The 72,089-nt window shown below is 31.2% G+C and overlaps 2 protein-coding genes across 2 annotated transcripts; both read left to right on the forward strand.

Moving 5' to 3' along the window:
* The first annotated feature begins 19,430 nt into the window (after positions 1–19,430).
* On the forward strand, positions 19,431–20,174 carry LOC148277473 (uncharacterized). Its single transcript, XM_088232843.1, has one exon. It carries the CDS (start codon positions 19,431–19,433, stop codon positions 20,172–20,174), a length of 744 nt encoding a protein of 247 aa, XP_088088969.1.
* A 46-nt stretch (positions 20,175–20,220) lies between these two features.
* On the forward strand, positions 20,221–57,565 carry LOC148277474 (uncharacterized). The gene is made up of 2 exons (XM_088232844.1): positions 20,221–21,039; positions 57,407–57,565. The coding sequence occupies exons 1-2, from the start codon at positions 20,221–20,223 to the stop codon at positions 57,563–57,565; spliced, it is 978 nt and encodes a 325-aa protein (XP_088088970.1).
* Positions 57,566–72,089: the final 14,524 nt, after the last annotated feature.

Here is a 72,089-nt window from a genome sequence, read left to right on the forward strand (position 1 = left end):
CCCTTAAAGGTCTTATAAAATACTTGTATTGGTTAGTCCATTAATAAAATTTACAACTTTTTATTTGGGGTTTTGATCCACGTGGATGGACGTGAAATACTTTATCATCGCAGCTTTGGAATCCGAAATTATTGTCTGCTAAAGATTTGTTGAAGCAAAATAAAGGAGTTTAAATATTTTTAACAGTGCAAAAGGGACAGAATTGCTTTCGGAAGACTTTTTTTGTTACAGTTCTCCTCACCTCTCCCCTCCTCTCCTCTGCTCATTATTTGTCTGAAAGTAATGTAGTGATGAGCTCTTAGATTAGACCTCGCTATATATAAATATTTTTTGCCTACTCCCTTCAGCAATTCATATATATTTATAACCTCATGACCCCAGCAATTAGATGAGAATACTGCATGGGAACACTAAATTAGCTTAAAGGTAAGGACGTCAGTCCAGACTTATCCCTACCTCCATGCATTTTCTCTATGCCCACAGTAAGTTCAATGTTTCGAGAACGGACTCTCTTGTCCCAGGTTGTTGGTTGGGTTGCTACGACAATAACTCCGCCAAGGCTTAAGTAAATTTTTTTAAGGTTATGAAGGACCAACAGACCCATCGCCCAACGAATGAAAATCGGTATATGTATAAATATATATAAATATCCGAGCGCCACGCGTCGATGATATTTTGCTGTGGCGCAACTGCGGAGGCCAAGGAAGCATCTGTCTAGGATGACGCCGCCGCGCCGGTCGCAAGGGAGTGACTACGCGAGACAAATCAACAAGTACTTCATGGTTTTTTGCGCGTAATTTGAAATTCAATCTCGTTTTAATGATACGCAAGGTTCAAGTTATTGTGTCCAATAGGAATACAGTGAATACCTATTAATTAAAACGTCTGTTTCATTATTATTTTGCTTTCGCGCTTCCAACAAATGAAAATATTTTTTTACCTTGATGGTCGGTTATTCAAACGTGTGTATTTTTTTTAAAAATCATGCTGCCCTAGTTTTAAATCGCTGCAGTCGTTTATCCCAGTCATTCTGTTTTATCCTACAAACACCCGGTTCGCATGTAAATGGGCCATTATTTAAGTTGCAACTTAAAGAAAATGATATGCTACGTGCATTGCTAAAGATCTACAAAGGTCTAGAAATTTCTGTGATCAGGAAAATTAACATTTTCTTACATAACATCACACAATTTCACTTTTAAAAACAATTTATACTGCAGTTTTTATATCACCCTTTTCCACCTTTTCTGGTGATATTTAAAACAATTAATTTGGTGTTTTATTAAAAACGTATAAGAAATTTTATTCAATCCAAAATTTAATAAAAAAGAAATACCGGATAACAGACGTAAATAAATTGTGTTTTTGGATACGTTAACGATACGTTAAGTTAAAGGATACGTTAAGTTAAAAATGACATCTTTTTAATTAAATGGCTTGCAATAGATTAAAAATTATACGAAGTTTCGCAAAACATAAAATTAAGTTAAACATAAATACAAGTTAATAACCATGTTGTTAGATGTTCACGCTAATTTTAAGAAGAAGGTATATGTGTAATTTTTTTGGGTTGTTTGCCGTGAATTGTTTATTGTTTTGACGCAATTAGTATTGTATTCACATTTCTGTGTGAAGGATGCAACGCAGACAAACATATAGTGACCGAAAGTCAGTTGAGTCGATTTTATTCCGATACAAATGATATGTTTCTTTTATTTGTTCAAATATTGAAATTACCAACTAAGCTTTGTGATTGTTTGGTTCCGACTTACCGATAATCTTAGTGACTTATTTCAGTTAATATTATTTTATTATCTAAATTATCGATAATCTTAGTGACTTATTTACGTTTATGTCATTTCGTGAATAAATGAATACATGTGTTTGGAGACCTGATCTGAATTAATAAAAATTATGTCATTATCTTATTTATCAAAGTACTTCTATCTTATAATGACTCGTTAAATAATTGTCTTGTTTAAACTTATTAAAATTTATTAATATTACGCTTTTTTTTTCATAGATTCATAGTTGTAAGTTTTAAGTACAATTTTTAACTCAAAATAACGCGCTTACTTCAAAAAATACGAAAAAATCGACGGGAGAACACGAAAGTGTCACAATTTACATTCTTCTTTTGCAATTTCCCAAAAAGTTGATTTTTTTAGTTGAGTCGTTTGTATCCTAAAGGTGCGATAAATGAAATACTGTAAAAGATCTTTCGCACAGAAAAAATATTACAGCTCATTATTTTATAGAAAATAAAAAGTTTAATAATTCATGAAAGATATCGAAGTTTAAAAGGTAGAATGGTCAATGGAACAAATGTATCCTTTCAACAAACAAATGATCAGTTAAAAGTCATTTGACTTCTTTTCTCCTTTACATAATTTATTCATCGCTGTTAAGTTTTCCAGTATGCCCTTATTTAGATAAAAAAAAACTCAAGGTTAATAAAGTACATTATACTGTTCTCATCTCTTATCTTCTCTTCTCATTATTCTCTGCATTCATATGCAATCTCATGATTCTACTCTCCTTACCTCTAATACACTGCATAATATATGAGAATGTACTTTCCTCACCTTAATTTTTGCATTTGTTTTGATTGATTTTTTTTTATTCAAGCAACGATCGTAAAGATTTGAACTGTTTTAATTTGTGAGTCCTCATAGTCCTTATATACTGCGTAATTTATTCTAGAAGATAGAATTTCAAATTGTGATAATTATGGGTTAAATTGAAATAACGTTGGATTTATTTTAGGAGAATACATTTAAAGTCATGATATAATACTATCTGCTACATAGCACTATCGACACATTACAGTAAAAACATTATTTATTAATTTATACATCAATGGTTCGAAAAACAATTTACTCAAAAAAAAAAATTGAGAAACAATCACAGCAGTGAACAATTTATAATATAAAACATAATATGAAATATAATATAATAATTAAAACTTATCAATTAAGTGAAAATAAAATATATTTAAAAAAAAAACGAAAAATTGAAAAAGAAACACATAACATCTCAACATATAAAATAACAGAAAACTTATTTTTCGAATATAATTATAACAAAGTGATGTTGAGAATATTAAACAATAATGTGGTTAGTATTTAACTAATTAATGGTAAAAAAATAATAAAACAACAATAATACTTTATGTACCTAAAATTATATTATTTTTGTGTGGTATGTGTGAGTAATGAAATAAATATATTTTCTTGTTGTCGCGTAGAAAAAGAAGTAAATTCGAAACTATCAACTTCAATAAAAGCATCTCTGGTCCATTTCAGTATTTGCAGGATTAAGTAAGATGAAGTTGAGCCTTGAAGTGAAAACAGAATTAAGATAAGGACACCTCAAACCCTCGACTTTCCTTACTCGATAGCTTTCTTGTGGGCCTAAAACCTGGCGATAATTCACCTTACTGGAAGCGTGATAATAGTTTCTCCTCTAAGTAGCGCATTATCTAGCCTTTATAATTATATTTTGTGTACGTCCAGATGTTTGAAGATACACAAATATGTAGTTAATTCTAAAGCAAATGGTTTAATATTATGCTTAGTAAGTCTGTATAGCGACCGAACTTGTCGATGTATATTTATAAGAATTAAAGTACCTTAATCGGGGTCTATGTTCAGGGTGCACAGAAGGAATGCGGCTATGTGTTGTGACGCTGTCCAGTTGAGTTTAGATAAAAATTTGCTTGTCAATGAATTCAAATGTGCCATTTTTTATCAAAACTCAACCGAATAGCGTCAAAACACATTACCGCATTCCTTTGGTGCGTCTTGAATGTAAACCCCGTCTATTAATTAGAGCACACCTATCATCAGCAACATTTGTTGTAATGACTTGTTCAAACATACGGGATTAAAATTACTCTAAAAAGGATGACAGTAAATTGCAAATAAGGTTAACTCGTCAATCTTTATGTGTTAACCGTAGGAAGGGATAAGTGGAGAGGAAATTACGATCGATCGAGCGGAGCTAATTGGGATCAAAGGAATGTTGATAGAGCGTAATTGAAAATGTATGTAATAAAAATGACAAAAAGTGTATATTTTTATTTATCAATGACTAGAGAATATGAAGACGCGACGATCATTGAATATCGTAGTGATATTGAGTTTTTGAGGGACTTGTTATTGTCTTTTTAGAATCATGCATTGCTACCTTTCTGGTCATGTGTTAACAAGAGGAGATCCCAGCAGAATGCTAGTACGTAGTTTTCCTGTAATTTGAAGTAATTTGAATTTTTTAATACCAAAATAAGGCAGAAAGGGGTAGGCAGGGAGGATAAAATGCGGCATCACTTTGTTTTTGCAGACAGATCTTGCTTCCTCTACATTTATTCATCTTCTCATGCACGTACGCCGATTATTCCTTTTCTTGACATGTCCATCTTCAAGTATTTCATGGACTTGATCGTGACGTGTCTTTCTCGATCTTCTTCGTTTTTTGCAATCATCAACATTCGCATCGTAGATCCTTTTGGCCGTATTTTCGCTGTCCATTCGATCTACATGTCCAAACCAGCGCAGCACCCCTTTATTGATTCTGTTGATATAACATGTCTCAGCCTTACATAGTTCGCGGATCTCGACATTTGTGCACCTATCAAACATAGTTTTACCACACATTCGCCTGAGGGATCGGACTTCAACAGCACTTCACCTACTTTCATCATTATTTTTCCAATTCCATACTTCGCTCCCATGCATTAGGGTTGTTACTAGAACTCCATAGTAAAGTGCTAGTTTAGCCTCCTGCACTAAACATTTGTTTGCCAAAGTATATTTCAGTACACCGTTTACACTTTTTCCAGCACTCACCCTTCTTTCAATATCTTTCTGTCTTTCCATCCCTAGTAAAAATACTTCCCAGATACAAATTTTCTTCTACCTGATTCAGAATATCTACGTTCACACTGATCTTACATTTAGTTATATTTTCATCCCTTATAAAATCCATCACTTTCGATTTATCAAAATTCATTAGCAAATCGTTTTCCTTGCATACATCGTAGACTTTGGTTACCAAGAATTCCAGGTCTCTTTTGCTGCTAGCAAGAAGCACGACTTCATCAGCATACAGACGACAGATAACAGTAGTTATACCACTCATTTTTGCTTGATATTTTTGCTTTTGCATAAACAACATAATAATAAAAATATTTTTAATTCTGATTAGTTGTTCCTAATTTTGCACGGACGTCAAATTGACTCAAAGAAAACAGAAATGGATATAAAAGATGACCTTTATTTTCCACTTGGGAGTATTGATAACATTTTATACTACTACATACTAAAAAAGCAGTAGAGTTCAGTTTAGACATGAAGTTCAGCTAAGTTCAGTTTATTAGTTTCATTGCCGATTCTGTATTATAATACTATTCAACATGTAATAAATACACATCGAAGCAGAACGCTGTTTTATTCAGTTTATTTTCAAGTAGTGTTGGAACTCTTTGAATCAACAAACAAAATCCTACACGTATGTTTTTGATGTAAATAAATAAGCAAAATTATAATAAATGCCGTTGTAATGTTAATGCTCCTAATTAAGTACGAGATGTGCACTGTGATTATGATTTGTATTTTTTAATGGGGGTATTTTCATCGGGTACGGCTAATTGGAAGTGTTCCAAATAGCTTTAGCTTACGGTACTCGGTACATATATGTATATGCATACATGTACAAATACATATGTAATGCAAGTATTTGTATGTCTATTGTTTAGTTTACCGTGGGGTTACCATACACTGTAGGAAACTTGGCCTATATGTCTCTGTTGCCTTTGTTCTGTTATAAGCGGAAGACAGTAAGATGCCTCGTTCTAAACTGCCTACAATAAATTTATTTGCGTGCGGGACTTTGAAATAATGCACTTCGTGGAATAACGATATTCATAAGGAACCAAAACATGTTATTAATTACCCTCATTATAAAGTTCAAATATACAGAGCAAAACATAAAATCCCGACAAAGATATACTTTTGCCATGATGCAGAATTTTTTTACGAAGAAAGTGTATACGAGTTACTCTCTATGATTAATTACAGGGAAAAAAGAAAAAATCGTACTATTGAACGCATTGGCATTAACCTTTTGGAATAACATGATTTAAAAAATAAATAAATATAAAGGTATATATAATTAACAAAACACTTTCTGAACGAATTCGGAAAAAAACATAAATTAAGAATATTACATTTAAAAATCCCCTACCATTACTTAAACTATTTCCGTTAAATGAACTTTCCCCTCTTTTATAAGCTCCCCTCATTCTTGTCTGTGCCTAGATTTTTATTTCTGTATATTTATGTTTAGTTAATTACACCTGTAGATAGAAGAAACTGTGGCTTCCGAAACTAGTAATGCATTTAAATAAACTGAAGTGGTCTAAAAACAAAGTTTTTTTATTAATATATAGGAAATACCAAATAATATTAAGTTTATTTAAATAAAATGCCTACGTAAATTATCAAATTTTTAACCTATGAGAGGACATATAAATCAAACAACAAAACTTTTTTTCAAATTCAAAATGTCTAAAGAGCAGCTTGCCTGGCAACATAACGCACACCGAACCAGATTCGGGAAGGACACTTCCTTAGGAAAGTGTCCTTAACGGTGCCCACATAAAAAATTGCCTCTTTACCAAACATGTAAAGCTGCTCAAACGAGTTTTCTATAATCTGGTAGCCTTGGTATGCGTGTGCAGCCGCAAAAAGATAACCCGACGTTCATTACATGAAGTTACTTTATTGGGCTAAGGAAAAATATTTTTTTATCTGACTGGAATTAAATTGATAAACAGTGATCAATGCGCCACAGAGGATTAAAAAAATATTTTAATGGCCTTAATGATTATTTTTAAAAGATCAAATACGATCGACGTTGTCTAGGGTTGTTGTCTAGGTATTGTTATATTAGGAATATCCGCATCATTTCGAGATTGTAATGTCGACGATAATGCCCAATAATCGCAAAAAAATCCTACGTTAGATAATATATCTCCCTACCGGGTTTGAAACTGTTGTAACCAAGCTCACCATAAATTAACTTTGTGGAATAGAGCCATATAAAATCACTCTCGTGAATGTAAAAAAATCAAAGAAATTTAAATTGACGCGTTTTCACCATATGAGAGTATTTCAACTCACACGGCTCATAAATCATCGAGCTACAATGATCAATTAAACCCAGTGCCGTGCGTTCCGTATAGGCAAATAAGCAGAGCCTACCGCACTTCCTTGTAACATTTATTAAAACAATATCTTAAACGAATATTTGGAACACAAAAAATATTTCATGAATTTGAAAAAGTCGCCAAAAAAATTGAGTAATTATAATATAGTTACTGTACCGTACCGACCGATGGCGTGCAGCATTATATACGGTATCGAAATAACAGTAGACAGATGTTTTTATTACATGAATTTAGGAACATTTTAAGTTGATAATTTATTTATTTATTTATTTATTGATGAAATCATAGTCTTTTTATAAAACAAGGAACAAATTAACAATTTTAAAAAGTAAGACCAATTTCAGATTTCACACTAATGAATGCAGGAGGAAAGGGGAAAAATAATTTTATTCTAAAAAAGTAAAAATAAAAATATTACATAAAAAGGAGAAGACATTGTACAGCTACTTTACTTTCCTCCCTCTCTCTCTGCTTCCATGAACATTTCAATTTAATTGTAAAAAAAATCACAACTAACAATAAATTATTCGATGCAGGTAGTAGATGTAGGTAAGTATAAATTAAGAGTTGAAATCAAATGATTAAAATTAAAAGTAAAAGTCAAAATTAAAATGAAAAGTTTAAATTAAAAGTAAATAATTAAGAATATATAGTATACTATTAGTAGGCCCTTATGGATTGGCATTAATAATACAATATATATTGATTTTATTACAATGTTTCGTTTTTGAAATTATTATTGTAAATATATTGTTTATTTGTTAAGGTATAACTAGGTGTTCAAATTTTGTTTGTACAATTATCTAAATGCACATATTGCATTACATATAACGTTAAATTGATTGAAATTAACCTCAAGAACTTTAGAAATTATTTAAAACTACACTAGGTACAGTAATAGCATGATCTAAGCAGACATGGTTAATGCGTCATCTTTCAGCCCGGAGTAATAACACCACTTGTTTCTTGAATGATTGTTTTTGCTGTTGAAATACATTTTCATCTATTTATGGAAATTTTGTTAACTGTTTTAAGTATCCTCGTAGGATTTAAGATGACAATTATAATATATGTATATAAATATATGGCAAAGACATTGGTATGCCAATTACATGCGCTTTATATTACATAGAACGCATGAGTGCCATCCTATGGAAGATTTCATTAAAATTGACAAAACGTGCTCAAAGACAACATATAAAATCAGTTAATTGATAGGATTGAAAATATTCTCATGTATTCATATGATCAAAAACATGAAAATGAAAAAAAATAAAACATGAGCTAGTGAAAAAATCGGGTTCAAACATAAAAAAAAAACAACTCGTTTTCTCGGTTTATAAATAACGCATTTTTAGAAAAGAAAAATATATCCCGAACCTAAAATTATTCCACAAGAAAAGTTTGATAGCTACACGCAAATTCAGCATTCAAAAGCTTTTTATGCTAACGGAATGTTATTTCCAACGGCTCCTTTTACATGATTATCGTAGTGTCTACGTATTTTATGTTAGTGTACAGGCACTGACATAGTAATGTGTTGGTGCATTATTTATGTAAATAATAATCGTTTTAAATAACTAAAACAAAAATTGACAAATCGAGAAGACTTTTTTAAAAATAAATTATAATATATTATTAAACATAAGCTTACACAAGTCAAGGGATATCGAGAAAAAGTTTTAATATGTTTGATTTGCGAGCGGCTGGCATCAAAAGCGGCTACCACTGGAATCTCACGTCAGTCATTTGATCCTTTTTTGGCAAGTGATAGTTTGTTTGATTGTTTGTGATGAACAGTTGGCCATAAATATTATATGTCATTTTATTTATTTTATAATTAACACACGCAACGCATTGCCTACAAGCAAAATAAATATAGAATAATGCTTTACTCGTTCGAGAGTTTATTATACACTGGGTGAAAATCAAAAACCTATATTCGAACCGCTTATATTATGTTTTTTGTATTTTATTTTTTAACACAACAGTTTTGAATAACAGCTGTCCCTTGTATTTAAATGGCTTAGGTTTTTTCAATATCGAGTTCAGGCAACTACAGAGAGATTCAGCACGCTTGTATGAATGTATTTGTCTGGTAGAATTTTTATTATATGGTTTTATTGAATTTAATTTATTTGGTCTTGAGAAAGTACGAACATAATTTATGAATGTTCTTATATTTACTTAATTATGTGTTTGTTATGCTATATACACATCATCATTTTTTTTAAACTATTTATATTCAATACTTATACTTCATTACAACACTAAGATGACAACGAAAAATATTTAATGAAAAAATTCAATTTTGGGATGATCCAGAAGATTTATTTCACGCAAAACTATCTATAGTACAACACAATCACTGAACCACACACAAACTACCGCAGCAGCACATTATTCTATTAAACTAAGAATTTTTAAACAAACTAACCATATTACAAAACAAAGCTATAAGATAATCCTAAAAAAGGAAAAAAGATACACAAAGAAAAAGTTAGTTAGTACATGATTAAAAAAATCGACAAACTTGCAAAGGATTCAATATTAAAACATGTTAGAAGAGGGGTATACGTTTTTTTCTGCCAAAGAAATGTATGAACGTTGTTATATCATTGTTTAGTAAGCTTAACTATAATCACTTAGGTGATGTATGTATATTGCAGTGTTAAATCTTGATTTTATTTAAAGATGAGCCATAAAAAATATAATATATTTGTGTACTTACATACGAGGTAATATATACTACAAATTGATTTCTGTGGTTCTGTGTGATACAACAACTCTCATCCATGAAGTCAACTCAAACCGTATAACTTTGTGATCTATTATATTATATTAAAAAAATGTTATTACTATTTTATTTTATTTTTACATCTGAGTATGTTTTTCATTCTTTATTTCCATTCTTCATTTTTAATATTATTTCCATTTGTAAATACTCACTACAAACTACAAACCTTAAAATATATTTTTTTCACTTAAATTTAAATTTTCAAACAACTTTCATTTATGTTTTCTTTTTCCTTCTCTTTTTTATACTTTCATAATTAACATTAGATTTAATTGCTTTTTAATTTGGAAACTTCACTGGTCCATTAGAATTAAGTCCAATTGTGTAAAATATTAAACTTTGTAACTGTACTGTATGTTTCCTGAATAAAAGAAAATAAAATAAAATAAATAAATAGATATATTATCCATTACTTTAATACATAATTCATTAAAAAATAAATTTAAAAAATGCCACTATGAATTCGGTCGATATTAGGTATTTATTTGAAATTTCAACTGGCCGCATTGTTCTAGTAATTACTAGTGCTTAAAACGGCCGCGTGGAGTGCTATATGTCCTGCAATATGACGCATGAAAGTAATTATGGTCTTATGTCAAAAGTACCATCTCAAATAAAAATAGTCCTTAAGAAACAATGTTTGAAATTCTTTTTTCCAAATCAAGATTCTTCAAATAATTTGTGTAATCTGCAGGTTTAATCAAGGAAAAAAAACCCGCACTTGGGTTTATACATTCAAAATATTGTATACTTATCTGTATGAAAAAACAAGCAGGAATTATCGGCTAGTTTCTTGGCTCACCGCAGGCCCTGGGCGAGCCTTATTAAAATTAACATTTGTATTAGGATAAAAATAAATTTTCATTATTTATTTGTTTTTCTGTAAATAAATCTACAATAAAACATTATTATGGTAAGTCAAATATAATGGTAAGCTGTGCATAATCGCTTCTATACACGGTTCGCCCCTGGCTTATTGTTTTAAATTCACATATGCTCTATGTTTCAAAATCACATTTAATAAAATGAGTTAATTTAAATAGTTTTAGTCGCATTCTCAAGGTGGTTGAAGTAAAGTAATAAATTTTAGAGATTTATTTTATCGAGTAAATTATTGTAAATAGGAACTTTTTATAATGAGTTATTTTATAGCACATGTTTACGAGTACATAATTTATTTATTTTATGTGGTAGACAAATAAATGATTTAAAAACATTATTTACGTTCCTTTTGTGTTAACTTATGTCCATATATTGTGAACATTACTTTCAAACTATTTTACATTTTTATTACGATCAATCTATTTAACAAACTAGTTAACACTGAAGGTACACTACCCTCTAAATTTTTCAAAAAACATTACATTACAGTATAACATATATTTTTCTTATCCCAATCTAAAAACATTTTATGTATATCTTTGGTCTAACCTCATTTTAATATTTTCATAAAAATAACACTAAATGTTTAATTTCAGAGCAAAATATGTAAAATGTACCTTCATTTAACCTTAATCGTGGAATACATTTTTTTAAATAAAAATAAACGTTACTTTTATTTAACGTATACGCTTAAGACTGATCACCTTACTTTCTTGTTACAAAAACTAATCAAGATATTCTGCGATTGGAAAATCAATGCAGTGCCCTATGCACTATTAGGTGCGGAAAAGAAATGATGACGTATAAGGAAATATACTTTTTTCGAAAATTCTATGCATTGGTGTAAAACTGATGCCCGTATTCACTGGTAAAACTCAAAGTGAGGAAAGTACATTCTACTATTTAAGTTATTCTCTGCACACTATTCCTATATTAATAAAAATATTATTATTATTCAAAAACAACATAAAATTATTTAATTTGCTTTGTATTATTTTATATTTCCTTGTCAAATACAATGGATTGGCTCTTTTTTAGCAAATTCAATCTGAATTGTTTTTATTTTTCCTTTATGTATGTTTTTATGCCCAAATTGAATATGTAAGAATGAACTTTTGTTACTAAGAATATTGTATTTATGTATAAACTTTATTTATTTGAACTTTAGTAAAAAAAAAGTTAATTCCAATGGCCATTTGCATTGAATACGTCAACATAGTTGAACAATAGTACCTACTGTTGAAGTTATTCTCTGAATGTGAGATTAGAATGTACTTTCCTCATCTTGCCTCTGAATACGGACATGAGGTATTATTTTTAGAGCCAACGCCAATTTAAAAAAAATTTGAAGGAAAAAGAAATTATAATAATAGTAATATTTTGAATGTAAATTTATATCTTTCATTAAAGGCTATGAAGAAAAAGAAAAAGTTTATGAATCATGCATAATATTGCCGGTGACAACATACAGACTAAAAAGCATGTCTGTAACATAGAAAAGTAGTCAAAAATTAAAAAGCTCGCAACGATCAATGGAAAGACAGATGCTCGGTGTATGTCTAAGAGACAGAATAAGAAATTAATAAATAAGGCGCTATACCGAAGTCGTAAATATCATGGATCGTGCAGCAAAATTGAAATGGCAGTGAAAAGGACACTTGGCGAGGCAAAATGATCGCAGGTGGATACCCAGAATAATTAAGTGGAGACCATGGGCAAACAAAAAAATGTCCGAAGGCCACAGAAAAGATGGGCCGATTACATTGCCTCTATGGCCGGTAAAACATGGATGATGAAAGAGGGTGATGTGGAGAAACGGAGACATTTGGAAGAGGCCTTTAACCAGCAGTGGGGAGAAGAAGGCTTTAGAAGAAGAAGAAGAAGACTTACTTTGTGGAGGAGACAAAAATTAAGGTTGTTTTATATATGTTTGGGTGGATAGACGTTAAATAATAAATAAAATTAATGCATTAAGAGATTTATCGTTTTTTTTTGTTATTCAAAATAAGCAACGTTTTCTAGTCGCGATGGGTTTCCAGTCGATAAAGCTACCCTACCGTGTCGAACATTTAGTATGCAAGCCTTGCAGCTATATTGCGCCCTAGGGAGGATAGAACGCTCGCTAAAGGGGATGCTAAAGACTTGCACTCGGCACGTTAGCAGGGAATATGAGTTATGGCCCAAAAATGCGTCCTCCGTTAAAGTAACTTATACAAAGAAAATTCAAATTTGTAAGAATCGAGGGAATATTTTATGAAATAACAAACGTAGATACTCGCGCTCGTAGATATCATTTGATTAATATTCTAAATAGGTTTATTTAATTGAAACTTCAACAATGTTTTGAGTTTGTCCAAATTTTTGTAGACAAGGACTAGATCTTAGATTAATATTAACAGCTATATATAATATAAATAAGGTTTCAGTAGTTAAACTTCACAAATGTCAACAAATGGAAGAATCGAAGGAATTTAGATGTTCAAATAAAGGCAGAATGGTGAATAAATTTATTTCAAGGAAAAACATTTTTGAGAAGGGGATATGGAAGTCTAGGCATTCACAGGGCCTATGACCTGTAATTGGCTGGTTTAAGTGGCCACTTTACACACTTTGTAACATTTACCATTCTGCCCATGTTTGAACATCCACATTTCCTCAACTCTTTCATTTGTTAACTTTTGTGAAGTAAAAGAGCCCAAACCTTTATCACGTGGGTGATATTCTCATCCGGCTGAACTAAATCACCCACTAGGCAACGCTTGAAAATAATTTTCCAATTTTTATACATCTTCTTTTACCAGGTAATTAATACCTTGGTTCAGCTAGATGAATCTCACTAACGTGATAAAGGTTTCGGCTCTTTTACTTCAGAAAAGCCAACAGATGGAAGAGTTAAGGAAATGCGGATGTTCAAACATGGGCAGAATGGTGAATGTTACATAGTGTGTAAAGTGGCCACTTTAACCAGCTAACGACAGATCATAGGCCCTGTAGGCGCCTAGACTTCTATATTACCTTGTCTAAAATGTTCATCATCTGTGTTGTAATATATCAAAACATTATTAATTGTATTTTATTCAATATAATTAAATATTGTCTATGCGCTCGGTACCCAATGCACCGTAACTCACTATTAAAAAATGTAAATCAAGTTAGAGTAGAATAGGGTTCGAACCTCGGACTTGTGATCCATAAGTCCGCAACACTAACCACGGGACTAAACCCAATTGAAACACTTAATTTATCTAGTTATTTGCGGTATGCTTTTTTATTTTTTTTTCGAATATATTGGTTTCAATAAATCTTCTCTTAGTGCCCTGTCAGGTATCCCCAACGTTGGCAATTACTCTGGCAAAAGTCGCTCCACAGTCCTGAAGCCAGTCGAGTCTCGTATATTTCGCAACCAGGACATCTGTCCTCTTCCAGCTTCTCTGTGACCCTCAATCTTGCCTATCAAAATTAAATTAAGCATGTGGTACCTTTTTCTACGGATTATATGCCCCAGAAACAAAATTTTACAAACTTTTATGGTGGTTAAGAGTTCTCTGTTTGTTTTAGCTCGACTTAAGACGTTTGAGTTTTTTATCAGGTCTGTACAACATATATTAAGCATTCTGCGATGCAACCATATCTCAAAAGCCTCCAGCCTGTTCATAGTGTTCACCTTCAGAGTCCAAGTCTCACAGTTATACAACAATACAGACCACACATAACATTTTACAATATTTGGATTTTTGTAAACTTAAAATTAGCATTGCATAAGAGGAATTTCATTTTATTAAAAACAGGTCTTGCTGCCTTTATTCAACAAATAAATAATTTTAAAACGATAATCATAATAATATTTATAGATACAAATTTTAAATACATTTTCTTGGTACTGCTATGATCGTGTGCGATATAAATCAGACAATGTCTTGTAAAACAAAGAATTATTTGAAGGTGTTACAGGGGGTTTCTAGCGAGAATTAATTACAACCCCTCTACACTGACCACAAAAGCTACCCCAAAAGCTGGATCCTAAAAAGAACGCCCGAGCAATGCACAAACACTGTTTGTGTGAGATTTACGGTTATTGCTGTAAAAACTTTCATCCCCCAGGTAATAAATACGTGACGGAATATCCTGATTTTTCTACTTTAATATTTTTGAGGGCTCACGAAATTAAATTTCTCAGCGAAGGGTTTGGAGATTTTACCTCTGAGACTTAATTAGAAGTGTAATATTACCTAATGAATTTTTCTTTTCTCAGTGACGATATTTTTAATGGGATTTATTTTATTTGCTTAAAAAACAAAATAACGATTATAAGTTAAATACAGCTATACATAATTTAGAAATAAATAAAAATAATAGAGGTCGTATAAGAATAGGAATTCCACTAAAAATGGCAGTATATTTTTTTAATTTTTCCACATATGAACGAACATCACCAAACCTCCACAAGATACCCTATCGCTTGTCAGCACTTTGACCTCCTTCCCAGAAAAAATCGTCATCGATTTCCTTCTAGGACCGTGGGAGCCTGCAGGCGTGAAGAAGAGGCAACTTGGATTAGGACTCTCCTGAGGCATCTGCAGCACGTGTCTAAGCCAGGTCAACTGCTGCATCCTCAAGATGTTCGTAATGAGGCTGCTGCGTCTTTTCAGGACTTTGATGTAATAAAGTCGAACCGCTATATACCAAATATTTTCTTCTAGCACTTTATCTCAAAATTAAGAAGTTTGGTGTTATGAGTTTTGGTGAGGTGCCAGGATTTACACTCGTAGCCGTGTACTGGCACATACACATACATGCTATTTTTGTCTTATGAAAAAATAATGATCGTGATAAAATTATAAACAAACTTATCAATCAATAGGTCCATGTACTTGTAATTTTCTCAAACTGAACGGTTTGGGTTGGTAGGAAGATATTACCTTAAGGCAATATGCCCGCCCTTACATGTATATAAATTGTGTATGAATAATGTTAAATAAATGAATAAAATTTGTGTCGAGTTACATGTAATGCATTAATATCCATACTTATTTACTATGAAATATCAACAAAAAACATATTAAAAAAAAAAAAAATTTTAGCAACAAGTCTTGTTATGTAATTTTCTATCTACTTAATTTTTATATTTGTTTCCTTCCATATTTTTATATATTTTTTTGTATACTAAAAATAATTATACAAAAAAAAAATTTTTTTTTTACTCTACTTAAGATTTACGTTTCCATATTTTCCTTAAATATGATGTCACAGATAAAACTTACGCAAGATTTAAACACATGCCTGACTTTGAACTTATGTTGATGTTGCATTTTTTCATTCCAATTCATGTACCTTTTTTTTGAATCGCGAATATTAACGCTATTTTTTTTTAATAATCTTGATTCGCTCTATCAATAAAAAATTATCTCTTCCGTATTTTGGTTCTTGCTACAAATGTTATTTTTTTTATCATTTTTACAAGAAACCTTGCTAACTGGGTTTCTTTTCATATATTTTTTAATAACTCTTTGAACACGGGAATATTGCCAAATACATAAAGTACACCTATGTTTTTTCTGCTTATATTTGAAGTCGGCTTTACATAATATAAAATATCATTTTTAATTTAAAAGCTTGACCTTCAAGCTATTTTTTGTTTTGGGCCGTATTTCTCTTGTTATTTTTATGATATTTAAAAAAAATGTATATGTATTTCAATTAAATAAAACTTAATTATGTATGGTCATTACGCATATATGAAATATGGACAAATCCTAAAGTAAAAAAATAAGGAACGACCCATGCCTGAAAAATTGCCAATACGCGCTGAAATATCTCACAGACTATCTCTTTGTTCTAGTTACGAGAGAACCCTTTTAATACTCTCTCATCGCTTTTATTTTCTTGCCTTCTCTATCACAGCAGTATCTGCTTGACAGTGGAATAATTTACCCTCTAATTTAGAGACGTCCCTTCTTTATTTATCTTTAAGTCAAGATTGAAATGTCACTATCTAAATATTTTAGATGTTCCTTTATCCTTCTTCTTTTCTTGTCTAGTTTTAGTTTTTCAAATTCTTTATTTTGATCATTTTTGTTTTTAATTTTGCATAAAATCGTAAAATTCAATATGTCCATTTACTTGTAATTTTCTCAAACTGAACGGTTTGGGTAGGTAGGAAGAAATTATATGTAAATAAATTGTGTATGAATATAAAATATTAAATAAATAAATAAAATTTGTATCGAGTTGGGACACTTGTAATGCATTAATATCCATATTTATTGGAAGATAATAACATAAGTTTCATAAATTTAGTCAGTTCATTATCAGTTTGAAAGTTCATTAAAAATAGGTTCAGTTTGTTTTCTTATGTATAAAAGATAATTTTTTTTTTTCAAATTCAAAAAAGTTTCCAATAACTTCTTTATTATATCCAAATATATTAATTCAGGTCTGGAAGGGTTAACAATGTAATAACCGTATTATCTAATATGAACTAAATCGGACACCTTTATCGAAAAGAATTCGAGTAATGTTCGATACAAGTTACTGTTTCCTTTCACGGAAACTGAATTTGTTCTATATATTTTTATATCTCTCTGCAGACCGACCCATAAAGATGTTTTATGTTCCCGAGTCGATTTTCTAATGGAATGATAAGAACTGAAAGTATTGATGAAATTTTAACGGAAGTAAAATTAAGTTGAGAGGAGTTGCGACGTTTTAAAAAATACATGACCTGGTTTATTGTGTCTCGAATTTGTCTTTCTTATGCTTTGTATTTTTATTTCTCGTAATGTCTCAAGACAAAAAAGGAGAATTTTATTAACTTTAATGCAATCTTCATGTTCCAATTGGGATTACATGGCAGAGTGATTTTAGGGGACCGTTGTAAGGGGATATTTGAAAAAAGTATTTTTTATCATTATTTGCCAACGTGCTTATATCTTTGAATTTTATTAAAATTTAAATATAATTTTAAACAATCTCATAAATTCATTTCTATTGCAAATAAATTTACTTGTATACACATATATACAGTCGCGTGCACAAAGTTTTTAAGTTGGGTTGGCAGTAGAAAAAAAAGTATAGGCTACTACCTTCACTAGTCACATTAGTTTGAATTACTATGCTGAAGTTAATATTGAAATTACCTAAACCACATCAAATATTTAAATAAGTGCCAAATGTGTGTAGTATATTCCTTATTTTTAATACTGTTTATATAATATATGATACTAAGTCTTTTATTGATTGTTTTGACATTTTCATTTATTACGGTTGCTTCACTCGAAATTTAATCATTTTGGACTCTATTTAACATTCCGGCAAATGAACGACTTCATAATTGCAAGTGATTTTTCAAAATACCGTCATATTTAGCTAGCAAATTAATAAGTTTCAAAAAATTACTTTTATTTATTTTTTATTAACAAAATAAACGTGGACCATAAATATTCTCGATTGTATAAAATTAACCAATTTGAGGTTTTTAATTCGACATGACTGTCTTTTGTAAAATAATTATTTAAAAAACGCTAGATGTCAGTAACGTATTAGTTTTTCATTTCTAAAATAATGTACAAAGATATAATGTCTTTATATACGGAAAAGACAGAAATCTTCCCATTTTTTATTAACAAAACAAATTTAGATTCAGCAGTAAAAATAACTAAGCAGCAGTAAAAGTAAAAAAAGACTTCGGTGCGCCGGCCCGGCCGGTCGCAGTTGTGTGAAGCTCCTACAAGTTATTTAATTTAATAGTGAAAAAACAAAATAAATGAGTAAATTTTTTATGGAAACTGTAAAAAATGTCAAGTGATCTATATATAATATAATAATAGTGATAATATGTTGTTAATATGTGAGATTAGAAGACAATTGAGGCTACTACAAGTTAAATAAGTTAAGAGTGAATGAACAAACAAACTAAACAAACTAAACAGTGTTGTATGGAAACAGTAAAAAATGTCAAGTGACCTGTGTTTATCGTTTAATAATATGTTTTAATATGCGAGAGTGGAAGACAATTTGTAAAAAATTGAGATGCAATTGTGATGTGAATAATGCACAAAATTGTGTGTCCATTTTGGCGGGAACGTAAAGCAACAGCGCGGGAAGAGTCACAATACCGGGCCGGGCGCCTGTGCACCCACACATGTCAGAGGCCGTAGTTCTCGGAAGCCGGTCACGCCGCACCATGTGCAGGCGGGCGAGGGCCGCACCGGACGGATTCTACAGCTACAGTGGACCATCTGGAAATTGTGCCAGCGAAGACCGGCCACCGCAGACGGAAGCACGGAAGGTGACAGGGGAAGAAATAGGGACGCAATGAGTGGATGATTTATGACAGTTTTAGTACTAAGTGACTTTTGTGAAGTTAAGCGTTTGATATTTGTGTGTATTTTAGTGTTAAGTAATATAATTGTATTTCCGTTGTATTGTAAGAGCGTAAGTTAATATTTTAATCATAAGTGTAGGTAGTATGTAAGTAGTTATGCGAAATATTAAAATTAAGTAGGAGGGCAGGAAGACGAGAGAATGCCTGTAGGCAGCGATAAGGCTCACCACCCGTCATGCCGCGTCTCTCGGGGGGGTGCAAAGAGGAGAATGGAGTGCCGTATTGGCGTATGGAATATAAGAGGAGGAATGGATAAGAAGATGAATGAACTGTGTGATAGTATGAAGGATAAGGGTCTAGATGTTCTTTGTATAAGTGAGAGCATGAAAAAGGAGAGTGGATCGCTGGAGCACAATGACACGCTCGTGCTGTGGTCTGGTGTGCCAGAATCAGAAAGGGCAAGTCGGGGGGTTGCGGCGATGCTCTCTCTTAGAATGGTAGAGTGCTTGAGTGAGTATGAATTTGTTAGCGCCAGACTCATGTGGATCACCTTTAAGATTGGTATAACGAGCATTATGTTAATTATCGGATATGCCCCAGTCGATTCGGCAGGTGAAGATGTGAAGCGTGAGTTCTGGGAAAATGTAAGGGAAATATGTGCGAGGAAAAAACCGAATGAAAGAATAATTTTAGCCGGTGATCTGAATGGATGGGTAGGTACTCGTCGAGATGGCCTAGAAACAGCCCTTGGAATGTATGGCGATTCTAGGATAAATGGAAATGGAAAAAGTTTGCTCGAAGTGTGTCTTGAGTGGAACCTTTTTGTTTCGAATACCTTTTTTAATCATAAGGGTATTCACCAATACACATGGGAAAGAGGGAATGAAAGAACGATAATTGATTACGTGGTTGTTGACTCTAGAGTCAACAACCACGTAATCTAGATTAAGAACAAACACAACCGACACCCGCGTGTTTCGGGGCGCTGAAATGGAATCAGATCATTTTCTTGTTGTAACACGAGTGATTCTATTTCGTGGATGGCGATCACGAACGAAAACTGTGACAACTTCGTCTAGAGTCAAGGTTGAAAAGTTGCAAGTCGAGAATGTAAGAGTGAAGTATGAACGGGATTTAACCGAAAGTTTAGGAAAGAATGAAATAGAAGTCAATATCGACCAAATGTGGGAACGATTTAAATCGTGCTTGTGTGAATCGGCAAAGAGTGTATGCGGAATGGCGTCCCGAAGAGGAAAAAAAGGAGATGCATGGTGGGATGATAGTATTAAAGACCTTGTAAAGGAAAAAAAGAATGCATGGATGAAGCTTATATCAATTAGTGACATCAATAGCAGCGAGTATGAAAGTGCGAAAAGTAGTTATAAAGTATGCAAGAGGTTGGTTAAGAATGGAGTGAAAGAACGCAAAAAACGACTAAACGAAGAGGAAGGTATAAAATTGTCCACTCATTTTCATGAAAACATAAAACTGTTTTGGAAAGAGGTGAAAAAGACAAAGAACTCCTCCGAAAGTGGAAACATTAAAGCGATAAAATCAAAAGATGGCCGAATGCTAACGAATGACGAAGGAGTGAAAGAGAGATGGATGGAATACTTTATGGAAGTATACGAAAGTACTGAAAGTGTCCCTGAGCAACAGCTTGGTTGTGCAGAGGAAGATACGAGTGATAATAGGTTATGTGAGATAAGTATGGTAGAAATAAAGAGTGCGCTGAAAAGTATGAAAAACGGAAAATCCGTTGGGTATGATAAGGTTGCTGTGGAATATCTGAAGAGTGGTGGCCAGATCGTGGGTACATGGCTGCACAGACTTTTCAATCTCTGCCTAAAGGAAGGACATACGCCGTTGGATTGGAGGAGGGCAGTTGTCATGCCTTTATATAAGGGAAAGGGATCTCGTGCGGAATGTGGAAACTATAGGGCCATCAGTCTTCTGAGTTCTGTCGGTAAACTGTATGGGAAAATTATAATCGAGAAAGTAAGAAAGGTGACGAAAGACAAAGTGTGGGACGTGCAAGGAGCCTTTATGAGTGGACGTGGATGCACGGATCAAATTTTTGCGCTGCGAATGCTAACGGAGAAGTTTTTGGCAAAAAGTCAAAAACTATTCTGCGCATTTGTCGATTTGCAAAAAGCGTATGATAAAGTAGATAGAATGAAATTGTGGGGCGTGTTGAAAAAGTATGGAGTAAACAATAAACTTATACGTGCAGTATCGTCTCTCTATGAGGAGAGTTCAGCGTGTATAAGAGTTAATGGGGGATTTACATCTTGGTTTGCGATCTCAAAAGGCGTGAAACAGGGATGTGTAATGTCACCATGGTTGTTTAATCTATACATGGACAACTGTATGAAAGAGATAGAATGTATGGGTATTGGAGCAAAAATGGATAATTTTTCAGTAAGCTGCTTGTTGTATGCTGACGATGCAGTTCTGTTAGCTAGCAGCAAGGCTGATTTGCAGCAAATAGTCTCTAGAATGTATGATGTATGCCTGGAGAGCGAATTGGCGATGAACGAAAGTAAGTCAAAAGTGATGGTATTTGAAAGGGATAGTGAGGTTACTGACTGCATAATAAATGTAAACAACGAATGTCTCGAGCAAGTAGAAGAATTTGTGTACCTGGGAAGCATGTTTTCAAGAGATGGAAGAGTAGAAAAAGATGTTGAAAGAAGAGTGAATGCGGGCAACAAAATGAACGGAGCACTAAGCACAGTAATTTCTAATAAAAATATGTCAATCGAAGCTAAACTGGCAGTGCACAACGGAGTTTTAGTCCCAACACTTATGTATGGAAGTGAAACATGGAACTGGCAGAGGAAGGATGAAAGCCGAGTAAACGCAGTCGAAATGCGATCTCTTAGACGAATGTGTGGGAAATCAATGTATGACAGGGTTACGAATGATGAAATCAGGCGAGAGTGTAAATCTGAGACAAGTATAATTGATAAGATTAAGAAAGGGTCTCTGAGATGGTTTGGTCACGTAGAACGAATGGACGACGAAAGAATGGTAAAACAAGTATATATGGCAAAAATGAACGGCAACGTTAGACGAGGACGACCAAGGAAGACGTGGCATGATCAGATAAACCAAAATCTCAAGTCTGGTCATGTCAAAAGCAGACAGAACCGAAGGGCATGTATGACAAGATGTATGAATGTGGAAGAGGCTAGGAGTGTATGCCAGGATAGACGTGTGTGGCGGTCCATTCTCTCTGCCTACCCCTACGGGGAAATGGCGTGATGGTAGTAGTAGTAGTAGTAGTAGTAGTAAAAATAACTATTCACTAAAGCAGTTGCAACAAAACTAACTGCGATCTTAATGTTGAGTACTTGAAACAACAGTTAAAATTTAATATCTTGGTGTATACACTGACCAAAACTTACAATGGAAAGATTCTATTAGTGAACTAGTTAAACGAATTAGAAAATGTATATATATATACATATATATATATATTTATTTGATTAAGGAATATTTTAAAAATATTTAAAAAATAGCTTATTACTCAATTGTACAATCTTTGTTACAATATGGTCTTGGAGTATGGGGTGGTTCATACGCCAATATATTAAACCCTCTTAAAATAGTACAAAAAATAAAATAAAAGTTATTCTAAAGAAACCCTCAACATTTAATACGGAAAATCTATTTCAAATATTTAAGGTTCATACAGTAGACACTCTTTATGAAATAAATTATATTATACAAGTCACTCAAATACCAATATAATAAACAAAAAAATTATAATTATCTTTCCAATGAACTAAAAACTATAAAAAATAATATTTTAATAAATAAATCTAAAGAAATTTTCGAACACGTGTAAAAACAACATTAAATTTTAATTAGAATGAATGTATTATGGTTTTATGTTTTTTCTTTATATATCCTATGTTTTTTATTTCTCATGTACTCGTATTTAAAATTATATAAACTCTTATAAATAAATACTTACAACAGTGTAAGTCACTCTCCAAGCACAAGAGTTATTATCTTTTTTTGGAAAGTTACAGTGATAACATTTACCAGAAGTGTAAAAGTACATATGTATATAATTTTTTAGACATGTAACTTTGATGAAATTTACCAATGAAAAAACTTTTTTGTCCTAGCGATTGAAAGATAATAGATTATGTAAAACCGTTGAGCGAGCAGAATTTTAAATGATAGTTTTTGAAAAAAAATACAAGCATTATAAATCACACAAATTTAGTAGTACTATTTTTAATTCCAGGTTAAATTATGTTTTCATTGATATCGTGATTTTAAAAGAACGGCGTGGAGTTTTAAAATGACGAAATTGAATAATTTTCTATTGAGTAAATAACTTTTTTATGCGTATTCAATTTTGTCACATTATTTTTACCTTCACATATTATTTTTCATAGTGTTTCTACAAACAATGAATTAATGATATTTTGGTGGAGCAGCAATCCGTAAGCGTGTAGCGTCGATTTTCCTTGGATTCGTACGGCACACGTGTCACGGAAAATACGTCCGGAAAATGATGTCCTGTTTCCGGTCATCCATCTCCACTTCACCATTAGTTCGAACATCTTTCATTATGGCCTCATTTGACAGCTGCCGTTAAATCAAGTGCTTGGTTGGACGCACAATGCCGGACTGGTGATTTATATAGATCTTCGAACCCACTGCTCTGCCCAGGAAAATCGATATAAACGAGTACTATTAAACTATGCATTCATTAGTGAAAAGTCACAACTTTTTGTTTTCTGTAAGAAATACAAAAATAAGTTTACCATAACACCCAAACCAATTGAGAAAAAATCATTTGTGGTTTTTTTTTCTTGCAACTGGCAAGAATCGACGTGATGCGAGTTTCTCAGTTGGCCATTTAACCAATTAGGCCACGGCGACTGTCTTTGTCATCAATCTAATTTTACAAATTATCGACTGTAAAAGGGCATGTTGGTTCCTTAAATTGTTAGTTAACTAGGAAAAAAAAGTGTTTCTTGGTACAAACGTATCTACAGTAAAAAATACCGACTTTGTAATCCAAAATAAACCATATATTACGTTAATAAATTATCTTTTGAGATTAGACAAAATACTATAACTAATGATTTTGCCGATGTATATTTTGTGTATTAATAGCTACCAATAAGAAAAATAAAACTGATTCACCTTTATACATTTAACTTCTTTGTACATGTGATGTCTCCGTACTCCTTCTAAACGGCTCAACCGATTTACGTGCGGTTTTCAGTGAAATGTAGATTTTTGCTCTGTGCGTGTTCGTAGATATTTAAATCTTCAATCGAACATGTAAAAAAAAGTTAGGAGCATAAATGTTTTATTCATTGATCTACCAGGGTTGCATTCGAGGAGAATGCATTTGCAAAAAAAAATGAAAAGATGTGTTTTTTTTTGTATAAAAGGTTTGTTTTTAAATGTTTACAAACAGCATTTGTTTTTTGTGGATCTCAACTAGATTCTTTCTTTAAATTCCTTTTTATTTCTACTCGTTTATTTATTTTTATTGGATTTTTGGTAACACTTTAATAATATTAAAATAAGTACATTTAAAAAAAATTGTATTCCTACATAAGTACTCCACTTTGTTGGTGAGACGACCGGAGTTTGACGTTTGCAAAAAGAATGCCATATTTGAAAAAAATGTTTATTTTATGTTTTGGAATTCAACCATAAACAAGTACCTACTTAAATTATTTTTTTTTTTAAATCAACAATTTTTGGTTTTGGAATTTAATCACAAACAAATACCTAGATAAAAAATATTTTTCCAAGATGAAAGCAAGAAAGCCAACGTTCGGGCAGGACAACGTCTGTCGGGTCCGCTAGTATATATATATATATAATTCTTCTGTATGTGTGATGTCACTGAAATGCTCCTAAACGGCAAAACTGATTTACATGCGGTTTTTGGCGAAATGTAGATCTTTGCATTGCGCGTGCTCGTAGATATTAAAATTTTCAATCCAATCTGTAATAAACAAGTTAGATGCATGAATATTTTTACCATCAACCTACCAGGGTTACATTCGACCAGCAAAAATGAAAGGATGTTTGGTTTTTTTGTGTTTAAAAGAAGTTATTTTTAATGTTAACAAACAACATTGGCTTTTTATGGATACCAATCAGATTTTTTTCTAACATTCCTTATAATTTCTTCCCATTTGATTATTTTTACTGATTTTTGGGAATACTAAAATAATATTAACTGACATTCAATACCTTTTTGAAAATCGAATTCATGAATAAAGTTCACCGCTGTTGGTAAGAAGAGCCAAGTTTTACATTTGTGAAAATATTTTTTTATTCGAAAATGAAAAATTCAACCACAAACAAGTAATTTGGTACCTACATAAATTCAATATTAGAATATTAATAATTTTTAGTTTTGGAATTCAATCGTTAATAGGTACCAACCTAGGTACCAACTTATTAATGAAAAGTTTTTTTCTGAGGTAATAGCAGGCAAGCCAACGTTTGAGCAAGACAACGTCTGTCAGGTCTGCTAGTAAAATATACAATTCAAAAGCACTACGATTATTAATAAAATAAATAAATGATAGTCCAATGATAAAAATAACAATAAATTAATAATGTTCCTTCCATTTTCGGTAAAAAAATATAATTAATAAAAAAACGCGATCTACGACGTTTTGTCGTGCATTTTACAATAAACGGGATCGCAAAATTACGATAGTTATGACCTGCCACTGCAACGCCCCATAGAGTGAATAAGTGACACGTCATTTCCACAAATTTCAACCAAAGATTGAATTCCATTGAAGGTGACGCCTTATCATATCTCGGCAAATAACTTTAAAATAGAATATCACATATTTACTACGTACTTCCTCAATTTGCATCTGTTGTATGTAGCATGCGCGGTCCGTTCATAGAACGCATGGAAACATTGGTTCCCCTAAATTTAGACAAATAATGTTTTATAAAAAAGCATGTCTTATAAATTAATTATCAGTCATAATACCTAATATTTATATTACTATAAACAAAAAATGTAATAATAATTGTATTTATAGTCACGATAAATTTCGGAGAAATTTTAATATTGCTTTGTAAAAAAAAGATAAAAAGAAACAAAACCTCCCAGCGCGTCCATTTACCAGCGCCGTAATGCGCGTACTACTTGCTACTGGCTGGCTGGGTATCGATTTTGAAATTCAGTTCCAGCGCCGTACTGAACGCGCAGTCCGGGTGCAGACGCAGACTTAAATTCTCACTGGACAACGGAAGCAATCGAAACATACCAATACATTATTTCCCATGTAGTTTGTATGTGATGCAAACGCAACGGCCTTATATTAAGGTACCCTTCGGATATTCCTTTTTATTTTGTAACCATACTGTTTGAACTGTGCTTAATGAATTAGTTTTTTTTATTGTCTACTTTTAAGCATGAACACATGACAAATTATCTATTCTGCTCAAGGTTTATAAAAATCAATATTTACATAATCTGATGTCGCAAGAATCCCACTAGAGCATGCGCTTTGTAGCTGCAAGGCGACTAGTAATCTAGCTTCAATACGTTTATATATAGTATAATAGCTGATCCGACAGACGTTGTCCGGCTCGGACGTTGGCTTGCCTTGGAAAAATACTTTTACTTGATAAGTAGGTACCTAGGTACTTGCTGGTGATTTAATTCCGAAACTAAAAATAGTTAATATTCAAATATAAAATTAAAGTAGGTACTTGTTCCATTTCCGTTCAATTCCAATTTCATTTTCAAATAAAGCATTCTTTTTGCAAACGTCAAACTACGGTCGTTTTACCAACGAAGGTGTGTACTTAAGTAAGAATACGATTTTTAAAAATTTATTGAATTTGATATTATTTTAGTGTTACCGAAAATCCAATAAAAATAAATAAATGGATAGAAATTATATGTAATTACAGGAAAGAATCTGATTAAGATTCACAAAAAACAAATGATGTTTGTAAAAATTCCAAAACAAACTTTTTTTATACGCAAAAAAACAACATCTTTATTTTTTTTTGTAAATGCATTCTTCTCGAATGCAATCCTGGATGATCGATGAATAAAACATTTATGCTCCTTACTTCTTGTTTACATATTCGATTAAAGATTTTAAAATCTACGAACACGCACAGCGCAAAGATCTATGTTTTTTCTGAAAACCGCACGTAAATCGGTTAAGCCGTTTAGGAGGAGTACGGTGGCATCACACGTACGTAAAGTATTTTTTTTTTGTTTTTTACAATATACATAAGAGGTAAAACAGAGTATTTAAAAAAATATAGCATAATTTCATAGCAATGAAATACATATTAATAATAAAAAAAGTAAATAAAAAATCCCACAAAGGCATGGCCTGTTCGTGGGTATACTAGAAAATGTTAATGAATTTTCGCTTCTGTAATAAATAATGGACAGTTACAATATTTTTCTGTAACATAAGAAAGAGAAAATAATATATTCAGTCAAATATTATATAGTATTTTTTTATAGTTATTGAAAAAGGAAAATAAAAAAATATTTTTAAAAAACACAGAAATATTCCCTAATTATTTTAAGGGCAGCAAAATATATAATAGAAAAAAGAGTTCATTGAATTTTTCGTCTTATATTTACACTAGTTAACAGTTTATGTAAATAATAACAGAACAAAATGAAAAAAAAACCCGCATAGGTTTAGGTAAAGCCGATATACGAGTTTAATCAGTTTAACGTGACAGCACGAATTAATTCATTCGAAACCACGAAATTAATTATCAACTATCAAATACCTAAATTTTGCTAATAGATTCTGGATTTTCAACCATCCGTGTGTTCAGTAGCTAAAAGACCTGTTATAATCTAATTTATATATTTTTTTAATTCGTTCTTTTGTTATTGTGTTATTGTTATATAATGGTGCATCGTTTAAAAAAAAATGGATTTGATTGGCGTCCTTTTGCATAAATATTTAGCAGTTTCAATATTTTTTTAACATTTTTTTGTTCAACCACAAAAAGATTACAGATTTTAAAATAAAACCGTCAATAATTAATTTTAAAGAAGAAAAAAGTTACATCGTATATTAAAATAATGCATTTACATAAAGTTTCCAAAGAAAGTAAGTATATACTCGTTACTTACGAAAAAAAACAGATCCACACAAAGAAATATGTTTATGAAAATAATTTTATAGTTAAACAAACGTATTTGAAGTCGAAAAATAATTTTTTAAATTTTCATGTCAACTATCTATAAAAAGATTCCCTTTATCATCCATGTCATCATTTCCTTAAGAGCACCTTATGGTGTTAACATGTATAGGACACTAGATTTTGAATTACAATCGCAGCGTATCAATAATAATTTTATTACATACAAACATAAGTTCATTGTAGCGTATTATAATAATCTTGGCAAGAAACGGCAAAATATTTAGTCTTCAGATGCCAGTCCGGGAATTATGAAATATTGCAGTAAAAAATCATGTATTAAATATTTATTTCACAACGCTGTTAATGGGAATTGAACTCGAAATTTTGTGCATAGTAGGCAAACGTACTGACCAAAAAGCACACTATGAGGCCATAATTTTAACTTATACATTAGAATTTCATTATTTATTATTTACCTTAGAGTCCACCATCAAATCTAAAACACTCGTCCATAGTTCTTGTTCTATTAATATTCATTCCACAAGGACATGGAAATCTTACAAATACCGGCTTTTATTGAAACGACTGTCAAGTTATTTACTTTACATTAAAATAAAAAAGGGTTAAAAGGGGCAAAAAATTCTAGGGAAGTTTTCAATATAACTTTCATCTCAATAGTTGGTCCACATTCCTGTAGTAAATATAGCATAAGCTGAAATCAAAGTTAGCCACTTTATGAAATCATTGAAAAACTTTACTTATCGTAGGGATTTGATCCTTCGCCCTTAGTGAGTTACCGGCACAGAGGAGACACTAAATTTGATTTGGGATCGCTTATAGACTCAAGGAATTTGGAAAGGTCGTTCAGAAGGTATAAAAGCATTCAGAAGCAGTATTTTATGAAATAAAAATAAAAATAAAAACCAATCTGAGCATGTAAACAAAACAATTAGCTACAAATATTTTATGCTGTTAAAAACAACTTTCTCTTACAAATTTCTCTTTGTTATAAAAATTGGTACACACTCATGCTATCATAGAAATATCTTCTTCTTCTTATCGTGCCGTGTCAGATCCCACGAAGTTGGTGATCACTGTGGCAAAGGCCTTCCGGTCCATTCCCTGATGTTGCGCAGCTGAAACGTCTGCTTTCGGCCAACTCCTTGTCGACCCTCTATCTTGCCCTGGAGTATCAGTTGGTGGAGGCGATATTTTACTCCACGTAGTATATGACGTAGATACGAGACTTTTACGCATTGACATGTGATAGCAATCCTCTACTGGCTTTGGCTCTCTGACTTACATCTGCAATTGTGGTCCATGGTATACGAAGCATTATTAACCGACCATATATGACATTTAACCTTTGTTTGAGGAAGTTTTACGTTCAGCTTATCGTTACAAAAGAAGCCTGTCGTGTTAAAATCCAGCATGTGCCGCCGCAATTCTAAATTTTATTTCCGTATCAAGTGGTTTTGCTATGATACTGCCAAGGTATTAGAACTTGTTCACTTTTTCGATTTCCACTCCATTTGACTGAAAAAATGCTCCAAAATACTCAAGTTGCCCTAATTTCATCCATAAAATTTTAGTAACAAAAATTTTCAAACCATACTCCACTCCAGTCAAATCATTTAAGAGTCATGTAGATCTGGTATACTTTCAGCCAGTATTACTATATCGTTGCATATTTGATATTATTCATGACGACTCCAATGATTTTCAATCCAATATCAAAGTTTTCTAGAGCTTTTTGGAACACTTCTTTGGGATAAAGATTTAATAAAAGGAGGAACGGAGGGACCTTGTTGACTTCCTCTTTATATCGCTGTAGCGTCTGTATTCTCACTCTTTAAGGCTTAAGGTAAAGTAAAGGTTTTTTATTCAATGTTTATATCAAGTATAAATATTGCATTCATTAATCATCTCAATCAGTTCTTTGAGTCTTATACTATCAAATACCTTTACATTGTCGATGAAGCATGCAAAACACTTATTTTCGTTGATCTCGACACTTCTGTAAGAGCACATTGATTGCTTGTAATGCTATTCTAGCTCCAAATGCATTTCGGAATCCCAATCGAGTATTTTCAAGAATTGAAATGAATTTAATGTTCATACATAATCATTTATAGCGAGATTTTTAATTTTTATTGCCTTTAATTATTATTTTTTTTTTTTTTAATTTCCCTAAATGCATTTACTTTATTTTTTTAAATTTGTCCGAGAGTTACACTTGTTCATTTTGGGATATAAGAAATATTTTTTACACTATAAATTACATAAAAAAACACAGTATGACGATACAAGATAAATATTAAAACAGACAAAATAAGTACATCCATACTAATATTATACATATGAATGTTTGTTTTTAATGTTTGTGTTTTTTTCACGTCGCAACAGACAAACCGACCGACCATTTTTTTTGCATAGTTGACATAATAGACAAGTTACACATGCAACTTTTCATTGGGAAAAAAAACATCTCACTCTCAGGAAATTACTGGAGAATAAAATACTATTGAAACTGGAGTTGAAGAACCGTCAGTCGATATAGGTTTTTTTAAACATACTTCATTTTTGCTTTTACGTAGTCGAACGTGCTAACGTGTATACTAAAAAGTGAGGAATACGAAATGTGTAGGTAATACACGAAATTGATTTATAAGTTCATAAATAGAACTACCTATAATATTTTTTACCTTTTTGGTTCAAAACAGAAACACGATAAAGCTGAAATGAACTGGAGTAGAATTGTAGGAATATTTGAAACGAATATCTTGTTATCTGCTTACTGCATTTTACTTCAATCTTTTCTTCGCGTCCTTCCTATACTTCACAAGTACACTTCAAACAACGGATATATTTCCTCTTCAACAAGACAGGAGTTACGTTTTATTGCAGAAAAGTAATAAAACTAAGGTCGTGGAACTTACACAATATTATAATATTTTACTTCATTTTCTCTCAGGGTATTTGAGGTTTTCTTAGAAAAAAAAACAAAAAAGTATTTTTATTTGATCTCTCGCAAATGATTATTTTTTTGTAAACATGTTATGACAGAGGAATGATGCTAGTGTAAACATCTAAAATAAGTGTTCTGAATTGACGTGTTTATTTTAAACACAGTTTTAAAAGACAGAAAATAACTATATTTTCTTATATTCCATCCAAACCAGCAGTCCAGAGCCGCGATTATGAACGCTATCTTCATCGGCACCTACATATTGAGACGGTAAAAACTAATATTGATATCGTCTGATTTACTTGCAAAACTCCAAACTCCAAAAAAAAAATTTTTACAGAAGGGTGAAAAAACATAATTTGTTGAAATTATACTGTTTTTTCACCCCCCTGTAATTTTTTTTTTGAGATCGGAATTTTGCAAGCTAGTCAAACGATGTGTATGCATTTATGAAAAAACGTATATTTGTATGATAATTCAAAGTTCATTTGTTGGTAACCTGTAATTGAACATGTCTGAGAAAAAAATGGAAACATACTGTATTTTTCTAATACAAAAACTTGATTTTATTTTGTAGATAAAATTGATAAAGATAATTTTTCACTTCCCATTAAAATACGGACCCAGGTTTAGTTCCCTTTCTACTACAGCTTGATTTACATTTTTGAGAAGGTAACACACCAAAAGTTTTTAAATATTCTCGGAAAGCTTAAAAAAAACACACACGATCTGGGTGTTTTTTACACCTACACAACTTTTTTCTTTTATAATGTAGACTTTCTTTCGAGTGATATATTTAATTTATGTATTTATTTTTCAAATTCTAATCATTATATTCCATATCCGCTCTTAGGTGGAGCATGTGGACATCATCAGACGCCTCCAGGGAACTTTATCGCCAGCCGGTACTTTTGTCTCCTCCCACGTCAATCCCGTGTCCCTTATTTCCGCCAAATAAAGCTGAAAAATTGCCGTTGACGGCCTTTTAAGATGGCGGGAGCCCGCAGGTGTAAAATTTTGGCTGTAGACTCTTCTGAGGTATGCGCAGCACGTGTTCAAACCAGGTCCACCACAAATCTCATTATCTTCAAAACGCTCGTTATAACAGACCGCTACGTCCATTTTCGGACTTCAATGTTAATTATGAAATCGAAACATCCTAGTTTCATATTTTTTTCAAGCATTTTCTCTCAAAACTCAGAAGTTCGGTGTTTTGAGGTTTGGTAAGGTGCCAAGATTTGCACCCTTATAAGAATGTTGGCGTTACACATGAGCTGAATAATCGGAATTTTATTTTGACCGAGTGTAGACGAGAGTTCCAGACAAAACGCAATACATTGAAAGTTGCTTCAGCAATTTTTTGGAAGGTTGCGAGCTCTTTGTGCATGCTACCATCATGAGTTATGTGAACTCCCAAGTATTTAATGCTGTCAACTTTCTCGATCCTCTGTCCATTATTAGAGAAAGACGGATCATTAGGACTGGGTTTGTTACACTTAATCTGGGTCTTTTTGGTATTAATAATCTAATAAGTTACCGTAATATTTATATTTTGAAGCCACTTTTTAAAAGCCCTAAATAACTTTGTAGTAATAGCGTATTTTTAGTTTAGACCTTTGACCCGTTAGTCCAAAACACTGCCATAGGATCACAACTCGTTTCTTATTTACAAACCTAAATCGATTTTCTTTTTTTATTCTACCTTACACAATAATTTCCATTCAAGAAACAAACAAAAAAAAAACATAAATTGACAAAAAAAAATATGAATGTGGAATTAATTCAAATCAATTTTATTGAAAGTTTCACATGGTTTAATTTTTTAAGACCAGTCAGAATAATTTGATTCACACATATATAATAATTCGCTTTATTTATTGTAATTAATTGTCAAAAAGTTAGCAATCTATAATGTCGAATGGCTGTTCATCTAATGTAATTTGCCCTTAAAGCGCATAAAACAAACTGTTTCAGAATTATCTGGGTTGATTCTGCGAATCAAACAAAGCAAACCACGGGGATTGTAGTGGTATAGAAGGGGTGATGAAACTCAAAGGGATTATCAGATGTGACCCTGTTTCCGATTGTCACCAACAAAAAGCAATACAGGTTACTGCTATGCTCAAATCTAGAGTGTGGACTAATATATTGTTTCTAATAAATATAAATTAGATTTGTTTTTCACACTTAATGTTGAACATCAAAAATAAATTCATATTCACGTTTGTCAATCAGTTTCAATGTACTAACATTTTTGTAGATATCAAAATTGCTTGAGCTGGATTTCAATTTAAAAAAATTTAATAGTATTTTTTACTCGCGGAAATCATAAATCTACATGATATACCGTAGATATACCTTAAAAATGTATTATTAATTTACATAAGTGTTTATTTAGAATAAGCAGAATCAGGAAAATGTTGGTTTGAGGTCCACTAGAATCATAATCATGGAGAAATTATACTACCCAAAACTCATATGACTTTTGCTCAGAAGCACCTCTTCTTTACCAAATTGAGAGGGTTTAATATTTTCAAAAAGCTGCAGTGAAAGTGGATGATGAATTGACATCGGATTTAGACATATGTCGAGGAGTCCGACAAGGATGCATTATGTCTCCTCTCCTTTTTAATATGTACTCGGAAGCCATTTTTAGAAATGCACTAAATGAACTAACAAACGGCATTAGCATAAATGGACAAATTATAAACAATATCCGATACGCGGATGATACTGTCCTTCTAGCAGATAGTATGGAAAGCCTACAACTATTATTGGACAAAGTTTACACGGCAAGTTTGAATAAAGGGCTAGAGATGAATATTTCCAAGACTAAATGTATGGTTATTTGGAAAAAGCCACAAACTATCCCAACGACTTTAAAACTTGGAGCGCAGTTTATTGAGCAAGTTCAGCAATATAAATATTTAGGATGCTGGCTGAATGATAAATGGGATCACTCGCAAGAGATCAAAGTCAGAATAGAGGTGGCGCTTTTTCAGGATGCGTGACCTTCTTTGCAGTAAAGACTTTAATTTAGACCTCCGAATGCGCATTACTCGATGTTACGTCTTCTCAGTACTTTTTTACGGCGTCGAAACGTGGACACTCACCCAAAACACTTCAAAAAAGATCGAAGCCTTTGAAATGTGGTGCTACAAGAGGATATCAAAAATTTTCTGGCTGGATAGAGTCCGAAACGACGATGTTCTCCGACGGATAAAAAAAGATAAAGAGGTATTAAGGACCACAAAGAAAAGAAAACTTGAGAACTTTGGGCATGTGATGAGAGGTGAAAAATATAAAACTTTACAAGTCATTCTACAGGGAAGTATTGAAGGGAGACGCAGTGCAGGTAGAAGGTGCATCTCTTGGCTTAAGAACTTGCGCGACTGGTTCCATTGCAGCACTTAGTCCTTGTTCAGGGCAGCTGCAATAAAGTAAGAATCGCAATGGTGAAATTCCAACCTCCATCGGGAGAGGAACCATAAACTTTTTATATATATAGAAGAAGAAGAACATTTTCGAAGAGCGTATTAAGCAAAAATAATATTATCAAGAGATATAAAAGATGGAACAGTTGATTAAAAGTGGATGTTCAGACATAGGTAGAAAATCGAATATCAATTGTCACTTAAACCAGCCAATGCTATAATTGCTATCACGAAAAAGTATATTTAAAAAAAATAATTATTAAAAAATGAAACTTAAAGTCCTGTAAATGCCTAGACTCTCATATTTCTGTTTGAAAATTATTTCCTCTTCTGATGCAATATATTTAAATCCTAATAACTCCCCAATGGGTGGAATCCAGCCTCGTCTACAAATTTAAAGAAGAAGTAGATTTTTGAACAACAAACTGCAGAATGGTAAATATCACACAACGAGTGATCTGGCCATTGAAACTAAACAATGGCAGGTCATAAGCCTTTTAAATGCCTAGACGTCTATATTTCCTCACTATGACGTTTTTTTTTCTGTTGCAGAAGGTTAAAATCACTTCCTAGAAAGTGAAATCTAGCTTTATCTACAAACACCAACAAAGATATACGATACGAGATATACATGATTGAAAAGTCAAAAACAGTCGTACGTTAAATGGCAAATAATATTATATTCTGAATCCTGCCGATTCTTCTCCGGTGATTCTCGATGATGGTCTCTTGAAAAACACGTGAAGTGACTTACCATCAGCAGACTATTAAAATGGACGAAATACATAGACGGACTCACTAAAGTAATGGCATCATTGCATAGCCTCGTCTATAAAATTAAAGACCTCATACCAAAAAAGGAAATAAAGTCGTGACGTACAAAGCTTATGTTTAAAGCAAATTAAACTACATGATCACCTTCTGGGAGACCGGTAACAAGACAAACATAAGATTGATACAAAGAAAACAAAGTATATAATTAAACTAACACATAACAAACCCTACCTGGCGACTGAAATTTATGAAAAAACACGTCAGTTTGACTTTAAATACTTGACGAAAATCAAGATGATCAAAATTGTTCACAAATTGCACCGAAAAACATACAAAATTATGACATAACACCAAAAATGCTGTCATACACAAACATAATATTAGAAAACAACATCACTGTCACATTGAAGAAACAACGACACAAGAAGTAAACAAATAAATAAATAAATAATAAATAAACGAAGGACAGTCAAAAATACTATTCAAACACAACAATGACTTACCTTACCACTTTAACTACACTGGGGATAAATTTAATATCAATCTGAAAAATCACGTGATGACTGCACTAACCAGATGAAACGTAATATGACGAGACCTTTTAGTATTCCTTATATAACCCTAAAGCCTCTTTAAAAATAATAAAAACAATTAAACACGATCAAAATTCAGTTGTCTAACGAAATTCATTAAATAAAGTGCAAATATAAAAATGGTTTGAAAGTAAACCACACAATATATTGTAATATTATATTTTAATACGCGTAATAAAATGAACGAAAGCAATAATTTCAGCGCAGTTTACTATTATCATATCATTGATTAATCATTATTTTATTGTTTTTCCGCAGCCAATTCAAACTGTCAATACAGCCAAAAACTATGAAAAATGATACCGCTAATGGCAGTTCGGGGCAAATAGGTAAACACCCGTTTTGAAATATTCTCCAATAAATCAAACGAGATCGAGATTCATCTGATTTGGACGCTGGAATTTGAATATTCATGAATATGGCTGCAATGCAGATTGCAATTATTTTAAATATACAACCCCATTGTCGGTTCGCTTTTTGCACGAGCTCAAAGCGAGTACGAACTGTTTGATGTTCCATCAATAAGAGAAAATGGTTGCCCAGTTCAAAGTACTTTAATCGATCGAAAGTTCAAAGAACACAATACTTTTGTGCTAAAAAGGGTTTCTGAAATATTTAGAAATTATATCATTTATACCTACCATAACTATTATATTGTTAATGCCTTATAACCTACGATTAAGTTCAGTTCTGTTTAAACGACCTTTAAATGGATTTTTTTTGTTACATTTTGCTCATATTCAGTTCAGTTCAGTGACGGATAAATCAGCGTTTATTGTTAAGCATAGTATTATTATAACCTGTTTGCAAAACAGTAGAGAAGGTAAAAAATATACAAATAAGTAAAATTAAAGTATAAGCAAACATATTGGTCACTGTCTATTCTCACTAGGTAAAGTAAGTACCTGTTCTGAGGTAGACAGCATTGTCTTTTTTTTAATATTAAAAACAGCATAATATTTACTTAAGATGTTTAAAGACAGTAAATACGAAATTCAATAATTTATAAAAATATTATAATCTTACAAAAAATTATGGAACTAAAAAAATTCAAACTGTCAAATATATGTAACCGAAACAATATAATATTGTTTCGGTTACATATATTTGACAGTTTGAATTTTTTTAGTTCCATAATTTTTTGTAAGATTATAATATTTTTATAAATAATGAATTTCGTATTTACTGTTTAAACATCTTAAGTAAATATTTCTACTTTTAATATTTTGAAAAAAAACACAGACAAAAAATTCTTTCTACCTAAAAACTTTTACTTACTTTCCTAGTGTAAAATCACACTTTTGTACCAATTTTAAATATGTTTCATTTAAGCATAATTTTTCTTGTGGGAGCATATTGTATACACGAGGGTCTATAACAATACTAATAGATATGCAAAAGCCCCATGGGCATTACAATCCCATAATATAAACTAAAAATAACATGTGTTAAATATTCTATATGGTAAAAATAAAATATCAAAATAAGACCACTTTGAAATCTCAGAAATTAAAGAAGCAATCTAATTTCAACACCTCTCACTTCGCATCCTTTATATTTTTGCTGATATCTCCTAGGTGAGAGGTTACCTCTTTTGGTTATCCTGAATGCGGGACACTATGGAAACCTTTAGATAAAGACTAATAGAAGTTTTTTATTTATCCCAACCTCCACATTCATCTCAAAGGTTCTAATTGGGCCAAGTTTAGTTTGACAAGCAGGATCCTTTAGTACCAAGAGGGCATATGTGGGATCACTAGCACTGATGATCTCGTCAATGAGATTTAAACATATTAATGATAAGTTAAATTTGAAGACTTCCTCGAAACATCTAATGAAACACAAATCATTAAAAAGGATAAATCATATCGAATCGGTGCAGCATCGTTTGCTAAAAAAAATAGCATGGATGATTGGCCTCAAGAGGGGAAATTACACTTACGGAGAAATGGAGTCAATGTTAAAAATCACAAGTCTACAAAAACGTAGAAATAACGTTGACTCCATATTTATGTTTGATTTGCTGAATAGCTTAATTGATGTACCATCGTTACTGGAACAAGTGGCATTCAATGTTCCGATCCGCTGGTTGCGAAATAATAATGTGCTGTTCCTCGATCAACACAGCACAAGCTATGGCTTGCATGCACCAATGTCCCGATTGTGTTGTATTATAAACTCGAGACAAAATCTGGACTTTTTTGGTGTAAGTCTTCATAGATTTAAAAATTTACTAAGATAGACCGGATCTTGTCTTGAGGTAGTAATTTTATTTTTTTTGTCCTAGCTTTAATTTTATTTAGTTGTATTTTATTTTATTAGTGTCTTTATTAATTATTTTTTTTATTTTTTATTCTTAATAAAACATATAACACAAAAAGGACCGTACGTAAGAAAAAAAAATTTTTGACAATACATAATATCATACAAATTAATACATCCGAAATAAAAAGAAAACACTATTGTAAAAGTAACATTAAACAACATCTTATATAAACTACATGAATAATTATCACTATCAAAAAGATTTAAGAAATATTTATTAAAAGAAATTTTATTTACCATCGTTAGAATAAACTGCATAAGTCCGTCAAACAAATAAATAAATAAACTAATTAATTACCAGAATTTATCGATACACCAGTATATTAGCACAATTCCGTTAATGGGTGAAATTTAGAATAATAATAGTAGCATAGCAATGTTATCGAAGCTATCGACGATAACCATCATACGATTGTTGTACATAATTGACATTTACTCAGATGAGTTGGTATTGTTATTAACAGCAAATATTATTAATACAATCTTAATATAAGTTACTTGACCCTCAATTTTAGTCAAATGACCCATGCAATAATTATAAACCTATATGAAGTTATACTGTATAGGATTCCACAATTCTAAGCGTAATTTCAATTGGTATGGGTTAAATATGCCAATACATAATGCGTATGAAAGGCTCTGTATTAGACTCGCGTGCACAATCGTAGAAAAAACAGGCGTAAAGGTATTTCGGACTTGCTGTGGTATGTTTTAGGTATGGCAAAATGGATAAGTGATGCTCGCGACGGATAATATTCAACTGAAGAATATTTCAAACACAACAAAGTGTTCAATTAGCCATAACACTGTATATAACAGTCCTTCAAGATAGCATTGTCAGCGGTATACTGATACGAAGGTGATTTCCCTAACTTGGAGGGTAGATAATCAAGGGCCCTATACACTAAAACATTTAAATCTGTAGATTGTTTACAATTTAGTTAGCGGTTAATCCATAGAAGGTTCGAGAATCATGTCTTTTAACGATTGTTCGCGGGGTAACTGTATCGAACGGCTGTAAGAGGCATATCCTTAGTTTGAAGTTGTGAAATTTTGGATAAATTGCGAACCTATACACTGCTTCTGGTTTAAAAGAAGTTATCATTATTAATATAAACTCTCCAAGGGAAATGAGTCGACGGGCGGTAGATAGCTTTTCATGCCTTTAGAATGTTCTTGTCTGAAAAGATGACATAATTACACATATTACTTATTTATAGAAAATAGTGTATTTGAAAAAAAAAATATTTAGAAAGCATACAGTCAAACATAATTAATATCAAAAACAAGAATTTTCTTACATAAACAGACCAAATAAGTTTTTATAAGTAATGCAAAAGATGTAAGCATTAAATGTGACAAAAAAAAGAAACTCAAGTAAGAAATGAAAAATTGTTGACATTTGCGTTTTCAATGGAGGTTATCATTGGTAATAAATAAAAATACCAAATGCCCACTCCAAAGCATCTATGCACACACACTTGAATGCACATATAAAGCAAACACAAATATATACATTACATGCGGCACATTACATGCGACACATTACATAGCTTAAACCAATCAAGATGTACATTCAGCAGCTATCCCAAATAATCAACTCCATGAAGAAATTTTCTGTATAAATGCAACGCGCAGTTAAAAATATCTACATCAATGCTGAGTCCATTACGATTTTTACAAGTACATCTAATAAATCAAATAGAGATTTAATATTTTTACAAGTTGGAATTTAAAAAAGAGAATTTAATCTGATATACAAGTAGTAAAGAGGACAATGGAAACTAATTTTTTGTAAAAGCAACGACAAATTTAACATATTATTTAGAATTTTTAAAAGAAAAATTAAATAACAAATAAAACGCCTTTTTTGTAGTGATTCTATTTCAAAATTAATTAAAGATGTGCCTTAATCATTTTCAATGATACCAATACGATATTTCAGGCTCCTTATATATATATTTTAAATGTTCTTGATTTGATTTATATATACATTATACAAAGGAATCCATACTAAAGACGCAAATTCGAGTTGACTACGTACATAAGTATAGTAAAGAAGTTTAAATGTGTATCTGGTGATGAGGATGGCTTGGAAATTCGTAAGATAAACCCTAGAAGTCTATACGCCTTATCCACTATTATATTTATGTGATCTCTAAATAAAAACTTATCATCTATCAGTTCACTGTTTCGCTTTCATTGAACGATTGTCAATTTTTCCAGATAGTTTATAGTCAAATATTATACTTTTCTTTCAAGTTAATGACCTCATAAGACATTTTATCAAAATTCAATAATAACTGATTGCCGTTGCAATAGCGACAGATTCTATCTTAGTCAGCTTGAAGAACTTTGGAATCATTTTTTGAAAACACAATTTTAATCACTTTATTACTATCAGAGTATAGCGAAAAAATTGAGTTTTGAATGCATAAACTTATATCATTGATATAAATAATAAAAAAAAGGGTCCAAGATGCGAACCTTGAAGGACACCTGATGGAATTGGTTTGAATGATGAATTAAATCATTTAAATGAGACTGATCGACTGCGATTACTAATGTAGGAACATATCCAACGATATAGATCCCCCCGTTTACCAATATTTCGAAGCTTGCAAAGTAAGTACGTATTACTTATTTAATCGAAAGTGTTTAAATAATCCGTATTTAAAACGTCGACCTGAAAACCTGCATGCATCCATTGCATTCAAAAAAATATCGGTAAATTCACAAATATTTTATTCAACTGACCGTTTTTTATAAAATCTATGTATGTTGATTGGAAGTAATATGTGGTTTTATAACATCAAACAGCTAGTCAGTTACTATATTTTCAAGGGTTTTTTTTAAAAATGGGTCTATAATTTACTCCAAGACTGTCATTTTCTTTTTTATGCACAAGTCTAAAGTTTTTTTTTCCATATTTCAGGAAACGAGTCTTCTTTTATTGATAATTGAAAAAGATAAGTAAAAAAACATGCAAGCTGTTAAATACATTTAGAAATAAAAAAAGGGTGTATGCCATCAGAGCCAGCACCTTTGCTGACTTTAGGTTTTTGTAAATATTTTGTTACCAATGAATCATTTATTTCTATAGCACTAAGATCAATGAAACTATTTTCATCGGCAGAAAGACTAAAATAAATGCAATAATTTCCAAAAATTTAGAGTGGAAATATTCCGCAAAAGCATAACAAATATTCTTACCGCCAATTACCAAATTATCTTTGTGGGACTTTTGGAGAGGCACATCAAACCCAACTTGCTTGAACTTGACACAAGATCAGAAAAAATTAGGTTGTCGGTTAATTTTATATTCATCAGTTGAGATAAAATGAAGATAAAAAAGCGTTTAAAAACCGATCGGAAAACGTAAGATAGATAGTGCAACTTTTCATTGGTAAGTAGATACTTAGGTACTTGTTTATGGTTGGATTCCATAACTTCAAATAATAAATTTTCAGATAAAGAATTATTTTTGCAAATTTCAAACTATACGCTTCTCAACAACAAGGGTGCACTCTATTCAGTAATGAGATTTTCAAAAATTTATTGAATGTCAGTTAATATTTATTTAGTATTATAAAAAATCAAGTAAAAAGAAATAAATGGGTAGAAATTAAAAGGAATTTAAGGAAATTATCTGATTGGCATCCATAAAAAAATAATGTTGTTTATAAACATTTTTTTTAAATTTCAAAATACAAAAATGTACAAAACATAATTGTATTCCCATGAGTTAGCAAACTCATTCTGGGATAGATACAATTAAAGATTATCAGATATAAATACATTTAGTTAAACATAATTAAAACAAAAATGAACAAGTCTCATTAAAAAACAAACTTTTTTGTACACTAAAAATTAGCATCTTCTCATTTTTTTTATTATATGTAGTCTCGTCAAATGCAACTCTGTTGATGAATAAAAAAAACATTTACGCTCCCTGTTTTTTTTCTACTTAATACATTAAACATTTTAAAAGCTATAAATATGCTCGTGGCAAAGATCTACATTTCTTTGAAAACCGCACGTAAATCGCTCTAGTAGTTATTCAGTCCATCGAGGACACACATACGAACATTGCCTTGTATATATATATCGTAAAATACATATTGTTTTATTGTCATTCGTGTACGCTGTTTGCTTCCGTAAAATAAATATATAAATAAAAAATAATGAAATAAAATGTGTCAACGGAGGTGCGGAACACTTTTGAAATATTTATTTAATAACTATTTACTTTGAGCAAATAACAGCCATTACGGAAATTACAATATTTCAAGCCAGCTTTAATATTCAGCACGATATTAAACGTCAAAAAGCATATTCCAGATCGTTTTGCAAAAAAAAAATACAAAACATGAAAACAAAAATTGAGTTTTGTTGTTATTTACTTATCATTTATTTATTTATTTATTTACATACATAATTTTACTGTATATTATTTGAGACATAAATCCTTATTCCATAGGACTAAAAGTCCTGTATTGAGGTGGGACGAACAATGAGTTGACACAGACACATGAGTATATCACCACAAACATGAGATCAGAAACTTGTTTTTTTTTTAAACATGTACATAGCACATCAATATGGTAAATAATAAACTCAAGCATTCGGAAAATCATCAAGGAGTTTCCTACTGAAGTCCCTCCCACCAAGGAAATCCAGTCCTTAACTCCTTTCTTGAAAATAGTTTTCGTCCTTGAGAGCTTAATACGCTATTCCAATATATTGAACACTCTCGGTGCGATAAATGAGAGATGCTTTTGAGCAAAAGTCGTACGGGTTTTGGGTATGACATAATTCGTGATCTGGAAAAACCTCGTATGGACATTTTGCTGAGACTTCTCTTTATTGTTCGACCAGAAGTGTGTAAGTGCTTCTTTTAGGCACAGTTGTTTCATATCCAGCACCTTCATGTATTGGAACAACTGTTCTGACTGGTATGTTGGAGAGCGTTGTTAACTACTAACTTTCAAAAAAACTTATCGCCAACTGTATATGCTTTAAAAGTAGTCCAGAAGATCCTCAAAACATATATAAGTACCATCTTAAGATTAAAAGTGTACGAGTTTATTTTATTTTAGCATCATACTTGTATACTCTAAGTTGGGTTTTATTAGCTTGTATGATATATAAACCATTTGAGAATAAGCAAAAGAAGACTTTTTATCATTGCGTAATTAAACAATCGTATTACAAACGTTGATTTTCATAATAATATAATGCATTACAATTCATAATTGTAGTATTATTTTTAATTTTTCCACAGCAAATTGATATTTGAACACAAAAAATCACATATTTTCAAAATCAAGTTATCAAAAACATACAGTATTTTAATCAAATTTTATCAGGCTTATATTTTCAAATTCCGTATTAAGTTGATTAAAAACGGAAAAGCATGAAAATTTCACTTTTTTACATAAATTGAAGTATATTTAAAAATACTGGGGCTTCATATTCAATCAAAGCATATTGATTTTGTATTTCAAAGCGTTGGGAAGATCCGTAAAGCTTCATCAGATCCAAGAAAAGATTTGACTTGCTCTCAAACTTTTATGAATCGATCAGAATTCTTTCTTCAGAAGCATTTTCGTGTCTTAGACCTATTCAAAGCGTGCGAAAATAAAATACGAAAAAATCAAATAATATCGATCCAAGGAGTCAAAAGGAGTGAAATGCTGGTTTCACGTATTTTATCACGCAATTCATGCGTTTTGTTTTTTTGTGCCGTGACTTGGAACTTCATTTTGTTTTTGAAGGTCTGACCCTAAGAAAACGTAAAAAGAAATCGAGCTTTCTGAAGCCTACCCTTATACAAATCCAATCAGTTTAAGAATGACGCTTCAGTGGCGTAGAGGAATCGTAAAACACAGAAAGTCTGCATAAATCGTCAAAGTGAGTTAATTTAAATAAAACAAGAGTAAAAAGGAACTAACAAGATGTTACACTACATTACTAGTACATAAGTACTTAAGATTTATGTATTCAACAAGGAATGAATTCTAAAAAGCAAAGACTCGTATGAGTATTTATCTACATTCATTTTTATATCAAGGGTAAAAAATAATCAAAACTTTAAGTACCTGGGCCGCGATAAAAATAAAAGTTAAGGACATCGTACTTTTACTGTGACGGTATAGCTGGAGATTCATTTTCCCGAGTGATTACGAAGATGCACTACCGATCTTTAAATTTTGGGTAAATACATCGATATGTACCGAAGGGATGCGTACGTCACGGTAAATATAACTTAGCACTAAAGTCACATACCTTCATTATGGTGTCATAATTGACGTCATAATGAAGGCATACTAACTATTTGAATAAAGTAAAGTACAAACAAAGTTTTATACTTGGAAATAAAAACCATTCTAATAAATTTGCATTACATTAAAATTATTAAAAGCATTCAATTTGCAAAAATTGATTTTCGGCGTCGTCAAGTACATGAAATAATTCCGTTAGATGAATCTCACCCATATCAATAAAGGATTCAGCCCTTCTACTTCACAAAAGTCAACAGATGAAAGAGTTGATGAAATGTGAATGTTTAAACATAGGCAAAATTATTAATGCTACACAGTGTGTATAATGGCCACTTAAAGCAGCCAATGACCAAATAAATGCCGAGACTACCATATCTCCTTCTCAAAAATGTTTCAACGGAGGGCCGTTGCAACAAATTTATATATCAACTTTGGTGGCCAAACATTGCAATAAATGTTAGTTAATATTTGTATTATTCTCGTATATAACCACTTCCCAACTTTTTCATGTCTACCGGTTTTTAAAACGTACCCGTTTCTTGTTTAAGACAATAGTAAAAAAAAATCTATGCCGAAATATGGAAGTGAAATTGTAAAATTCTAATACAATAGTTTTTATATAAAAACAAAACGGTTTTATTAGATGTTCCTGCACTTCGAGTTATTCGTATAATTTTCATTAATATCGGTGTAAAACTGCCTTTATAAGATAAAATACAGAATGTAAAAAAAACAATTTTTTTTTAATACCACTCGATAAAGAATTGTAATATTTTTAAGAAACTAACTCTAATAAATACATCTAAAATTAAAAAATAAACACTTTTGGATGTAAAAAAATATCAAATACATAAAACGTCAGTTTCCTCAAAATGTTTCAAATATTTGTGACTGTCTTCTCGCTTTGAACTGTGGAATATAAGTTCAGCAAAAAAAAAAAAAAAATTACGTACTTAATTTTTTGGTTATTCACCGTTCAGTTTATTTTTACTGGAATGGAAAAACAAATATATAGGTTTAAAAATGGAAAACTTCTCTCAATTTTCAGAGGTATGATCTTTTGCTTCATGAACATAAGTTGCTTGGCTAAGTGAATTGAATTTAAGTGCTTTCAGTAGATTAGTGTATAACTGCACTGTGGCCTCGTGTTGGCTAAAGTGAAGCTGAGTGGCTATTTTAATCCTCCTTACCATTATTGTGACTAAGTCTTACCGTGGAAACCCCAATGTTATATAATATTACATAACTATGTACTTAATAATAACCTCGCTCAAGCCTTTTATCGTCACTGGACACCAAATGTGGGCTATGAATAATGTTTAAAAAATACAAAATTGATGAAAATTATTTTGAAAAATTATAATATTATTCAATAAGATAATTTAAGTTATATTGCAAATGAGTCACTAATAACACATCAATTTAATCTGAGTATGTAGATAGATGAAAAAAATCCTACGTTTTAAGCCACACTAACTCAAGATTTAAGCTGAAAACTAAATATTAAAAAAAATGTATGACAGAGAAACATAATAACTGAATTTATATGAGTTATTATCCGGCTGTTTTCTGCAAAATGCATATTTTAGGTTGTGTGGTCAGCCAGACTTACAAAAATCACCAAAATTCCTTTAAATAGTAATTAAATTCTTTTTTGTATTATTAAAAAACGAATATATGCATTATTTATCATTTGTCGAAATTTAAAACATTTCTACTGTTGTGTAAATTTGATTTTTCACCATTTTCTCAAAAGTTCTATTATCTCAGCTTTTCTTTTATATGGCTCGCTGCTTTCTGCATAATTACGTTCAATTACATCTTGAGTTCCCTTGTAGTACGGATTCAGGTTCTTGCAAACCAATATGCTTACAACATCGATGTCTTTAACGTGAATCTTGTATTTTTTTAAAATCAATGTATGTGTTTCATATGAAATAGAAATTAATATTCTGTTTATATTGTATTATAATATTATGTACCTAGCTGCTTTAAATCTTATACCTGCATTTCTTTCGCATGTTCGTTTTTTTATTTTTTTCATTTATTATTAATATCACATCCAATTTTTTATCTCTTTTGAAGCTTCTTTATTTAAACCAATTTTCTTCTAAACACTGTTCTATCCCCATAGTAATAATGCGTAACCTATAGAGAAGCCCTATCACTAAGTTTTATAGAACGCAAGCGATGTTGGTTTGTTGCTTAGCAACAAATTGGTTGCCATTTTGTTTTGTTTAACAACAAGCACTTTACGGTTCTGTCGGATGCTTTTATCGCTGTGCTTGGTTTTGTTGGTAAATAACTTGGATATTTACGTTATAAAAAATAAAAATTGACTCTGGTGGATTACAGTATGTTTGGTTGCAGCAGTAGGAGCGTCAAAGGTCTTAGAGGAGTCAGTTTTCAGAGGTACTTGATTTCGAATATATTCCTATGATTAACATTGATTTTGGGCATTTATTGTCCCAACACGTGTATTGTGTTGCTTAATTTTTTTCTCATTTCAACATATTTACTTTAGATACTATTTTTTCTCAATTTAGGAGATAAATTTGTGAATTAAAGGATGTTTCTGTTGATAATGACAGTTGATTACGGGGAATATGTCGAGGCCGCACAAAGCATCCATATAAAGTTTGAGATTTTGTTGAGTAGAGGTTGATTCAAATTTTACTCGAAAATAGCAATGTTAACCTTGAAATCGCATCTAGAATAACGTGTCCAAATTTCAGGCCGCTACGACTCACCGTTTCGGAGTGTGACGGACAAACAAACAAACTCAACACAGGACTTTCGTTCCACGGAGTTGGGATTCATGTCTCAATAAATATAAAATAAGTATATTGTGAATAAAATGAGTAAATGAATGCAAAAATTAACACACACAACACACACAACACACGTGTAATTTCAAGTTAGTAAAACAAATAAAGGCTAATTATAGAAAAATAAATTGGAATAACCCTGCAATAATAAATCCACAGGTACATATTTATAAGGTGCAATATTTTAAAAAATGTAACTGTTTATTTATTATTGCAGGGTTTTATATATTATTAGTCTGAGGTTTATTCTTTAATTTCTTTATATTGTATTTTTTTCATTTTATGTTGCCCAAATGCCCATACCTACTCATGCTTAAAAAGTAAGTAAGTTTTAAGTTTGTTGTAAAAGCTTTATGGACGTGTAAAACTAATCAAATAAAAAAAATAGATCATTCAATACTTAAATTACTTTAAAAAAATGGAATGAAATGAGAAAAAATATATAATGTGAAGATGATAACAAAATGTTTTTGTAGTAAGTATTAATTCGCATTGAAACAGTAATATGTATTAGTACATAAGGTATGTAAATATTTTTATTCGTATTCACCTCAATTTTCTACATATTAAATCTGGTGTTTTATTATTTAAAAATAAAACGGCTTTCATTTCATACTAGTGCGTAAAACTGTTATAATCAAACCTTCAAATATGCCTTGTCTTTACGCAAGACGCTTTATTTCAATAATTAATTTAAAAGGTTTGTCCCGTTTTCAAGAGATGGCAGTGAAAAACGTATTCTTGATTTACGATTTTATTTAAAATAAGGAAAAGTCGTCAAGGATTTAATGAAATAGTTAAAATGACATCGAAAGTACAGAATATTGTTATCATATCATAATATAAAACGGGACATATCCCGTAATTTTTTGGTTAAGTGTGTTTAATCTAGTGTTGTATCTTAAAAATGTAAATATATATTGATAAATGCATGCTGGACTGGTTTAAAAAAAAAAAATTCTAAGCTCGTCAGGAACAAAAACAGAAACATTTCCCAAAAAAAATACACAACGGTAAAAAAAAATTAATTACAAATTGATGACATCATGACATCATTAAATTTTAATTATTCTACAGTAAAATTAATTACACATTATCACATATTGTATTCAATAAATTCTTATTATCAAAAATTATTGTTTCATATAGTTGTTGTGATTTTTAAATTGGGTATTAAACTTAGTTATGTCCGTTTATTTTCCAAACGAAGAAAACAATAAGACACAAGAAAAAAAATTACAGCAAATCAGTCAATATTGTATTTTTCTTCAAAATTTTATCAGCGAATTTGCCAATAATTCATAAAATCTTCCTCGAACACTGCGCAAATATTGCAAGCAGCTTTGGCAGCTTGATTCCCAGTTGAGTAAACGCCAACAGAGGGAGTTGTCGAAAATGCTCACTTTTGTCAACCTGGCATTTCGTTTTAAAGGCTCGTAATTAAATTAAATAATATTTTAACATATTACAACAGAGATGAAGAACATTTAAAATAAGGTAATATAGTGACTAATGTTAACACGTAATACAAAAACAATTTAGGGCACTTTTTTAACATATTAGAATTTAAGATATACCTACATATTATATAGTTTTTGTAAAAAAAACAAATAAATAAATACAACTGTGAACTTAAAGAATTGACCAAACAAACGTGAGTTTATCATTGAGATATAATAGATAGAGATGACAATTCATACAAATCTGAGCTAAAAAGTCGCCCCTCAATAAAAGGGAATGACCAGCGGAGGGAACAAGTATGGTCACGTCATATCACGTTGACTTTGGCAAGCAAAATACGAAGTACAGTAAAAAGCGTGGACTTTTTACATCGGTCTACTGTAAGTTTTATTCAGTGTGTCACTCTCTTCCGCATACTTGTCACCTTTGTTTGTCATTTCGCTATACGTCCGTGAACAAGACAGAGACAAGAGATAATTCACAAATTGATAACATATTACAAAGACGTTTTATGACATGAAAATAGAAGTTTTAAACAAGTATAAGAATTTACCAGTAAAAGGTTATACCATCGCTTTTCCAGGTCGATTTGTACAGCATCTGAGCGTACATAGAAGTATTTTGTAATTGCGAGGAAATACAAGTTTAAAGGTAGCCGGTGACTGCTCGCAACAGACTAAAATCCGTTCTATCTAACATATGCCAATTGGCCGCAGGTTGAGTAACCATATTTCAAACGCTCGTGCTCATTCTTATTATATACTTTAATATAATTTATACTTAAGAAATCAATTTGGCATGGAAAATTACCGTTATATTGTTGTTACATTTTTAAGTTATCACTGCAATTTCCTAATTTTACGTTTGCTGTATCTTGAGCATTACTTTTTTTTTCTAAATTAAGAATATCTCCATCGTTTGATACATAAAGTTATGATCCGTCGCACACTTATGATTCAAGTCTGAAGGCTGTTGCAGGGATACATTGTGGTATAAGACCACTCAGCAAATAAATAATTAAGGACAATCTTTATATAAATTGAACCCCAGGGCCGTGATCACAAACGTTATCTTCGTCGGTACATATCAAAACGGTATACTAAACTTATCTCTTATCTCTATCTACCTTAGTTTGCTCTACTGACTTTTCGACACGTGTTTTTTTAACGTCATCTCAGACGTCATATGATCGGACGCATAGATTGTTACTACTCGACTTTTTAATGCCGCTGAAACTTTACTCCGCGTTTAATGCTAAATAAAACTTTAAGTATTTCTTTTCCGCATTTTAAATATGCTTTATCGATCATATCTGTTATCTTATTTTTAGAAACCCGTACAGTGACAATAATATTGCAATCAAAAACCAGGTAATAAACAAACATATAATTTATTTTACAGAAACATATTGCCAATAATGATTGAATGTCATAATAAATCTGAAGTTTTTAACCAGCGAAACTTCTAAATATCATATCATAGAAACTAAATTATAGTACAACAAAATGCTGTGTTTGTGTGTAACTATTGGTATGATAGTAAGTGTAGACGTATGCTTGTTTGTATTTGTGTGGGAGTAAGTGTTCAGGTAAGTGTAAGCACATTTTATACCTAAGAATCGAACTCAAGACCACAAGCATGGTAGGCAAACGTGTTTTTATCTACAATAAATCAATATTATTACCTGAGAGTAGTCGAGTCAAAAACACGCGTCCAGATCTCTGCTTCTATTCCAGACAGAAAAGCTATTCCGCTCGGACACGGAGAAAAAAACCTTTAGTTATTCATTACATATTTCAGTTTTACTACTCAAAAATACGTTCTTTTTCTTTTACAATTCTGGTCTTGCCAGTATATGCAACCGGGATATCACATATTTAAAACCGAAAAACATAAGTGCTATGCTTTTGAACCAAGGCTCTCGTGAACTTAAGAAACGGATTTGAGTCGACTGGAGAATTTCCCGAAATAGACACCCGGAGGGTTTCTCCGGCTTGCTGTATTTTTAGGAAATTCTAACTTAAATCCAAGTTTGGCTCAAAACATTCGAAACATTTACAAACAAGATAGCAGTGAAATTTGTTAACATTTCACTTATCACTTGGCGGTTTTTTATTTTGTTTTAATTTCAACGATTATCAGGCATTTTTTTTCATTAATTTCAATGAAAATATCTTCATAAGTAAAAAAAATGTAATTCCTCAACAAACCAATTTATTATCATAACAATTTATATTGGGTGAGGCTATCCTGAGCATAGAATACGGCATTCATAATCTAATCGCATATCTAGATAATTTTTGCTATTTGAAAAGTAAGGTGATTGATTGTCTTACGTTTCCAGTGTCAGTCTTAAAACATTGAAAGATTGCAGTGTAAAATCAACACTCTAACCTCTAACCAATATGCCAAAAGGACTCTAAGGCATGGTAGGCAAGTACGCATACCGATACACTACGAAGCAAATTTATCTCCACTCGATTTTTTTTCTCAGAATTTTTACCTGAGAGTACCTATCGAATCAAAAACATTCGTCCGGGTTTGTAATTCTGGTTCTATTTCACATTCAGAACTGAATTCTTAATCAGTCTTAGATAAATATATTTTTAAAATCCCATACGCCAATTAACGAAAATTTTGCTTACAAAACCCAAAAAAAAAACATTCCGAACGCCTTCTGTTTTAATTTTATGTCCCATTTCTTTTCTAATAAATTTTATATTCTTAAAGTATTTTTGAAAATAGCTTTTACAAAAACACTGTGAGTGAACGCGATTCATTTATGTCAAAAGATATTTACGTAAGTATAAAAATATTTATCATCATCACTCCTTTTCCGCACCTAATGGCGCATAAGGCAGTGCATTGTTACACCAATCGTAACTTATCTTGAATTTTTTTTTGTTTCATGAAGGTAAGATAATCAGTCTTACGCTTCAGGTACCAGCCAGGGACTATGAAATATTCTGGTGTGAAAAGACCTTTTTAAATAAATATTTCATATCAACCATATCGAAAATCGAACTTAAGACCTCTCTCATGGTAGGCAAATGCGCTGATTATTACACCACGAGGCTGACATAATAATATTCATCATATTTATAATAATATTTGTAGTAAGTTTATTTGAATAACGTTCTAATTATGTGGTAATTTCCTTCCGAGTTAGTAAAAAAAGTAAGAATATTACTAAAAAATGTAAATAAAAAATTAAATGTGCGATTAATGTTACATATTACTCTCAGAATTGATTGTTAATACCGCTTTGATAATGAGGTACAATTTTTAAAAATATTCATTTACATTAAAACAGTTTAAAAACCTTTAAAAACTTTGATAGCTAAATGCAAAATAGATAAAAATTGAATTTGGCTTTATTTATTTTTAGATTGTTTTGATATAACTTAAGATACAATTTAAATTAAATTCTGTACATTTTTAACTTACTTATATTAAAAATACAGTTATACTTAATACGGTTTTGTAAAAAAGTATTCTTTTGAACACCTTTTTTTTAATGGAATTGATTAGTTCCTTTATTTTTTTACGAAAGTCAGAAAAAAATATTCACCCGAAGCCTTTTTTTCAAAATGACCAGAAATCGGAAATAAAGTCATCAATACAGAGGTTTTCAAAAATATTTAAGGACTGGATTGGATCCTATGAGGCGTTATAAAAATCGGCCATTACACCATCGTACGTCAGGTCATGGACCTTGTAAATGCCTAGTTTTCGATATCACCTTTTAAAATATGTTCACCATTATAATATTTTAGGGATAAACCAATTCGTTTGTAGAATCTGATTTCATCTAGTAGATTTTATTGTAACCGATTGTTCGTATCACTCCTATTAATCATGGGTATAGATGGTGACCTTAAATTTCAACAATACGCGATCCGAATGTCGGGTTCAACAAAACTGCTTTAACGGGACATTCAAAGAAAGTATAAAAAGAGGTGTCCTCTTTGGACAGTACATTCTGTACACAAAGTTATTTCAATCATGAACCCTTTCGAACAAAGCAATCACAGAAATCCCTTTCTGGTACATTCTATGAAGAATGCGAGAAGGTAATCTTATCGGCACAGTCAAATGGGATACAAGAAACACGTTCACCCAATTTTTTCAAATAGAAATTGCAATATCTGAACTTTTAGTATGGACCCGGCCATAAGCGGAACGTCAATTCGCTTTATAGCGCTTTAAGGGACAAGTAATAGCCTATAACTATCAAAGCCTGGCATAACATTAAATATTATAACACCAACAGTCACTTTTATATCTTGCCTACTCCGTATCTTGCGGTTGCTGTATTTCTTGATTTTTTATTGTCCCCTACCGCTTTATGCAAAAAGAAAGTCGTAAAGATAAAAGCCAAAATTACGTATATACGGCTCCGTTCGAGAAGGACAAACCACTTCGTTCTTTATTGTTTTTAAGATATATAAACCATTAATTATTATACCACAGCAGCCACTTTACTATTATTATTCATCATTCATTAAGGAACCCAATGATAAAAATACAATTACTACGTTGACTCTAAAAACTTAAGGCAATTTCTTTTTTAAACGTTGAAATAAAATTGTAAAGATGATAAAAAGGTAGTCTCTAAAATGACCTCTGAAGATATAGAACACAAATTAATACTACTGGTATATTGAGACACTTTTCTTTTATATTTTAGTAAAAAAAGGTATGTACTTTTAAAAGAAAGCATTTAAAGCATATTTATTTTGAGGTGTAGTCTTTTAGAATGTTCTTTATCACTCTGCAAACTTGTATTTATTTATGTATCCAAATCGATAAACATAAAATTATAAAAGTAATAAAAAGCTGCTTTGTCTGTCTAACTAGAGTAAGTCACTCAGTTCTAAATAAGTCTAAAACAAAATAATATTTTACTTGCTAGAACACAATATTTAATATATAAATATATAAAAAACTTGAAAATAAAATTTCAAAGTGGTAACGTAATATATAAAAAAAAACTTTATAAATCAGTCAAACAAAAAAGATTATTTCAACAGGAACGTGTGTGAGCCATCTATCAGCTATCATCAACTTCTCAGACTTTCCGCGACAAATTTCACTAATAAAAGTAGTTAAAAAAAAACTATTTAGTTCGATGCTCTTACAACATTTCCATGGTTCTAGGTTTATATTACGTATTTTTTGTTCCTTGTAAGATGCCTCACATTTTAATTAATGAAAACATAATTTTTAAAAATCAAAAAACATAAAAAAAATAAAAGTAGGACATAAAGGTCAAAAGATAAAAAATAATAGCTGTAGAATTTTAATAAACCAGCAGATAAAATTCAAAAACTTACCCTTATTAGCCCCCTTAGTTGGACCCTGTACATTATTATAAAACAATACATGTTTTTCACATACTCTTAATATAATGTTGTCTTAAAGTACACCGCCAACACATGTTTCAATAATTTGTCTTACTCTGTTCCATTAAAATATTGCGTATTGTATATTTTTCAACTTATTTTTAAATGTACCTACACTTAAGATAATATAACGTTTTATATAAATTATTCTTACACTGTATAATATTCAACAGTCTGAAGATGCTCTTAGAGGTTGAAAGCGCTAATTGGTCAAATAAATAAGTGGAAGTGTACCAAGTATTTTTAAATTTATAACTTATATGTAAATTTAAGTTACCACATCATTACTTTGTAAGAATATCGTTGCTGTGCTTAAGAAGTTCTAATCATTTTTCGAAAAAGCAGATATGTTAAAAATACTGTTATTAAAATGTTTTTTTTTCTATTCACATAAAACGAGACCGTATTTTCTGATTAAGAATAAAGTTAATATAAAAGTGTTTACATATTTATGTAGAACTGTAGCAATTGTATAATTCTGTAGAATTCTTTTGAGTGTCATTAAAATTTCAAAGTCTTTGAGACGCTCGTGGCGTAACCGCTTCAAGAAATGCCGGGAAAACAGAACCGTCTGAGGGCTTAATGTGCAACGGTTACAAGGACCTCCTACTACTTGCATTCTCTAGAATCAGAACTTAACGTAAACTCTTTCAATTCAGATTACAATTTTGTAAAAACTGCTTTTTTCTCTTCAAAAATATTTAATCGCATTCTAAGTTACTAAAAAACACCAAAGAAAAGACTTTTCAGGCGCGATTCTGTCACCAGACTTATGCTAGATTTAAGTGATAAGGAAAGTTTTTGAAGAAGGGTCTCTTTTGAATTATTTTTTGTTCTAAAATGAAACTTGGTATTTCATGCATAATGACTATGATTACAATTAAATGTGTCAAAATTCCAAATGCTGAAATTCAAAAGATTAAAAGCCAAAGGCCAAAAAAAATACAATATTGCTGCTGGTGCAGCCAAATAAAATAGTTTAAAATATTTTTAATGAAATGTAAGGTTTTCCTGATAAAGGATCTTTTTAATCATAATCATTTTCCTTTCTACGTCGAGTGGTGCAGGACTGAATTTTCATTTCAATTGCAATGTATTTTTGTAACATGGGAGTTAAGATGATCAGTCTTACGCTATGTGTGCTAGGAACATTGAAATATTGCTTAGTAGAACCTTCGTTGAAATCAATATTTCACGTTTTACTTGCCAGGAATTGAACACAAAACCTAAACAATGGTAGGCGAACGTGCCAACTATTAAGCAACGCGGTAGACAGGTGGACTTATCTTCACTCGATTTTAAAAAAATAATATTTTTATATGATAGTAGCCATTGAGTAAAAAACGTTCGTCCAGGGTTTTGTTTCATTTTCTCAATCAGAACTGTTTTTTTCATCCATCTCTACCCAGAAAAAGATATGTTGATAATAATTATTGCAAAAAATGCTTGAAGACCTAATTACAGATATACGTTTAATGTTGTGTTCTGTTTAATCATTATTGTTTAAAGAATACATTAATCATAATCATAAGTTTATCAAATAATTATGTAGATTAAGATTAATATCAGACTCACATATATTTAAAAATTGCGAGTAACATGCTGTTTCATTTTCAATTTATTATAATATATTAGCGAATATTATATTGATATATTTGAAATTATGACTTTTAATGACTATTTTACTTCACTGCTTTACAAATTTACTTATTTATCCTCTTTCTTTACTCTGTTGTCTTATAAACCCATAACATATAATATGTAATTTTGGCCAATTGCAACACTTGAGACTTTTAACACCGGGTGCCAGGTCTGCTAATGCAGCAACGCATCAAGTCACTAACAAATGAAAAATTAAATTCAGATTTTCTTCGCTCGGCGCTAATTTCTGTTGTTTCGACACGATATTGTAAACGATTTTCAACATTTAGGGTAAATTCAATCACGGTTAGGTCAGCCAGTTTTGTCAGCATCTATTTTAAAATAATAGTAAGCTTCACATAAATATGTAAGTGAAATCATTTATTTACACAAGCTTATTCCCATACTTTTAATTCGACCTTCCACCTAATCATTCTTTACACGAGAAAAGTTTCACTGCATAATCAAACGATTATATTTAATAGAGATCTGTTGAGATAAAAAATAAAAATATTATCGTTCATTTAATTTCGTTTTATATTTAAAAATAAACAGATTGAGTTTCTCTACTGACATTTCTTGAAAATGAATTTAAATATTTATTCTGTAGGTATATAGTTTTATTCAATTTTATTTATAATTTTCACCAACGACCGGGTTTTATCGTTTCCGACATAGTCAGACTGGTGGGAAACTTAAGAAAGTCTTCTGTTAAAATATAAATGTGAAAGCAAAAATTGTCAATCATAGTATAATGTAATTATACTTGTTTGAATATTTTATTATAAAAACCGACCTTAATAGTACAGTTTTTTTGAAATTTTATGATAAAAACATGATTCAGTTCAATATTTCTTTATATTTATTTATAATTCAAATACACTGAATGCAGTATATTCATTAAATTAATTTTAGCTTTTTAAAAAATTACATGTATTTTTTAGAGACATATAATATTAAACTTTTGTCTAGCAACTTAAATAAACGAGTCTGACGTTGTTTCACTATTTTTCTTCTTCAATTTGTATTTGAATGCTGACAAAATAATCCGATGCATCTCGACAATATATTAACAAATGTTAAAAAAATAAAATAATAATAAAAACAAATGTATTATTTTATTTTGTTTTGACTAAACTAAAATGGAAATCCAGTCTTTTGTCTATAAACATTTGGACAAACTGAAATATTGTAATAAAATGGTTCTTTTTAGTCGGTATCGAAACGTATGCAGACAATACCGTCATTCAATATTTCATTTTGAAAATACCCTCAGGTTAACGTTTAAATAAGATGTCACCCTTTCAAAGGGTTCTATCAGAAGTCATGTCTTGTTAGAGGATGAGATGTTGCGACATTTCCCTTCGAAGGAATCAACAATGCAACAAAAACAATTCAAGTCTTTGTCTCTGTCGGATGCCAAGGAACCATTTACTGGAGGAAGACTAGTTTTAGAAAGGCATTCGTGAATCCATTAATATTTGAGTATGGATTTTATCTGAATTGAAATACGTCTATGAGAGAACAATCGCTCGGGAAGACGAAACAAAGATCACTGTGACAAGCATTTTTTTTAAGTTTAGCGTTTTATAATGTAAAAGAGACACAATGTTTTGAGTATGTCCAAATACTTGCAGTCTGAAGTTAAATTAAGTACCTACCATCCCAGGTCACGCTTAAAGCATGATAGTTGTTCCATGGAAGATATGATACAGTGTTTAATATACAAATCATGGGTGAAGATGCATGAAGAGTGTACCAGCGTTAAAAAATAATTAAAAAATACCTTAATCCTTGTTACAGCAACTGATTCATAATACCTACTATATGTAATTATTTACCAAACTAATTTAGATTTTTGCTCCAAATATTTTTTTTACTATCGATTTTTCAAAGTATCATTTGATCTTTGTTTTATCGATAAAAGGTTTATCCGAGTGTTTTTGTAAATATTATCTACCCTTTGTTAATGTTTTATGTAAAATATATATATTTCTAAAGAATTGCTGAACAATACATATTACTCAAATTAAAAAAAATATTGCTTATTTTATGTTTCAAAAAAGTTTTTAAATAATTTATGTTTAGATAATAGTTCATTCATTATTTTTTTAATTGAGAATGCCATGATTCAGATTGGCAAAAAAATATTTGTGCCAATAATAGTACCTTAATGGTTCAAACAAGGTAACACTGGTCCAAATGAGGTGCCGTAAGGTTTTTTTGTTTTTGTTTTTGTTTTTATTATTTGTTGGCTTATTTTAAAAATCTATCAGACATACTGTAATGTATATGAATATATTGAGTATTGATAGAATGCTTTTTATTTATTATATATCCTAAAATAATACATTTACATCTCTCCGAAGTTAAGTGGTTCAATACTGGCATCCTTCTCCTACAATACTAGCAAATATTAAAAATTTTCGTAGGTTTATTGCTTAATTTATTCAAAAATGAATCTGGACTGTAACCAGAGTTACAAAATTCAAAATCCTTTCACTAATATTGAAAATTTTTAGGTTTAATTATTTCTGATTGCTCTTCGTCTTTTTTTATGGCTTTTCACCGCCAAACTGAGGTGTACTAGCCTGTAACAATTATATGATTTATACATGTTATAGTATATACAGTCTAGTTATATTATATACAAGAAAGTGTGTTAGTATTGAATATTTACAATATTATTGATGTTTAAAGCGTTAATTTTGTGGTCAAACATTTTAATAAATGGTTTTTAATATTTGTGTATAACCACTTACTGACTTGCGTATGTCTACCGGTTTTAAGACGTACCCGTCTCTTCGTCAGGACACCAATTAAACCAACATGCAAACCAACATGCAAAACGACCGACGATGAAACGATGACGATATAGTGTCGTGTTAGTTTTATATTTTTGTGCAACAACTATAGTGAAGGTGTATAATGGGTTTTGCATGTTGGTTTAATTGGTGTCTTGATGAAAAAACGGGTACGTCTCGAAACCGGTAGACATAGAAAAGTCGGTAAGTGGTTATATACAAATATTTAATAACATTTATTAATATTTACCACCCTATATAAAACATATTTAGAACATGACGCCATTAATTTATAGATAATTTCGACAAATCTCTATTCCCTTATTTAAGAATTTTACCAGAAACAAGTATCTAGTTAAAAATACTCGTTCCAGGTTGTGATTATATTTTACGAAATTGTATTTGTACAGAAATGTATTATTCTTCTGACTGGACGCGTGGTTAAGTTAATTACGCTTCTCTTTTCTCGCATTGTCTTTTACAATAAATTTCTATCCAGTTCGTATGCTCATATCGTTAAATGCATCTTATCTAAAAACGTATTAAGATTTTCAAAGTAAACAAAACATTTTTATACGCGTTTGTTTATGGCGTTATGTACATATTTTGTGATTTTCAAAAACATTGGCCTAAAGGGGCTTTTTCCCGCCTCAGACCTTTGACAGGCGCTCTCGCCATAGGAATTGGCGGGAATGTGAGAGCGGATATAATTATGCTTAATGGTTTCCCGCCGGTCGCCGGATGCCCTTACCCCGTCACGGTGGGGCTACCTACCCCCTAGGTCTATACTCTCTACCCTCCTACAAGTAAGTACCTACCTCTCGCTTTTTCAATGCGACGAAACGCCGTTTATGCTTATTTGAATTTAAAAACGGAATACCTTAATTGCACAGGGTGCTAATGTGATTATGACCGGAATGCATCCCTAAAAGAAAGAAGATTTATATGCAATAGCGTAATAATGAATAATGAGCACATGTTTTTAAATTAAAAAAACAAACACTTGTTATTTACATATTTTGTTATTTTCGAACGATTGAAAAATGTCTGTATACGTTATATCTTTCATCTTTGCAAATTTGACAACAAAACTAAATACCGCATACAACTACACTAGTTAATATTAATATAATTATCAGAAATAGAAGAAACATTCGTTATTTTTATTTTTTTATTAATAACAAATAAAAATACAATATTACAACTAAACACAATTTTTTTACATTAATCAAATACATTTATTTACATCAACGTTTCCCATTACGTAAAAGAAATAAACAATTCTTGTGTACATAATGGGGAGTGACATCTTCTAATAGTTTTTATTTTTTATTTTATTTCAATAAATAATATTTTAGGATAACATATATTAATTACAAAAAAAAACGATGTTTTTAATCAGTGTTACATAAAAAAGAATTATAGATCTAACTTTTCACTTCTTTCTTAAATATATTGTATTCTTTCATTTTTTTAAATATGTTGAATAATTCCACTCCGTTTGTTTATCTAAGACAGCTCTTCTAACTTTATTGATAACATGGACTATCTTTTCATTTCATTAACGAGAGAACTCTTTTAATACCCATTCGCCACTTTTTTGCTGACTCATTCACATTAGTAGCTTATCGATTGTGAAATAATCTACCAAACTAATGTTAGAGAAGCTGCTTCATTATTTACATTGAAATCAAGATTGAAATGTTACTATCTAAATACGAGTATTTGAGTTTTTTCTTCTTTTTTTCTTCTCACCCCCCTCATTTTTTCATAGTATAGAGTAGATTTCTAGATTTTTTTGTTTCAGTATTTTTAATGGAATAATAAGATTTTGGGTATAAATATATCCACACTTCTTATTTTATCAAACTGAACGGTTTATGCACGTAAAGTGTAAAATCATTTATAAAACTAATGTGATGTTTTTTTATCATTTAACAAATACGTTAACCTGTCAAAAATGTGTAAATGAAAAATGGTTGTACGCCTTAGTATGGGAATGCAGAAACACTTTACTATTTGTTTATCGGTTTATCAACAGCAAAATTGTTACGTTCTGTTTTCAGGCAGTGCGTCTAAAGGCAGGGTAACGTTGTTAAGTCGTGTTGTGGAGTGTTGTGTTGGGGAACCCTCTAGAGCACATCAGTTCTTTGTATTGTATATGGTCAGAATTACACTGTTCACCCATGGTGCGTCGCCGTTAGGGCTTCTAGTTCCGACAAAAAGTCTCGAAATTTCAAGACTTTTCGAGACATCGAGACTGTGCGTTATAAACGATAATTCGTATAAAAAAATATTGCATGCAGTAAATAATTCACATCATTGCGTACTTTTAATCATACTTTTTATTAAAATTAATACAATGGATATAAATAATCCCTATATCACCAAACATGGATCACAATAGCCTTACTAAAATAAATAAGATAAAAATCTTGATCAAATACTAGTTAAGGTTGAAGTCAGCTAGCAACTAGCTACCATCATGCTCCAGACAGAACTAAGCGAAAATATGACCAACTTTAGCATACATTTGAGCAGTGACTGATTCAATCTCAGTTTTATTAAAACCGGCAGTTTCGACCTGGCGAGTGTGTTTTTTGCTTTGGATTTTAATGTTGACTGCGCTAGCACTGGGATTGTAAAAGGCTGCTTTCATTTCGACTGTTTTATTTTATAACATGTTATTGTCATTATTATACGTTTTAAATTATTACATAAATTACGTGCTAGCAACGCATTTTCTACCCCCTAGAGAGCGTTTAGAACAATACTGCTGGTTTCGAAATTTCGATTTTGGCTTTAGTAGTCACCGATGCAGTCCCAATCCAACGATTTTTAGTCTGGGCCAGAGTTATGGAGAAAGGTTATGGCGCGTAACAACACACCACAACAGTATATTTCTAGAAACGTCTCTTTAACTCATTGAGTAACTTTTCATAGCTACGCAAGCACGTTAAGCCGGCTAAGCAAATACGATGAATGATCAATAAAAACAACAGAAAAGCCCTCTACATACCTTACCACTCCATAACACGACATAACAATGTAATCTTACCTTTACTTTCTATCGTGACAGACTAAACCTCAACACAACACACGAGAACAGTGTAATTTTAACTTTGACTTGCCAGATATGAGCAACAGCGGCCGTATAGGCGCAAGACGGTATCATGTTATTTACTACAAATTCTATCTCTAAACTCAAGTCTATCAGGAGCTCAATCACAGATGGCTATCGACATGCTAAAAAACGTGCTAAGTATTTGAGCGATCACCACGAACAATCATGAACACGCTGAAGTTAAAGCGGTCGCGTTGCAAAACGAAATTCAACTTCGGTCAGTTCAAGAGGATTGGTTGAATCTCGCACACGCCTTCTTTCAATTTTTCTCGAGTGCCGTATTGCATTTAGCCGGCGGTCGGCAAGCCAAATGTTAAGAAAAGCAGTCGCCATAGTAATTGTTTGTAACTTGAAAACGAAATAACAAACCGGCACGAGATTACACGCGTGTTGACTTTTTTGATTTGACGTTTGACCACGGACTACGGATACGGAACTTATCTATGGCGTTTTGCAACGCGACCGCTTTAACTTCAGCGTGTTCATGATTGTTCGTGGTGATCGCTCAAATACTTAGCACGTTTTTTAGCATGTCGATAGTTATCTGTGATCGAGCTCCAGAAGTGTTAGAATTATCATCTTGCAGTTGCATAAGAGACAATTAAATTATTCTGGAATTCGTTAATTAGTAAAATAATTAATATTTAAATGAAAACGTAAGCGCATTGATTTTTTCCTAAAAAGTGTATTGTATTGATTTATTTCAATGTTTAACAATATTTATGTAAATCATGTCATATTTTTATATATTTACATGTATTTAAAAATTGTATTTTCTTACAAAGTAACCAAACGCTACATTTTATTCCTAACTTTATGTATTATATCTACGTACCATATGTTTAAAAGCGCTCTGGGCGTATACGTGAATTAAATAAAAGATATATATAAAAATCACCCAAGCGGCCCCTTTTGACCTTTAAAATTAGATTTTATTTAACTGATAATGTGTGCAATAACACAGTAAACAGAATTAACTTACAAACGTATTTAATATGTCTATCATTCTTGACTTTCAAGTATGTACAATTTGTCGAAGTTCGTTTGTTTTGCCTTTTTTTATACGGTTTTAATAAAATACTCCACCTAAACGGCAATAAATCTTCTAGCGAATAAATGTTAAAACGTAATTTAGTACTCTAAACAATTTACTGTTTCTGGGAAGACTTGTCTACCCACTTAAACGTTTTAATGAGTCCCTGACAGTTTGAGAAAATTAAAATCTGAATGCCCTTTAAGCAATTTTCCGCTCAATGAAAGATCGTGAATCTTTCATGAAAAGTTTCATAATGAAGTAGATTGCGTATAAAGATGCGCTACTATGGTAAGAAGTCTGATTATCGAAGCCGAGTGAACAATAGATTATTTATTTTTAAATTTCTATCATCATCCTCCTTTTTGCATCCAGAGTTGCATAAGGTACTGCATTAGTAAACCATATGCATAATATTTCCAATATCTTTTACGTGAAAGTAAGGAGCCTAGTCTTACGCTTCAGGTCCTAGTCGTGAAACAATTAAATATTTCAGTTATAATAACCTCTAAAATCAATTTTTCACACTCATTTTGCCAGTAATCGATCCCAGAACCTTAAGAATGGAAGGCGAATGCGTTAACCACTGCACAACGAGGCGGACTTATTTTTTTTTCTTTCTCCCAAATGATTATTTAGCTAACTATGATACGGACCCGGGATTATATTCACCGACGCTAGATTACGCTTGAAACAAACTTTTTGGATTTGTGTAACTTTTAAACATTCTAAAGGTATATTTCAATATTATTTGCAAGGATATTCGATCTCATTAAAAATAATATTGCAATGAATAATCATTAAAAGGTCAACAGAATTTTAAATAATTTGATAGTTCGCCACACTTTAACAAGTCTTTTGTCATTTTATTTATTGATAATTAAATAAGAATTTTTTGTAAGAATTAACGGATAGAATAGATCACCACACGCGTTCAACCTGGAAAATAACAATGATCCACAATGATTTTGTTGAATTAATTTTTATGACTGATTTTTAGGTAATTTGGTCCTATTAAAATTTCTTTGTTACTTTTTTGTAATTGTTTGTTTTTCTCCTAAATAACCATACCTTTCCTCTCCTATTAAACTTTAAGAATTTCTCATTTTCGTACTCGTTTAAATAAATAATGCTTTAACCATGCATTTTAACCAACCTAATATCGTATGAGTCTTGGTGAATTTGAGGTTTCCAGAAAAAAAATAGTAGTAGGGTTTTAAGCGTGCTATGGAATGACGCGCAAAAAATATATTTTTTTACTATAAGTTAAGTTTATTTCAATTCTCTATTTATACACTTATATTTACCAAATTTGCCAGGAAGTTTAAATTCGATCACTTTTGCTCAGTCTTTTAGGCTAAAATATACGCTATTAGAGAATCTATAGTTTACGTTTTAAAAAAACCGCCTAATAGATTGAAACATATAACGATTTTGACAGACTGTAAATTATGTATTCATGCGATAGCGGATCGTAATTCGGTGAACCCAATCGTCATGAGTATACGAACTGATATCCAGATATTAAAAAATCGATCGCAAGATGTGTACATTGGCTGGATTTGAGGATACTGCGGAATAATTGGCAATGAAAGAGCTGATGAAAAGGCTCGGGAAGCAACTCTCAAAAAAACAGTTCCTGATTTTGATGACTTTCCAATAAGTTTAACTAAGAAAAAAATAAGAAGCAGAACTTTACAGCTTTGGAATGATTGCTATTTAGCAGAACCTACAGGAAAGGTAACAATTATTTTTCCATCTATTTACCATGCTTTTGAATTCAGGAAACTGCAGCGTGCAGGATACGAACTAACACAAATCCTAACAGGACATGGCGGATTTATGAGCTATTTACACAGATTCAAAATATCTGAGATCAAAACTTGCCCATGCGACAATGTTACTCTCCAAGATGTCTCCCATCCATTGATGTATTGCCCCTTTTTTAGTCTGCAGAGAATGCAACTGGAGGCGCGATGCAGAAGTCTAAATGAGGATTTACACGATGTTCATGTAGTAATTAGTCATAAGGACTTGTCAAGAGAGATAAGATTATACATAACAGATATAGTAAAGGCAATAAAGGGTATCAATGATAGCAGGACACCAAATGCCGAACATTCTTCAAGTGGATCGAAAGATTTGTTGATGAATTACAACGGTCGTCCTTCTCTTGACGAGTTTTCTGTGGTTTCCTCGTCACTAGAGCAAATGCGAAGAAGCTCTTGAAACAGGTCATAGCCGAAACATCCCTCCGATCCTTACATACAATAAGTAAATAACTAAACAAAGTTTTTCATTGAAGTAAATTTAATATAATATTTTCTTTTTTTTTTAAGTAAACAAATAAATAACTATCGCTTCGAAGTAAATATAAATCTTGTATATTACAAGCAAGATAAAAAAAAAAATGCAACTCACATATAAAAATATTAAAAAAACAAATTGGTGAACCACTCCAATGTAAAAAATATGATTAAACATTGCAATGCCATGCAACCGTTTCAATAGTCTGGACAACTTTTGTAAAGTGCCTTTTAAAGTGATTTGATCCTCAAAAAAAAATTAACCCCACGATTTAAAAACAAATAAACAACTCTACTCAAAGTACAAAATTTGGACATCAGGATAAAGTTTGGGCCCCGGGTTCTTGTTGTTTACCATGTGTTGAGGGATTTAACCTAGATATCAATCCCCGTTACAACAGATCTTCACAGGTTGCAGTGACGCCAGAAGTTTTTATAATACTGACTCCCACTTTGAATCGACTTGCGGTCCTGTGGCTTGTGTCTCGGACTCACGGATCAAAGGTCCGTGGTTCGAATCCCACTCTTCTTCAACTTGATTCCCATTTTTTAATTATGATTTTTTTCAACTCGTTAGAAATGGCCCTCAAAATCAAATATTTGGCTAAATCATAAGAACGCAAAAATGTATTTTTATGAAAAAAAATAAAAAAGGAGAAGAATATTTTAATTATACTGAATCGATCTACAGGGGTAAATGGAACGATAATATGCTTGCAGAATATTATTTAGACCTTGTAAACCAGCAATAAAACAAAGGTAAAATTAAAAAAAAATATGACTTGTTAATAAATTATGCTATTATGAACCTACATCATTCCATTAAAAATGAAATTTTTCACGTTTTTTACTCTAAAACCTTAGCAGGAATAATTCTCTGGGAATTATTTTCTTAAGTTAAGTATACTTTGGTGTATTTATATACGGAACCAAAAAATTGTGTTATCTACCTCCATATGACAGCTTGTTGTCATTGGGTGAGTTTGTATCAATATTAGAACGTCACGAGTTTACAAAACACTGTATTATGGAGCATATCGCGACAATTCAAAATTATCAATTCAGGTCAATAATTAGTGTAATCGAAGAATTTTCCAATTTGATACAGATATTTTGTATTTTTTTTGCACCATAACAGACCAGGAGGCTGAATAACAACAGTAGATTACAGCTCAAAACGCCTTGTGCAGGCTTGTGAAAAATCACAATTTAATATTGTGATCTCACCGAGAATCATAATCGATCTCGAAACCATCCGTGCATGAGGCGGTCATCTCAACTATTACACTACGGGTTCCCTTTTTTTATACTTTCGAAGGGTCGACAGTAGGAAATCTTACCCTGTACCAGAGCACGAGAATGTCTACGGGCCAAGGCATTACTAAGCTGGTAATAAAATGCATTTTAAAAAGTACCTACCAAAGTAATACAGCGCGGAATTTTCTGTAAAGTTTTTGCTCAACTTTATAATGGTGTAGAATTTGTATTCGATTTACAAAGAAAACGAAATTTTCAATTTCAATTCATTTAAATTTTGTCGTTTTTTTCTTTCATCACTTAAACTGAATATGCAAAAGTTGTTAGATTAATACTTATTAATTATTAAGATTATTTCTTGCAACTGTATACCAATCATAACATGAACATTATGAACAGTACACCTGTTTAATTATACGATGTCAGTAATTATGTATGAACTCGTGTGTTCAATATTATATTTTGTACTTTTTACATTATTTTTATTTTTAACTTTTTTCTTTTCTTGAAATTTATCTCATTTCTTTTTACCATATTTATATTACTGTATAAAAATATATGCATTTTTATTTTATTTGTAACTTTTAGGTGCCAAACATTTCTTAATTGTTAAATTGCTTTTATTTTGATAAGGATAATGTACTTAAAGCTTACATCACTGTGGAAAATTTATATTTACCGTTTTCACAATTTTCGTTTATATGTATTCTTATTATCTGTATATATAAAAACTGTTGTTTCTTTCACAAATAAAAAAAAGGCAAAATATTAAGTTTTTAGTGAAGGTCTGTAGTGTCTTGAAACTTTTAATTTTTGTAGTAAAATAAAACCTTTTAGCTTTTATGTTAACCATGTTTTGAATCGAACTTATTTGTTTGACACCCAGATCTTTAAACAAAAATATTGTAAGTTATAACCGCTTTACAAAAAATATGTGAAAACTTCATAGACCACAATAATTCCAGATTGTGTGTCAAATACAAATGAAATTTAGTCAGAATCTTCAAAACACTGATTTGAATTAGACTTTTTTCTTGTAGGAATGAAAGATATTTCGGCCAGAGGTATTACCGAAAAATGCTTTTCTGTACTTTTTAGATTCAAAAACAAAAGTTATTGCGTTAAACAAACGGTAAATTACTATTCTTATTTTTTATTTTTGTATATTTACTTATTTACAAAAGATTCGCGTTATTAAGAATTTTACATTCACTATTTTCAATGCCCCCTATTGTATATATGGTCAACAGATCATGAAAATATCGGAGGGTAAAACCACCAAGTCCTAAGCACTCTTTCTGGGTTCTGGTTCTATTTCACACACATAACTAAAGTCTTCATCCGCCTGTACACAGATAAAATAAAAAATATATTTAATCACTCGTGTATTGTAACATATAATTTATTTTTTTATTCTGATACCTGCTAAAGTGAGAGGTTATCTATTCTACATGTGTCTTGATAACGGGCGTCGCTCGAGTGGAAATTAACAATCAACCCCTGGAATATTACATTCCCGGCTCATTATTAAGTCATTTATAATGTCGCCTGACTAGGGCTGGATCCACAGCCCCTAAATAGACCAGACACTTAGAAAAAGTGTTAAATTACTACCATCAACCTATCTTAACAGGATGATAAACGATATTAAACCCTTCTACTCGGTAACGTGCTAGGCTGACATATTGAATATTTCAGATTAGATCAACTAGGAATGTAGATAATGATTGATACTAATTGTGTTTCCGCTAGTTAATATGTAATTTATCTATTTTACAACAATTTTTATTGTGAAAATTCTTGAGGTGTTTGAAAATGAACGACAAATTATCATTAAAATAAAAATAATAAAATTTAGTTTTAAAACAATTAAATATTGATTTAATAATCAACTGGTTTCGGAGCAACACGTGCTCCTTTATCGAAGTATAAATATTGAGAATTAAAAACAAATCCTGTTTTATATTTTCAATAGTGTCTGAAGTCTTAACCATATATATGTAATAAATTAAGTAGTTATAACCAATAGTATTTTGTGTTTGCAGAGGTATGGAGTGAGGGGTGAGAGGAGTGATAATTTGACCATTTGCAGTCTTTCTAAAAAAAGACAGTTAAATACAGTAAATATTTTTATTTCAGTTCAGTGCCAAAATGCGGCGTTTATTAGCAAAAAAAAAGTACATGTTTGCAAAACAAAAATGATCAACATTAGCTGCAATTGGTTTATCAATGCTCTATGCACCATAAGAAACGGACAGAGAATGATGATGATATGTGTTCATACTTTAATATTATATAATAATAATTATCGTTGTACAACATTGTACGAAAAATGAAGAAATTACAAAAAAAAAATACTTAAAACATTCATGAAAAAGTAAAAAATTCAAAAACAAAGATAAAAATATGTAAAACAAAAAAATATTTAGTAAAGTTATAAATAAAATAAATAACAAATAATTAAATTATTTTGAAAATTGGCTACAAAAAGTATAAATTCTAAAAATTTAAGCCAAGTTACAGATTATTAAAAAAGAACGAATAAAAATTATATTTTAATTAAATAAATGAAAAATAAACATTGATTGAATTCTTATTTTTTAGACCTCATCTAGTTGACGTCTTCCGATTCTGAGGAGTCACTCTTTTACTCAATTAATTAGTTGATTAATTAATGTTATAATACATGTAGTTACCTTCCAAGCGCTTCAAAGCTGCAAAACGTTTTGTAATCTAGCTCCGAACTGTTATAAAATCAATAATACTTAGAAATGAGGAACTCGAATTAAACCTGTCCATGCGCTCTGTATCAGCAAATTATGTTAAGATATGAATTGTACAACGCCCGGTTATTTTCACAAAAATGGTGCTATGTAAATTATCAAAATATCGTGAGCATACAAGAGAAATTGACCAAGTGACAAAATCAATAATGTTCAGGGGAGCCATTATAGTGTTTTTCTAGAGTTTAATTGCTTCTCAAAGATCAGATTTTTCAAGTAGGTGGTTGATTATTGTAAATTATAAGTATGGTACTTTCAACTTTAATGTCAAGTTTAAACGTATTTCAAAAACATTATCACTTTTAAATAAATTTTGCCTGTAAAATTTGTCATGAAATTTTGCAGATAAACATTTTTGTTTCGTTCATTGAGGGAGCTAGTATTTTAGTTTATTTTAATTTATAACTACAAATTATGGTTATGGAATTTTCGAAAATTTGTAAAGGGTAAAAAAACACAGAAATGCAAAATAAATGAAAATATACAAATAATTAAGAATTGTTACTTAATAATCTAAAGAATACATTTTATTGATGACCTTTTTATAAAAAAAAAACATATCTGTCAAATACAAAACGTACCTATACTAACTTACTAACTCTAACTTACTCTTTACCGGTGACATCTACCTACATATAAAATGTTACTTGGTCAATTCTTTGGATTTTAAATTTACTAATAAAAGTGACGATGTGTGTTGGTCAGTTTTACTTGTCAAAAATATGTGTGCTTCTATCAAATGGTCACATATTATAGAAACTTTTTTTTTAGAGTGTTGGATTTACTTGGCAATTTTACCAGTCAAGCATTATGCTAATACGATGTCAAACAGTTAATAATCTCAATTTCGTCATTTTTGCAAACAGTCACTTTTACTTGTATAACCACAATATAAGGAGCAAACATTAAAAAAGTGGTTTCTCCAATTTTGAAAAAAAAGGTTCATATCAAATTTTCTAATTATTTGAAAAAACACAACATTAATTTAGAACGCGGTTTTCTTCTGTATAATATATCTCAATTTTTATATATTCAAACAAACAGCGTTGTTTAAAACAAGCTCTTACTGATTTTTCAAGCTCTTAATTTATGTGATAAATCACTTTTTGAATGTTGAATGTTTGCTTCTAATATTAGTTTCGAGAACAGGGTGAATGATGCACTTAAATCATCTTTGCCAAATAAATCATTTTTGCAGGAGGCAAAATTAACCATTCACAATAGAGTTCTGGTGCCGACTCTGAATTATCAAAACGAGGATTAACGTAGGCTGAATATTGCTGAATTGCGATATCTGAGGCGATAAGTATAGATAAGGGACAGTACGATAGGTTAACAAAAATAGTCGATATCCGTACATTATGTAATTCAAAGGTAAACATTCTCGACAAAACCAAGAGAGAAATTCTGCGTTGGATATGGAATGGATATGGCGAATGGACACTCAAGGAACGGCTAAAAATATTTGCAATGCAAACGTAGATGATTAATAAAGAAGTAAGTTTTTTTTTAAGATGGACATGTCAAAAGTCGGAATAATTGACGCGCGTGCATCAGAAGATGCATTAATGTAGAGGAACCAAGGTATAAGTGCAAAGACAGGGTGATATGGCGATCTATCCACTCCTACAGCGAAAAAGTGTGATGGATTGTTTATTTGTTTGTTCGTTTTATAAGTTTCCACAGCTGTTAAAAGTGAACGTTCACACATTGTGATATATGTAATATTTACCGGTACATTTAAGTAAACATGTGTTTTTACGTACCATTTCTTTTGCTAGACAAAACGAAAAATTGTTAAAAATTGACGAAAGTTCAACGTAAGAAAGAGTTTGCTGCTTGTCTCAAACTTTTCCAGCTGCCTTAGGACGCATAACTTAAACTTTTCAATGTGTTTATTTCGAACTGAATTGGATTTTCTTTATTCTCTTTTGAACCGAAAACTGTTTTATCTTCAAACCTTTAAAGAAACTACAAAAACATATTTGAATTCATGTTTTTTGTGTACCTTGAAAAGTTCATAATAAGTTGTCGAATTATTGATTTACCGAATATCCCTTCTATTACTCAATGGAGTGTTTCATGAAAAATAAAATAATTGTATTTCTGTTAACAAACCAAAACGATGACGGTGTTTGTTTCGAATTTGTTTATATTCGAGTGTCAATCTGTTCTTTCCTTTAAAATTCGGTGGCCCTTGTTTTGGATTCTACGGTTCTGACGTCATTTCCTCTCCTAGCGTCAAGTCAAGAAAGAAGCCAGTAGTTTGTAAGGTTTTGTAACGAACGCAACACGAAAAGCAACATCTTGAATATCGTTCAAAGACCACATGCTGCGTGCGGATTAATTAATTTAATATCAAATACCAGGTACCAGTCCAGTACCAGTCCAGGGACTATGAAATATTTTAGTGTGGAAAGATCCTATTAAATAAATATTTCATATTAACCCTGTCGGGAATCGAACGCGAGACATCTGGCATGGTAGACAAATACACTGACTATCACACCACGAGGCCGAACTCAGACCTACCAGGCTAAAAAGTTGACAGCCAATTTAATATTTTATTGTCTTTCTTATTTTCTATTCTATTCTTTTTTATGTAATATTTGATTTCTTTTCTTATTACGAACCGTCGCGCCATCTGTTTACAACGCACAATCAGCTTGCCCACCACATACCGCAC

Source organism: Micrasema longulum, unplaced genomic scaffold (assembly GCF_059751315.1).
Source record: "Micrasema longulum isolate JH-2025_06_02 unplaced genomic scaffold, ASM5975131v1 h1tg001028l, whole genome shotgun sequence".
In the NCBI taxonomy this organism is placed as follows: Eukaryota; Metazoa; Arthropoda; class Insecta; order Trichoptera; family Brachycentridae; genus Micrasema; species Micrasema longulum.

Coding starts and splice junctions, on each gene's coding strand:
- LOC148277473 (XM_088232843.1), top strand. CDS start 19,431: ATGCCTGTAGGCAGCGATAAGGCTCACCACCCGTCATGCCGCGTCTCT.
- LOC148277474 (XM_088232844.1), top strand. CDS start 20,221: ATGGAATCAGATCATTTTCTTGTTGTAACACGAGTGATTCTATTTCGT. Junction 21,040..57,406: donor TGAAGAGTGGTGGCCAGATC/GTGGGTACATGG, acceptor ACCCTTTCAAAG/GGTTCTATCAGAAGTCATGT.